We start from the raw sequence: 64,689 nt of genomic DNA on the forward strand, positions 1-64,689 counted from the left end.
ATCATAATGATTTATTATTTCAAAAGCTGTAATAGGAGCACCACTACCACTACCATCATCAATAACAAAAAGCCCACCCTCCAGAATTGTTTTTCTTGTGATGGTTGTTGCTCCAAATAATTTCTTCTTTATTCTATCAATGACCTTAGGATCCGATAAAGTTTGCACAGATCGTAAAGTAAGAAAAAATGGCATCTTCAACTCTAGATTAGTCGGAATAAGCCATGGATAGACAATCTAAAATAAATCAGTACGTATATTAGAATGATGATGAAATCATTTTAAAAAATATTAATTAAAAAAATTAATTAGAATTAGCTTACTGCTTCCTTCGGGGGATTGAAGAGATTAAAAAATTTTGTATTTTTATTAGTTTTGTCTGACAACTATCTCAGGATTTTTGGATAGGAAACTTCTTCCTAGTAGTTCACTTGTTGTCTCAAATAAGGAATGACTTCAAATGCCTAAGCCTATAAAATAACGCAAATAAATTAAAAGCATTATTGAATAAAAAAATGAATCATGTAATAATAAAAAAAATATTTACCATGAAAGCCCATGAAAAGCCATATAAGTTGATTGTTCTTGGCGTTAACGAAGTCAACATATATTGACAATCATTTTGAAACTTTCATAACCCCAAGAATAGCTATTAAATGCCTCTATATCCTCAGAGAGCTTTATTAAACCAAGTGGTATATTGTTGTTAATGTCTTTTGCCCAAAGAACATTATGTACAAACCAAACCAAGCACAATGATTGCTTATGCTTCTTTGAAAGTCTTTTACCTTTCAACATTTCTATCAAATTTATGTTTTTGAAGCTTGGACCAATAAGGAAAACCAGGTCATCATGATCACTCTACTTGCCTATGCCTTTTTTGGGTGTACGAGGTGTTTTTTTATGGGTTAGAATAGGTATAACTTGAGAAGGAGAAGGAGGATAATATTTTAATCCAGTAACTATAGCAAACTCCTTCCAACAAAAACAAATAGGCATGCCACAGTAATTTATCCACACCTCATCCATCTTATTTTTGTTTTCATACACAAACCTACACTTGAGAAGATCATATACCATTTTCATTTAGAAATGAGCATTGTTGGCCTCTGGCAAATTAAGCTATTGCCCAAAGCAGCAGTACCTAGAATAAACATCAAATTTTTGTTCTCAAAGTATTTTTCTAAGGGCATCAAAAGATTTTCCCATGACTGACTTAATTAAGAAATCACCGGTTAAATCTGTGGCACCATCGCACTTCATTCTCACAGGATAACAATCAATACTGAAGATTTTGACCAACTCTTCGGTGGAAGGGCTATTAGAATTTGGATATTGTCTTTTGAAACATTCCTCCTCCCCATGTTCATCATTTTCTGCTCTTGATTGAGATAATGCTTGTAAAGAAAACTCATAGAGTGGTGGATGTAGCCTAGCTGCTTCACTTGTTCCTTTACTTGAACTAGATTCGGTTTTATTTCTTTTGGGAGCTATATTATCTAAAAGTAACAAGAACATAAAGTAGATTATAATTGATTAATGCATCATTAAAAAAGGATAACAGTAAATCAAACATGTACAATAGTCAAATAATAGTTCCAACAGATCACACATTTGTTGCATCAGGTAGGATATCTATTACAATATATAACTAACCTGTTGGAATGAATGAGTAATTTGTTGGAAATAATAAAAATAGCCACACATCTATTGCACCAGGTAGGATATCTGTTGTAGCATATAACCAACATGTTGCAATGGATGACTAATCCATTGGAAATAATAAAAATAGATCACTCATCTGTTGCACTAGGTAGGTTATCTGTTGTACCATATAACCAATCTATTGCAAGGGGTGAGTAATCAGTTACAATCAATAAAAATAGATCACTCATCTATTGCACCAGGTAGGTTATCTGTTGTAACCTATAACCAACCTGTTGTAGTAGATGAGTAATTCATTGGAAATAATAAAAATAGATAACTTATCTATTGCACCAGATAGGTTATCTACTGCAGCATAAAACTAACCTGTTGCAGCAGATGATTAATTCATTAGAAATAATAAAAATAGACCACACATCTATTGCACTGGGTAGGATATCTATAGTAGCATATAACCAAATTGTTGCAAGGTATGAGTAATCTGTTGGAAACAATAAAAATAGATCACTTATCGGTTGCACCAAGTAGGTTATCTGTTGCAACTTATAACCAACATGTTGCAGCGGATGAGTAATTCAGTAGAAATAATAAAAATAGATCACTCATCTATTCACTAGGTAGGTTATCTATTGCAACCTATTACTATCCCATTGCAGTTGATGAGTAATCCATTGGAAATAATAAAAATAGATCACTCATCTGTTAAAATAGATCATTCATTTATTGAATCAGATCACTCATCTGTTGCTAAATGAGTTATCTATTGGATCAATATGGTTTAGATTTCTTAAAAATAGATAAGTCCTCTGTTGCAACAGATGAATGATCTATTAGATTATTTATCTATTTCATCAGATTTTCATTGCATCAAATTTTTATGTGTAGCATCAAATTTCTATCTATTGTATCAAATTTGTATCTGTTGCATCAAATGTTTAATCTATTACATCAGATGTCAAATCTATTACATCAAATGTTTCATCTATTACAATAGATATTTTATCTATTGCATCAGATGGTTTATCTATTGCATTAGATGTTTCATCTATTACATTAGATAGTTCAAATGTTGCGTCAAACGGTTAATTTGTTGCATTAGATGGTTCATCTATTTCGTCTAATAGTTTATCTATTTCATCAGATAGTTCGTCTGTTGCAATACCATTTTACCAAGAAAAATAACAAATCAACCTAGTAACATCAATACAACACACACACTAAGAACATCAACAGTGACCAGAAATCACCAACAAATTGAATCAAAAATTTGACAATAAAAACTACAATAGCAATAAAAAATTATATTTCATATCAGAAAGAGAAGAGAACAAATGCTAGAAATTAGGGTTTTATTCAGTCCATATTTCAAATTTAAGCAAGAAATATTGAAATTATTAACCAATACTAGAAGAGAATTTTCTTTATTTCTTCATAACTAAAAATACATAATTTTTTACCTATAAAATTAGAAATGGGACGACGAAGAACTCAAAGTTGTTGTTGCTAGAGAACACTACTTGTCACATCGATTAACAATTGAAAGTCGAAAAGAAACTCGCCTAGATATTTGTCACCAGAGCTTGAAGTCTCTATGAATTAAAGGGAGAAATTATTTAGAACTGTTGGTTAGGAGAGAGTTGAGAGAGACTATCAAAAGAGAGAGGATGTAATACCGTATTTCCCTAGCATAATTTAAGTCTTAACACATGAGTATTCATATATAAAATTTTTGAAGCACTTATTATTCTTTAGTTTAGAACCTGACATTATTTAGGAAATTGAGTTAGCTTTCCAATGATATAAAATTTGCCTAAATCTGATAATCGGGTAAGAAGTTATGGCGATTTTATATTTCAGTCGTTAAATACCGTCATTTTACCCATCAGCACATTGCGGAGTATGTCAAAATAGCAATTGTTAGTTTCCAGTATTAATTTGCAATAGTGGCACATCGTTCCATCAATCAGTTTCATAATTGTCAATTTCTAGTGGAGGTACGCAATCATGGCGCATCGCGGAGTAGGCCAAATTGGCAATCCAAACCCTAACCGCGATAGCTATGCGTCACGGTGTTTGTTCAGGTCCCAATTTTTTTGTGTCTTAGCGCGATAGTGGCACGTCATGCCAAGGCCAAAAGTTGGGTTTTTCAGTTATTATCTTCCATTCTAAAATATATTTTAGGCTATTTGGGTCTTTTTCCTAAGCCCTAAACTCGTTCTAAACACGAAATTTAACCTCTAATTGACCTAAATACTCATCATTATTCACTTTCACTCAAATTAAAAATCCCCTCTTTCAAGAACAAGCAACCCTAGCTCTCAAGAATCAAGGTCAAATCTCAAGAACTCTCCATCAATCCTTCAAAATTTAGTAAACCAGGTATGTTAGATGTTCATCCATGGAGTCCAAGCAACCTTTTTAAATTATAAAATTGTGATCTTTTCAAGTTATTGTATTTTAAATTGGGATTTGACCCATGAATCTCCATGAGGTATGATTCAATACGGTGTTACAATGAAATTATTGTTATTATTCAATCCTATATGTTTTAATATTATTATTTACTAAATTAAATAATGATTTAATGCTATTATGATGAATTCATGTTATTTCTACAAGTTCCATGACATTTCTATGATTGTTTTAAAACCCTGAACTAAAAGTGTTTGATAAAATGCCTACAAGAGTAATTTATTTAATAAGAGCCTTCATGTTTTGGCCTTCAAGCTTTTGTGTCTTTTTCAGTATTGTTATTTTGAGTTCTGGGGGTATTGAATACCCATAAACAATAGCTAGTCTAGTCTCAGTACATTACAATATAGTCTTCAGCTTATGATTAAGAGAATTATCAGAATAGTCAGATATCAGTTATTCAACTCAGAACAGTCTAGCATTTTAGTGTCTTTTAGTTGGGAGTAGGATTTAGCACCAAACGAGCGTAGGGATGGCGGATTCCCTGTTAGATAGTTAGAGTCGCTAGTAGTAGTCCCTATACTCCAGAACTATGTAGCCAACGCAGGATATGAGTAGTCACCCATCAGATTAGGCTTGACTATCTCGTAGGGGTCACCTATTATTTCATGACACCCTTAGTCCTTTGGACATGATATCAGTTTAGTGTATCCACAAAGCCAGTGTTAATACCCGTGGCACGGTATTAACACCCTTATAACTGGGGTTATAGGTTGGACCCCAATTTACTTAAATTGGGGAATGTTGATTAGATGATACCTCCCACAGTCTTAGATATAGTCTTAGTTATAGTCCCAGATTAGTTATTCAGTCTTAGTGTCATTTGACCAAAGCATACAAATTTTAGTTATTTTCAGTATTTCAGTTTGCAGATCTTATCCAGTTCATGTCATATGCTTGGTCATACATCCTCCATATCTACAAATTTTCATGTATTTTCAGTAATTTACAGAATTTCATGCATGTTCAGTATCTACAGATTTTATGTTCTCTATTCAGTATTCTATGCTTTACATGTATATTCAGATATTCCTATTCATGAAACCATGCATATCAGGCTACCTCATTTAGCATACCAGTACATTCAAGGTACTGATCGTATACTTCTCTTTTGTGCTATGATATCTCATATCATAGGTGCTGACGCTCAATTCCTAGATCGCACTTAGTCCCTTAGATTATCAGCAGTACAGTAGCAGTGGTGAGTCCTCATCACCCAAGGATAGGCTATCTTATTTTATGTCTTTATTTCAGTAGTCTGTAGAGTTAGTTAGGGGATTGTCCTATCAACTCTTAGTCAGTCAGTCTTAGAGGCTTTTCAGATATTACAGTCACTTAGTTGCTCAGTTTATCAGTACTTCATCAGATTCAAATAGTCATTTTTTCTAGATTTATATTTTAATTTGAATCTAGATATTTAAAACCTTATGGAACTTCAGTTACTCTTCCGCATTCGTGATTATATTATTCAGTGCTCATAGCAGATACCAGCTAATGGGTTAGCTTGTAGTCTCTCAGGACCGTAAGCACCGTGTAATGACTAGGTGGTAGTCTCAGGTCGTTACAAACTTGGTATCAAAGCCTAAGGTTTTAAAGTATCCAAAGAAGTCTAAAATTCATATCGAGTAGAATCGTGTGCATGGGTATGTAGTGTGCCACACTTATGGACGAGAGGCTACAAAGAGTTTAGGAAAAGTTTCCCTTCTTTCAGTATTCACATTGTGCGAATAAGCATGACATCAAGTTAAAATCTTATTCTAATCCATTTTCTCCTTTCGCTTATAGAAAATGCCTCCCAAGAAGAACGAAAGAAGAACAAAAACTCAGCCAACCCCTCAGCCCATCCAAGCAGATTCTCTGGATGAGCATGTCTCTCACGCAGAATTTAGAGCTGTGTTTACTACTCTAGAAAACACTGTAGCAGCACAAAATGAATAGCCAACTACTGTTATGGCCAATCCAGTGGCCAATACTGCTGCAACCATAATTCAAGATTTCATCTAGATGAATCCTTCTTTTTTCACGAGATCCAAGTCTGAAGAGGATCCATAGAAATTCATAAAGTAGTGGATGCTATCAGGGTAACGTCTCGTCACAGTGCCGAGTTGGCTACATATCAATTACAGGATGTAGCCCATACTTTTTTCAAGCAGTGGAAAGTTTATAGAGGTGTTGATGCAGGGCCTATAGAATGGGAAGAGTTTGCCATAACTGTCTTGGATAAATTCTTTCCATTAGATTTGAGGGAGGCCAAAGTATTGGAATTTATTAATTTGAGGCAGGGTAGCATGTGTGAGAGAGTCTCTCAAGTTCACTCAGTTAGCTAGATATGCTCCTCATATGGTGGCTGATAGTAGGTCTAAGATGAGTAAGTTTATATCTGGTATGTCTGATAGTATGGTTAAGGAGTATAAGATCGCAATGCTGATTATGAGATGGATTTGTCTAGGCTGATGGTCCATGCTCAATAGATAGGGGAGCAAAAGGTTAAGGAAAGGAAGATAGGAAACAAAAAGGCTAGAATGGATAGTTTTAATTTAAATCATCCAAAGTCAATAGGTGGTAACCATCCTCAGTTTCATCAGAGGTCTTCAGCCCCAGTACCTTCTTCATCCAATTCCCCAGTACCTAAATTCAAAAACAATAATAGAGACAAGGCACTAGGCTATAAGTCCTAGGTCAGTGTTAGCATTGCTCATACCAATCCTTTTGTAAGAAGTGTGGTAGAAAATATTAGGGTGAATGTAGAGCGGGTAGTGATGTGTGCTTTGGGTGTAGAAATCCAGGCCATTGAATTCAAGAATATTGGGTAGTTGCTAAAAAGGTAGGGATGCGCGCCAATAGGGCCAGTCCCATCAGTCATCAGTTCCATCCGGTCACCCAACTCAGTAGGGTGCCGCTTCCAATGCTACCAGTAGTCAGCGTTCGAACAGATTATGTGCTCTTCAGTCTCACCAAGATCAGGAAAATTCTCCTGATGTAGTTACTGGTACGTTTCAAGTCTTTCACTTATATGTTTATGCTTTACTAGACCTTGGAGCTTCTATTTCTTTTGTAACTCCATATATAGCTGTCAACTTTGGAGTCAATCCCAAAACTCTAGCAGAGCCCTTTTCAGTGTCTACACCAGTAGGCATTTCTATTGTAGCCAGACAAGTATACAGGAACTGTCCGATCACAATAGCTCAAAAAGTTACTTCAGTTGATCTCATGGAGTTAGAGATGACGGATTTTAACATCATTCTTGGCATATATTAGCTCCACGTATGCTATGCCTCAGTAGATTATAGAAAAATAATAGTTTGTTTTCAATTTCCAAATGACCCAATCATTGAATGGAGGAGTAGTACTATAGCTCTTAGGGGTTAGTTGATTTCGTACTTTAGAGCGAGAAAGATGGTATCCAAGGGGTGTGTCTACCATATTGTGTGAGTCAAGGACTCTAACTCAGAAACTCCTACTCTTGAGTCAATCCCAGTAGTAAATGAATTCTCAGATGTATTTACTGAAGAGCTTCCTGGAGTTCCTCCTAAAAGGAAAATTGACTTCGAAATAGACCTTCTCCCAAATACTCAACCTATATCTATTCCACTATACAGAATAGCTCCAACTAAACTTAAAGAACTAAAAGAACAGTTGAAGAATCTCTTAGATAAGGGATTCATCAGACCCAGCGTTTCCCTGTGGGGCGTACCTATTCTATTTATGCGTAAAAATGATGGTTCTCTCAAAATGTGCATAGACTATCGTCAATTGAACAAGGTCACAGTCAAGAATAAATATCCACTTCCTAGAATCGATGACTTGTTCGACCAACTTTAGGGTGCCAGTTACTTTTCCAAGATAGACCTCAAATCAGGCTATCATCAGCTTAGATTCAGAGGTTGTGATATTCCAAAAATAGCTTTCCGAACTCGATATGGTCACTTTGAATTTCTAGTCATTTCCTTTGGTCTTACCAATGCTCCAGCAGCCTTCATGGACTTGATGAATCAACTTGATGAAAGAGATCATGCAGACCATCTCAGCATAGTGCTTCAGAATCTTAGAGCCCATCAGTTGTTTTCTAAATTTAGTAAATGTGAATTCTGGCTAAGATCGGTAGCATTTCTTTTCCTTATTATTTCCGGTGATGGCATTAGAGTTGATCCTCAAGAGATTGAAGCGGTGAGCAACTGGCATAGACCTATCTCTCCATCAGATATTAGGAATTTCTTGGGTATAGCTGGCAATTACCATCAGTTAGTTGAAGGGTTTTCTTCTGTTACATCCCCTATGTCCAGATTGACTCAGAAGAAAATTAAGTTTCAGTGGTCAGATTCATGTAAGAAGAGTTTTTAGGAGTTGAAGACTCAACTCACCTCAGCCCCAGTCTTGACTCTACCAGACAGTTCAGATGGTTTAGTTGTGTACTGTTATACATCGAGAGTAGGTTTGGGTTGTGACCTCATGCAGAGAGGTAAGGTCATAGCCTATGCCTCCTTACAAATTAAGCCTCATGAGAAGAATTATCTGACTCATGATCTTGAGCTAGCAACTTTAGTGTTTGCCTTAAAGATTTGAAGGCATTACTTGTATGGGATGCATATAGATATGTTCATAGATCACAAAAGGCTTTAGTATGTATTCTCCCAGAAAGATTTGAATTTGCGTCAGAGAAGATGGTTAGAGTTATTGAAGGATTAGGACATGAGTGTTCTATATCATTCGAGCAAGGCCAATATAGTAGCTGAAGCTCTCAGTAGAATGTCTGTGGGTAGTATTGTAACACCCCATAAAAAAATCATCCATGCATTTGCTTATGGTAATATTCTCTTAAAGTTAAATGACTAGAATTGTGTTAAATAAACTTAGTCTTATTTTTTAATTTCAAAGTGATTAAAGTTTAAACCATATATAATTTCACTAATTTTGATTTTTTATCATGTGGGAAATTGAATGAGCTTCTCGTCGATATAAGATTCTCCATAATCCGATACCTGGGCAGGAAGTTATAGCTAATTTAAGTTCTATTCGTAAATCACTATCATTTTGGAGCTTGGCATGTCACGGAAGGGGCCTATTTAGAAATTGTAAAATTCCAGTGGCATAGCGCTATTGTCGCACGTCGCGCTGAAGTTTCAGGTCCCAACCAATGGGACAACGCAATGGCTCCATGTCGCGGTGACCTTAAGAATTCCATTCGTCAATTTCCAGTGAGCCACCACGATTGTGGCACGTCGTGGTGGCCCATGAAATCGGGCTCCCAGTTATATTTTTATTCCAGCTCATTAAGGGTATATTGGGTATTTTCCACCCCCTTATCAGCCTAAACATGGGATTTAATCCCAAAGACACCAGAATACATTCACAATCATCCAAATTACTCAAGAATACTCTTTAGGGTTTCAAACTAAAAACCTAAAAACTCAAGATGTAACAGTGGGTTTTCAAGATTGATTGAAGATTCGGAATCCCCAAATCGTGGGCTTCAAGAATCATCCATCAAATTTCCAAAATGAGGTGCGTGGGGTTTATCCTAAAAATACATAGGCTTTTTGAAAATACTCAATTATGATTTAAAGATTATAAAGCATGAATTTGTTAAACGGGCTTAAAATCCATAATTTATATTATGCTTTATGCATGTTATTGATATTGTTGTTTTGGCCTTTAGGCCTCATCCCCTTAAATTGATTTACAAGCATATGTATATGTATGAAATTGAAATTTAAGATTTATTTGAGAGCACAGATTATGAAGTCCCTCTTTGTGATAAATTCATGTTTATGATCTTATTGTGAATGATTTCAAATGCATGATTTATGATTTTGAAACTAGTTTTCTCAATACCTTAGTGTTTGAGCATGATTTAGAGATGATGAGAGGGAGCTTCTTGATATAATTACACCCATGTTTTAAATGAGAAAGAGTTACATGTGATTGAGAAATTTGACATGACCACCTTTTATTATTGAAATGCTTGACAAAGATAGTTCCTTGTGTTTACATAAGGTTCGAGAAAGAGTTTCTTTGAATTGATTTATTGATATAGTGGTCCCAAACTTATGTTTTGAAAATAGAGATTATAAAATGTTATTAATGGCTCAGAGAGGTGACTTGCAAGTCAATGGTATGACGATATCCTAAGTATGTATGCCATAATAGAGTATGTTTTCAGAGTTTGATTTCAGAGAATGCATGTTTTAAAGAGTTAAAATTGAGTTTAAAGAGGGTTAGGCGGTTACCCGAAGAAGGTTTGAGTTCAAGTAACTCTTAGCCTAAAATCATGATTTGCCATTTTGAGTATATTATTTTTACACTGGCGACGATCATGTGGCATAGCAGAGTAAGAGATGCCAACCCTTGCAGCAAACTTGGGTTGGAGGCTTCCCCGCTGAGCCAATGGCGATTCTATATTGCCTATGGAATTTCAGAGTTGTAGGGTATACCATCTAGCGCAAAGTAAAACGAAGAGTGTCACAGAGTTCAGGTGATTTTACAGAGTCTTTCAAAAATGCCCATGAGATTTCTTACTATCTTATATATTTATGAAATATTTTAAATTGATCTTATATATGTTGAATAGAAACTATTATTTTGGATCTGCTCTGTGTACCAGTACATCTATATTGACCCCCTACCTCCCAGGTTCAAAGGCTCAGTCCGAGGGTCTAGCTAATTAGTATAGTGTTCCACAGAGAAGTGATCCGTTCAGTGGTGAGCCTTTTTTGTTCTAGAAGGCCTGTTATACTAGAGATTTCGTAGACTGAGTCTGATCTTATTCAGATGTTTTGAATTGTAACTTTCATTCTCATGTCTTGAAACTTAGAGTTAATGACCATGTTTCTGTATTAGATAGTATTTCTGTGTATTCTCTTATTATATGAATGTTGTTCATAACTACCAGATAGAGTAGGACGTTTGGGCCTTCATGATTTGAGATGTCCGTCACGGCCAGGCCCTAGTTTGGGTCGTGAAAAACTTAGTATCAGAGCACGGTTCATGGCCCAGGATGTCTGCAAAATTACGTTGGGTAGAATCTTATTTATGAGTGTGTAGCGCACCATACTTATAAGTAGGAGGTTACTAGGAATTTAGTAAAATTTCTCTTCTTTGTGGTTTAGTTCGTACTTCAGAGTTTGAGTTTTCCCCTAATCAATGATCAATTGTATTTCAGAAAAACAATCATGCATCCACGTCGTACTATCGATTAAAATGAACAGACAGATGAGGTCCGTCTCATTCATGGGATGAGGACCCAAAATAAAGTTTAGACTCCAGCAATTGATGCTACTCCGGGAGTCCCACCTACTCAGGCTAACCCACTTATGGCACCCAGATCGCCCTGAATGGGGACTAACTACACTAAGCCTCGTGAGAGAGAGGTATGTAATAAAGAATTCAGATAGCCCATTCACATGCTTGCCTAGTTGGTAGCCATACAGACTCAACAGCCAGAAGATATTGGGCCAGCATCGGTTATGTTTGAGGCTTCAGTAGTGGGCCAGTTCATGAGGATGAACCCACCCAAGTTTACTGGTACCAAGGTAGAAGAGGATCCACAGGAGTTTGTGGATGAGATGGAGAAGATCTTTATGGTGATGCATGTAGATGAGGTAGAAGGGGTTGAGTTAGTGGCTTACCAGCTTAAGGATGTAGCAAACCAATGATATAATGAGTGGGAAGATTCAAAGAGTAAGCATACTGAGCTCACAGTTTGGGCTGAATTTGTGGAAGCCTTCCTTAATCGATTCTTTCCTATCGAGCTGAGGGAGGCCAAAGCTAAGGAGTTTATGAATCTAAAGCATGGTAAGATGAGTGTCCAGGAGTATGCTCAGAGGTTTAACTAACTATCTTGTTATGCTCCAGAGATGACTAGTAACATGAGAGCCCAAATGAGGAAATTTGCATCCGATCTTTCAGATGACTTAGTGCTGGAATGTCAAGGATCAATGTTGAACCAGGACATGGATTTTTCTAGACTGTCAGTACACATATAATAAGTTGAGGAAAATAAAGAGAAAATTGCTGAATCTAGAGAGAAGGACAGATAGACATAGAGAGCCAAAATAGTAGACCAGAGCTCCAACCAGTAGCAGAGTGGGAATTAGGGTAACAAATGGCAGAAGAAAAAGAATTGGGGTTATGCATAGTTTGCAGCCAGTACCCCATTGACCGAATCCCCAGCCGTACAGTGCACTCAGGATTTTAAGTATAGGCAGGGGCCAAGGATGCAGGGTTCATAGTCTCAAGAAAGTATAGCTCAGACCTCTCAGACATACCCACGCTGTGAGAAATATGAGAGGAATCATCCAAGGAGATATCAGTTTGGCACTATCTTTATGGGGTACATATTGATATATTTACTGACCACAAGAGTTTGAGTATGTTTTCTCACAGAAAGAATTGAACCTCAGGCAACGATGTTGGTTAGAACTTTTAAAGAATTATGACATGAGCCTGCACTACCATCCAATTAAGGAAAATATGGTAGCCGACGCCCTCAGTAGGTTATCTATGGGTAGTCTTACAGGTGTTGAAAAGGGAAAGAGGGAGACGGTGAAGGATATTCACTAATATGAAAATCTAGGAGTGCGACTCTTGGATTCCGAAGATGGGGGAGTGGTTATTCATGAGGTAGCTAAATCTTCCCTTTGTGCTAATGTTAAAGAGAAGCAGGTTAAAGATCTCCTCTTGATGGAGATCAAGAAAGATGTGGGTCAATAAAAGGTGATGTCTTTTGAAAGTGGTGGTGATAGAGTTTTGAGATATCAGGGCAGACTATGTGTGCCAAATGTAGATGGGTTATGAAATACGATCCTTGATAAAGCTCACACTTCGAGGTATGTTGTTCACCCAGGCTCTACTAAGATGTATCATGATTTGAAAGCTATTTACTGGTGGAATAATATGAAGCGTGATGTGGTTAATTTTGTTGCCAAGTGTCTAAATTGTCAACAAGTGAAAGTAGAGCAAATGAGGCCAGGTGGTACTTCCTAAGAGATAGCCTTGCCTTTGTAGAAATGGGCGATGATCAATATAGACTTCATCTAGGGATTTCTGAGGTCCCCGAAGCTAGTACAATTCAATTTGGGTGATTGTTGATCAACTGAACAAGTCATCCCACTTTCGGCCTGTCAGAACTAACTACTCGGGAGATGACTATGCCAAGCTGTACATTGAGGAGATAGTCTGTTTGCATAGAGCACCTGTATCCATCATATCTGACTGAGGTATGAAATTCTCTTCGTAGTTTTGGAGGTCTTTTCAGAAGGGTTTAGGTACCCAAGTGAACCTAAGTACTGCATTCCACCCTCAGACCGATGGGCAAGCTGAGCGCACTATTTAGACTCTTGAGGATTTTTTAAGGGCCTACATAATTGACTTCAAGGGGAGTTGGGTGGATCACTTGCCATTAATAGAGTTTGCATATAATAACAGTTACCATGCCAGTATTAAGATGGCTCCTTTTGAGGCATTGTATGGAAGAAAATATAGGTCGCCAATAGGGTGGTATGAAGTAGGTGAGACTCAGTTTTTTGGGCCTGTTCTTGTTTATCAGGCAATGGAGGATGTGAAAATTGTTAGAGAATGACTTAAGACAGCCCAGAGTCAATAGAAGTCCTACGCAGATGTTAGGAGAAGAGACTTAGAGTTTGAGGTTGGTGATTGGGTATTTCTCAAACTTTCTCTTATAAAGGGAGTCATGCATTTTTGTAAGAGAGGTAAGTTGAGTCCTCGCTATATAGGGCCATACCAAATTTTAAGAAGGATAGGAGGAGTTGCTTATAAGTTAGAGCTGCTTACAAGTTTGGGCTCTGTTCATCTGGTATTTCACAAAGCCATACTGAAGAAATATATTGGAGACCATTCCCTAGTGTTTCCTATAGAGGAGATCAGGGTGATATATACATTAGCCTATGAAGAGGAACCTATTGCAATCTTAGATCACCAAGTTCAAAAGTTGAGGAGTAAAGAGATAGTATCGGTTAAGGTGTTATGGAGAAATCAAAAGGTTGAGGAAGCAACTTGGGAATCAAAAAATGACATAAGAGATAGATACCCAGACTTGTCTGATCTAGTGGATGACGAAATGGAAGGTACAATCCTTGTCTTATTCTTTTATGGCCTTAGTATACTTTAAATCGTGCTCATTTATATTCTGCGTCATCATTCGGGGATGAATGATCCCAAGGGGGGATAATGTAACACCCCTCAAAAACATCATTCATGCGCTAGCTCGTGGTAATTTGCTCTTAAATTTAAATGACTAAAATTGTGTCAAAGAAATTTAGTCTCATTTTTTACTTCCAAAGTGAGTAAATTTTGAACCATATATAATTTCCATAGTTTCGACTTTTTATCATGTGGGAAATCGAATGAGCTTTCTGTTGATATAAGATTTTCCAAAATCCGATACCCAAGCAAGAAGTTATGGCTAATTTAAGTTCTAGTCGTAAAACACCGTCATTTTAGTGCTTGGTAAAATCACGGAAGGGGCCTATTTAGAAATTGTCAAATTCCAAAAACATAGCGCTATTGTGGTGCATCGCGCTGAAGTTTTAGGTCACAACCAATGGGATAACACGATGGCTCCGCATCGCGGTGACCTTAAGAATTCCATTCATCAATATCCAGTGAGCCACCACGATTGTGGCACGTCGTGGTGGCCCATGAAATTGGGCTCCCAGTTATATTTTTATTCCAGCTCATTAAGGGTATATTGGGTATTTTCCACCCCCTTTTTCAGCCTAAACATGGGATTTAATCCCAAAGACACTAGAATACATTCACAATCATCCAAATTACTCAAGAACACTCTCTAGAGTTTCAAACTAAAAATCCAAATAACTCAAGATTTAACCGTGGGTTTTCAAGATTGATTGAAGATTTGGAATCCCCAAATTGTGGGCTTGAAGAACCATCCATCAAATTTCCAAATTGAGGTACGTGGGGTTTATCCTAACAATGCATGGGCTTGTTGAAAACACTCAATTATGATTTAAAGATTATAAAGCATGAATTTGTTAAAGGGGTTTGAAATCTATGATTTTTATTATGCTTTATGCATGTTATTGATTTTGTTGTTTTGGTCTTTAGGCCTCATCCCCTTTAACTGATTTACAAGTATATGTATATGTATGAAATTGAAATTTAAGATTTGTTTGAGAGCACAGATTATGAAGTCCCCCTCTTGTGATCAATTCAAGTTTATGATCTTATTGTGAATGATTTGAAATGCATGATTTATGGTTTTGAAACTAGTTTTCTCAATACTTTAGTGTTTGAGCATAATTTACCGATGATGAGAGGGAGCTTCTTGATATAATTACAACCTTGTTTTAAATAATAAAAAGTTGCATGTGATTGAAAAATTTGACATGACCACCTTGTATTATTGAAATACTTGACAAAGAGTGTTGCTTGCATATGTTTACATGAGGTTTGAGAAAGAGTTTCTTTGAATTGATTTATTAATATGTTGGTCCAAACTTATGTTTTAAAAACAAAGATTATAATATATTATTAATGGCTCAGAGAGGTGACTTGCAAGTCAACGGTATGACTATACCATAAGTATGTATGCCATAACAGAGTATGTTTTCAGAGTTTGATTTCAGAGAATGCATGTTTTAAAGAGTTAAAACTAGCCTTAAAGATGGTTAGGCGATTACCCGAAGAAGGTTTTAGTTCAAGAAACTCTTAGCCTAAAACCGTGATTTACCGATCCAGGTATATTATATTTACGCTGGCGACAGCCATGTGTCATAGCAGAGTCAGAGACTCCAACCCTTGTGGCATACTTAGGTTGGAGGGTTCCCCGTTGGGTCAATGGTGGATTCCATATAGCCCATTGAATTTTAGAGTTGTAGGGTATACCATCGAGCGAAGAAGTAAAACAAAGAGTGTCATATAGTTCAGGTGATATTACAGGTTCTTTTGAAAATGTCCATGAGATTTCTTACTATCTGATATATTTATGAACTATTTTAAATTGCTCTCATATATGTTTTAAATATAAACTAGTATTTTGGATCTAATCTGCGTACCAGTACATCTATATTGACCTCCTACCTCTCAGGTTTGAAGGCTCAGTCCAAGGGTCCAGCTAATCAGTAGAGTATTTCAGAGAGAAGTGATCTGTATAATGGTGAGCCTTCTTATTTCAAGAAGGCCTGTTATTTCAGATTATGTTATTCCATTGGTTTGGTCTACTGGGGGCCTTGCCCTAATTTTGAGATGTAGTAAAGATTTCGCTGACTGAGTTAGATCTTATTCAGATGTTTTGAATTGTAACTTTCATTCTCTTGTCTTGAAACTCAGAGTTAATGACTATGTTTCCATATCAGATTATATTTCTGCATATTCTCTTATTATATGAATGTTGTGCATGACTACAAGATAGAGTAGGACGTTCGGGCCTTCATGGTTTGGGATGTCTGTCACGACAAACTTGGTATCAGAGCACGGTTCATGGTCCCAGGGTGTTGGCAAAATTGCATCAGGTAGAATCTTATTTATGGGTGTGTAGCATGCCACACTTATAAGCAGGAGGATACTAGGCATTTAGGAATGTTTCTCTTCTTTGTGGTTTAGTACGTTCTTCAAAGTCTGACTTGTCCCCTAATCGATAATCTCTTGTATTTCAGAGAAACAATTATGCCTCCCGATCGTACTATCGATCTAAATCTATAGACAGATGAGGTCCGTCCCACTCATAGGATGAGGACCTAAAATAGAGTTCAGACTCCGGAGATTAATGCTACTCTAAGAGTCCCACCTACTCAGACCAGCCCAATTAGGGCACCAAAAGGTCCCCAAATAGGGACTAACCTCACTCAGCCTCGTGAGAGACAGGCATCTAATACAAAATTCAGATAATCCATTCACATGCTTACCCAGTTGGTAGCCACACAGAGTTAAAGGTCGGAAGATATTAGGCCTGCATCTGCTACGTCTGAGGCTACAAGAGTGGGCCCATTCATGAGGATGAACCCGCCCTAGTTTATGGATGTGATGGAGAAGATATTTAAGGTGATGCATGTAGATAAGGTACAGGGTGTTGAGGTAGCAGCTTACCAGCTTAAGGATGTAGCAAACCAATGGTATATTGAGTGGTAAGATTCAAAGAGTGAGCATGTTGAGCCCACAGTTTGGGCCGAGTTTGTGGAAGCCTTCCTTAATCGATTCTTTCCTCTCAGCTGAGGAAGGCCAAAGCCGAAGAGTTTATGAATCAAAATCAAGGTAAGATGAATGTCGAAGAGTACGCTCTGAGGCTCAACTTACTAGCCCATTATGCTCCAGAGATGACTAGTAGCATGAGAGCTCGAATGAGAAAATTTACATTCAGCCTTTCAGATGACTTAGTGCTGGAATATCAGAGAGCAATGTTGAACCGGGACATTGATTTTTCTAGACTGTTAGTCCACATAAAATAAGTTAAGGAAAAGAAAAATAAAATCACTAAATCTAGAGAGAAGGACAGACAAACAAAGAGATCCAAAATAGCAGACTAGAGCTACAGTCAGCAGCAGAGTGGGAATTGGGGTAACAAATAGCAGAAGAAGAAGGATTGGGGTAATGCATAGTCTGCAGCCAGTATCCCAGTGACCAGACCCCCTATCGGATAGTGCACTCAGGATTTTAAGGATAGGCAGGGGCCGAGGATGCAAGGTTCACAGTCGCAAGAAAGTGTAGCTCAGACCTTTTGGACATGCGAACGCTGTGAGAAATATGGGAGGAATCATCCAGAGAGATATCAGTTTGGCGCTATGGTGTGTTATTCATGAGTCCAGCTAGGCCATATCCAGAGAGAATGTCCGGAAGTGAAGGGTAATATTAGTGGAGCCAAGTCACAGGCTAATTCTTCTACACTACCATCGCCTTAGAAGGGAGCCACTTCAACCACTGAAAACGACTGCAATCGGTTGTACTCCTTGACCAACTGCCAAGAGGCAGAGGCCTTACCATATGTAGTTACTGGTATGTTGCAAATTTTTTCCCGTGATGTTTACATGTTACTTGATCTGGATCTACCCTGTCCTATGTGACCCCTTATGTGGCTGTTGGTTTTGGGTTTTAGCCCAATGTAATTTCCGAACCTTTTTTAGTTTCCACTCTGGTGGGAGACTCTGTTGTGGCTAGGAGGGTGTATAGAAATTGTGTGGTGGCTATTTGTGAGCGGGATTTTATGACAGACATCGTAGACTTAGATATGGTTGATTTTGATGCTATCTTAGGGATAGATTGGCTTCATTCATGTTATGCCTTGCTAAATTGTTGAACCTTAAAGGTTACTTTCTCTTTCGTGAATGAACCAGCAATAGAATAGGAGGGATATTTTTTAGCACCTAGAAGGAAGTTCATTTCTTATCTCAGAGCCCATAAACTCATTTCTACGGGTTTTCTGTATCATCTTATTCGGGTTAAAGATTTAAATACTGAGAGCCCTTATCTTTAGTCCGTCCCTGTGGTGAATGAGTTCCCAGATGTTTTTCAGATGATCTCCCTGGAATACCACCTGATAGGGAGATAGATTTTGGCATTGATTTGTTGCCAGATTTCCATCACATCTTTATTTCGCCATATAGAATGGCTCCTGCAGAGTTGTAAGAGTTGAAAGATTTGCAAGTAAATATTCTAGATAAAGTTTTTATCCCTAATTTTGACTTTTTATCATGAGGGAAATTGAATGAGCTTCCCGTTGATATAAAATTCACCTAAATTCGATACCCGGGCAAGAAGTTATGACTAATTTAAGTTCTAGTCATAAAACACCATATTTTGGTGCTTGGCGTGTCACGGAGGGGGCCTATTTAGAAATTGTCAAATTCCAGTAGCATAGCACGATTGTGGCACGTCGCACTGAAGTTTCAGGCCCCATATAGTAGGACAACGCGATGGCTCCACATTGCGGTGACCTTAAGAATCCCATTCATCAATTTCATGTGAACCACCATGATTGTGGCGCATCGTGGTGGCCCATGAAATTGGGTTCTGAGTTATATTTTTATTTCAGGTTATTAAGGGTATATTGGGTATTTTCCACCCCTTATCAGCCTAAACATGGGATTTAATCCCAAAGACACTAGAATACATTCACAATCATCCAAATTACTCAAGAACACTCTCTAGGATTTCAAACTAAAAACCCAAATAACTCAAGATTTAACCGTGGGTTTTCAAGATTGATTGAATATTTGGAATCCCCAAATCGTGGGCTTCACAAATCATCCATCAAATTTCCAAATTAAGGTACGTGGGGTTTATCCTAAAAATGCATGGGCTTGTTGAAAACACTCAATTATGATTTAAAGATTATAAAGCATGAATTTGTTAAAGGGATTTGAAATCCATGATTTTTTTATGCTTTATGCATGTTATTGATATTATTGTTTTGGCCTTTAGGCCTCATCCCCTTAAATTGATTTACAAGTATATGTATATGTATGAAATTGAAATTTAAGATTTATTTAAGAGCACAGATTATGAAGTCCCTCTTTGTGATAAATTCAAGTTTATGATCTTATTATGAATGATTTGAAATGCATGATTTATGGTTTTGAAACTAGTTTTCTCAATACCTTAGTGTTTGAGCATGATTTAGAGATGATGAGAGTGAGCTTCTTGATATAATTACACCCTTTTTCTAAATGACAAAGAGGTGCATGTGATTGAAAAATTTAACATGACCACCTTCTATTATTGAAATGCTTGACAACGAGAGTTCCTTGCATGGGTGTACATGAGGTTTGAGTAAGAGTTTCTTTGAATTAATTTATTTATATGGTGGTCCCAAAATTGTGGTTTGAAACACAGATTATAATATGTTATTAATGGCTCAGAGAGGTGATTTGCAAGTTCATGGTATGACGATACCCTAAGTATGTATGCCATAACAGAGTATGTTTTCAGAGTTTGATTTCAGAGAATGCATATTTTAAAGAGTTAAAACTGGCTTAAAGAGGGTTAGGCATTTACCCGAAGAAGGTTTGAGTTCAAGTAACTCTTATCCTAAAATTGTAATTTGCCAATCTGAGTTTATTATTTTTATGCTGGCGACGGTCGTGTGGCGTAGCAGAGTCAGAGACTCCAACCCTGCCAGCATACTTTGGTTGGAGGATTCCCTACCGAGTTAATGGTGGATTCCATATAGCCTATGGAATTTCAGATTTGAAGGGTATACCATCGAGCGCAGAAGTAAAATAAAGAGTGTCACAGAGTTCAGGTGATTTTATAGAGTCTTTCGAAAATGCTTATGAGATTTCTTACTATCTTATATATTTATGAACTATTTTAAATTACTCTTAGATATGTTGAATAGAAACTAGTATTTTAGATCTGCTCTGTGTACTAGTACATCTATATTGACCCCCTACCTCCCAGGTTTGAAGGCTCAGTTCAAGAGTCTGGCTAATCAGTAGAGTATTTCAGAGAGAATGGATCCGTTCAGTAGTGAGCCTTTTTTGTTCCAGAAGGCCTGTTATTTCAGATTATGTTATTCCATTGGTTTGGTCTACTGGGGGCCTTGTCCTAGTTTTGAGATTTAGTAAAGATTTCATAGACCGAGTCACATCTTATTTAGATGTTTTGAATTGTAACTTTCATTCTCATGTCTTAAAACTCAGAGTTAATGACCATGTTTTTGTATCAGATTGTATTTTATCCTATTCTCTTATTATATGATGTTGTGCATAACTACCAGATAGAGTAGGATGTTCGGGCCTTCATGGTTCAGGATATCCGTCATGACTAGGCCCTAGTTTGGGTCGTGTAAAACTTGGTATCAGAGCACAGTTCATGGTCCCAGGGTGTCTACAAAATCGCATCGGGTGGAATCTTATTTATGGGTATGTAGCGTGCCACACTTATAAGTAGGAGGCTACTAGGCATTTAGGAATGTTTCTCTTCTTTGTGGTTTAGTTCATGCTTTAGTGTCCGAGTTGTCCCCTAATTGATGTTCTCTTGTATTTCAAATAAAAAAATTATGCCTCCCCATCATACTATCGATCAAAATGCATAGACAGATGAGGTTCGTCCCATTCATGTAATGAGGACCCAAAATAGATTTTAGACTACGGAGATTGATGCTACTCGAGGAGTCCCACCTACTCAGACTAGCCCACTTAGGGCACCCAGATCTCCCTAAACGGGGACTAACCGCACTCAACCTCGCGAGAGAGAAGTATCTAATATAGAATTTAGACAGTCCATTCACATGCTTGTCCAATTGGTAGCCATACAGACTCAACAGCCAGTAGATGGGTCTGCATCAGTTAAGTCTAAGGCTACGAGAGTGGGCCAGTTCATGAGGATGAACCTGCCCAAGTTTACTGGTACCAAGGTAAAAGAGGATCCATGGGAGTTTGTGGACGAGATGGAGAAGATCTTTGAGATGATGCATGTAGATGAGGTAGAAGGGGTTGAGTTAGTAGCTTACCAGCATAAGGATGTAGCAAACCAAATGTATAATGAGTGGGAAGATCCAAGAGTGAGAATACTGAGCCCACAGTTTGGGCCGAGTTCGTGGAAGCCTTCCTTAATCGATTCTTTCCTCTTAAGCTGAGGAAGGCCAAAGTCAAAGAGTTTATAAATCTAAATTAGGGTAATATGAGTGTCCAGGAGTATGCTCTGAGGTTCATTCAACTAGCTTATTATGCTCCAGAGATGGCTAGTAACATGAGAGCCCGAATGAGGAAATTTGCATTCGGCCTTTCAGATGACTTAGTGCTTGAATGTCAGGGAGAAATATTGAACTGGGACATGGATTTTGCCAAACTGTCAGTCCACATACAGTGAGTTGAGGAAAAGAAAAAAAATCATTGAATCTAAAGGGAAGAACAAAAAAGCAAAGAGAGTGAAAACAACAGACCAGAGCTACAGTCAGCAGCAGAGTAGGAATTGGGGTTACAAATAGCAGAAAAAGAAGGATTGGGATAATTCGTAGTTTGCAGCAGTGCCCCGATGACCAGACCCTAAGTCGGACAGCACACTCACGATTTTCAGTATAGGCAGGGGCTGAGGATGCAGGGTTTATAGTTGCAAGGAAGTGTAGCTCAGACCGCTCGGACATGCCTACGCTGTGAGAAATATGGGACAAATTATCTAAGGACATGCTAGTTTGGCTCTATGGTGTGTTATTCGTGTGGCTATCTAGGCCATATCCAAAGAGAATGTTCGGCAGAAAAGGGTAATATTGGTGTATCAAAGTCACAGGCTAATTCTTCTGCACCACCACCGCCTCAAAAGGGTGCCACTTCAGCCGCCAAAAATAGCCGCAACCGGTTGTATGCCTTGACCAACCGCCAAGAAGTAGATTCCTTACCGGATGTAGTTACTAGTATGTTGCAAATCTTTTCCCGTGATATTTACGTGTTACTTGATCCCAGTCTACCCTGTCTTAGGTGACCCCTTATGTGGCTGTTGGTTTTAGGTTTGAGCCCAATGTAATTGCCAAACCTTTTCTATTGCCACTCTGGTGGGAGACTATGTTATGGCTAGGAGGGTCTATAGAAACTATGTGGTGACTGTTTGTGGGCGGTATTCTGTGACAAACCTTGTAGACTTAGACATGGTTGATTTTGATGCTATCTTAGGGATGAATTTGATTCATTCGTTCTATGCCACGCTAAATTATAGAACCCAAAAGGTTACTATTTTTTTCCTGAATGAAACAACAATAGAATGGGAGGGATATTCTTTAGCACCTAGGGGGAAGTTAATTTCTTGTCTCAAAGCCAGTAAACTCATTTCTAAGGGCTGTTTGTATCATCTTATTTGGGTTAAAGATTTGAATACCGAGAGCCCTTCTCTTTAGTCCATCCCTATGGTGAATGAGTTCCCAGATGTTTTTCCAGATGATCTCCCAGGAATACCACCTGATAGGGAGATAGATTTTGGTATTGATTTGTTGCCAGATACCCGTCCCATCTCTATTCTGCCATATAAAATGGCTTCTGTAGAGTTGAAAGGGTTGAAAGAGTAGCTAGAAGATCTTTTAGATAAAGGTTTTATCCATCCTAGTGTTTCTCTTTGGGGTACACCTGTAATCTTCGTGTGAAAGAAAGATGGTTTTCTACATATGTGTATAGATTATCGTCAGCTGAATAAGGTCACTGTTAAAAATAAATATCCCTTTCCTAGAATGATTGATCTTTTTGACTAGCTTCAGGGTGCTAATTATTTTTCAAAAATAGACCTTCGTTCGGGATACCATCAGTTGAAGGTTAGAGAGTCAGATATTCCCAAAACAACTTTCTGAACCTGATACAATCATTATGAATTCTTAGTCATGTCCTTTGGGTTGACTAATGCCTCTGCGGCTTTCATGGACCTTATGACTAGGGTGTTCCTTCAATTTCTAGATCAGTTTTTTATAGTCTTCATTGATGATATTCTGATTTATTCCAAGAGTAAGGAGGACCATGCTAATCACCTCCAAATCATCTTTCAGACTCTCAAAGATCATTAGTTGTATGCAAAATTTTCTATGTGTGAATTATGGATTAATGCTATTGCTTTCTTGGGGCATATCATGTCTGGTAATGGGATTAAGGTTGATCCCCAGGAGATTGAGACAGTGAGAAAATGGCTCAGACCCATGACTTCAACCGATATTCGGAGCTTCTTAGGTTTGGAAGGGTATTGCAGAAGATTTGTAGAGAGTTTTTGTTCCATAGCTGAACCACTTACTAAGTTGACTCAGAAAAAGGTGAAGTTCGTGTGGTCTAACTCTTATGAGAATAATTTTCAGAAGTTAAAACATAAGTTGACAACTGCTCCTATTTTGACTCTTTTGAAAGGTACGGAAAGGTTTGTTGTATACTGTGATACATCCCGTGTGGGACTTGGGTGTGTACTTATGCAGTATGGTAAAGTGGTGGCTTATGTGTCTAGGCAGTTAAAAGTGCATAAGCGAAATTACCCCACCCATGACTTAGAGTTTGAGGCTGTAGTGTTTACGCTCAAAATCTGGTGGCATTACCACTATGGGGTACATGTTGATATATTTACTGACAATAAGAGTTTGCAGTATGTTTTCTCACAGAAAGAATTGAACCTCAAGAAACAACATTGGTTAGAACTTTTAAAAGATTATGACATGAGCCTGCACTACCACCCGATCAAGGCAAATATTGTAGCCAATTCCCTTGGTAGGTTATCTATGGGTAGTCTTTCGCATATTGAAAAGGGAAATAGGTAGATGGTAAAGGATATTCACCAACATGGAAATCTAGGAGTACGACTCTTAGATTCTGAAGATGGGGGAGTGGTTATTCATAGGGTAGCTACATCTTCCCTTTGTGCTGAAGTTAAAGAGAAGCAGGTTAAAGATCCCATCTTAATGCAGATCAAGAAAGATGTGGTTAAATATAAGGTGATGTCTTTTGAAATTGGAGGTGATGGAGTTTTGAGATATTAGGGTAGACTATGTATACCAGATGTAGATGGGTTACAAAATAGGATCCTTGATGAAGCTCACACTTCGAGGTATGTTGTTCACCCAGGATCTACTAAGATGTATCATGTTCTAAAAGATATTTACTAGTGGAATAATATGAAGCGTGATGTGGCTATTTTTATTTCCAAGTCTCTGAATTGTCAACAAGTAAAAGTAGAGCATATGAGGCTAGGTGGTACTTCCCAAGAGATAGCCTTGCCTTTGTAGAAATGGGAGATGATTAATATGGGCTTAATCAAGGAACTTTTAAGGTCCTGAAGCCAGTACGATTCAATTTGGGTGATTGTTAATCGACTGACCAAGTCAGTCCACTTTATGTCTGTCAAAAATAACTATTCAGGCGATGACTATGTCAAGCTGTACATTGAGGAGATAGTTCATTTGCATGGAGCACCTGTATACATCATATCTGACCGAGGTACGCAATTCTTTTTGCAGTTTTGGAGGTCTTTTCAGAAGGGTTTAAATACCCAAGTAAACCTAAGTATATTGTATTCCATCCTCAGACAGATGGGCAAGCTGAGCGCACTATTCAGACTCTTGAGGTTATGTTAAGGGCCTGCATAATTGACTTTAAGGGGAGTTGGGTGGATCACTTTCCATTGATAAAGTTCGCATATAATAACATTTATCATGCCGATATTAAGATGGCTCCTTTTGAGGCATTGTATGGAAGAAGATGTAGGTCACCAATAGGGTGGTATGAAGTGGGTGAGACTAAGTTGTTTGGGCTGGATCTTGTTTATCAGGCAATGGAGGACGTGAAAATTATTAGAGAACGACTTAAGACAACCAGAGTCGACAGAAGTCCTAAGTCAAAGTTAGGAGAAGAGACTTAGAGTTTGAGGTTGGTGATTGGGTATTTCTCAAAGCTTCTCTATAAAGGGAGTCATGCATTTTGGGAAGAGAGGTAAGTTGAGTCCTCGCTATATAGGGTCATACCATATTTTTACAAGGATAGGGAGAGTTGCTTATGAGTTAGAGTTACCGGCAAGTGTGGGCTCTGTTTATCCGATATTTTATATATCCATGCCGAAGAAATGTATTGGAGACAATTCTCTAGTGTTTCCTATAGAGGAGATCATGACGATAGACTCATTAGCATATGAACAGGAACCTATTGCAATCTTAGATCGCCAAGTTCAAAAGTTGAGGAGCAAAGAGATAGTGTCAGTTAAGGTGTACTGTAGAAATCAAAAAGTTGAGGAAGCAGCTTGGGAATTAGAAAATGACATAAAATATAGATACCCAGACTTGTTTGATCTAGTGGATGATGAAATGGAAGGTATAATCCTTTTCTTATTCTTTTATGGCCTTAGTATACTTTAAATCGTGTTTGTTTGTATTCCGCGTCATCATTCAAGGATGAATGATCCCAAGGGAAAGATAATGTAACACCCCACAAAAAAATCATTCATGCGTTAGGTCGTGGTACTTTACTCTTAGAGTTAAATGACTAGAATTGTGTCAAAGAAACTTAGTCTCATTTTTGACCTCCAAGTGACAAAAGTTTAAACCATATATAATTTCCATAGCTTTAAATTTTTATCATGTGATAAATTGAATGAGCTTTTCATCGATATAAGATTTGCCAAAATCCGATACCTGGGAAAGAAGTTATGGCTAATTTAAGTTCTAATCGTAAAACACCATCATTTTGGTGCTTGGTGAAATCACGGAGGGGGCCTATTTAGAAATTGTCTAATTCCAGTAGCATAGCGCAACTGTGGCATGTCGCGCTGAAGTTTTAGGTTCCAAACAGTGGGACAACGTGATTTCTCCGAGTTGCGGTGAACATAAGAATCCCATTCATCAATTTCTAGTGAGCCACCACGATTGTAGCACATTGTGGTGGCCTATGAAATTGGGCTCCCAGTTATATTTTTATTCCATCTCATGAAAGGTATATGGGGTATTTTCCACCCTCTTTTCAGCCTAGACACGGGATTTAATCCCAAAGACACCAGAATACATTCATAATCATCCAAATTACTCAAGAACACTCTCTAGGGTTTCAAACTAAAAACCAAATTAACTCAAGATTTAACCGTGAGTTTTTACGATTTATTGAAGATTTGGAATCCCCAAATCGTGGGCTTCAAGAACCATCCATCAAATTTTCAAATTGAGGTACGTGGGGTTTATCTTAAAAATGCATGGGCTTGTTGAAAACACTCAATTATGATTTAAAGATTATAAAGCATGAATTTGTTAATGGGGTTTGAAATCCATGATTTTTTTATGCTTTATGCATGTAATTGATATTATTTTTTTGGCCTTTAGGCCTCATCCCCTTAAATTGATTTACAAGTATATGTATATGTATGAAATTGAAATTTAAGATTTGTTTGAGAGCACAGATTATGAAGTCCCTCTCTTGTGATAAATTTAAGTTTATGATCTTATTGTGAATAATTTAAAATACATGATTTATGGTTTTGAAACTAGTTTTCTCAATACCTTAGTGTTTGAGCATGATTTAGAGATGATGAGAGGGTGCTTCTTGATATAATTACACCCTTGTTTTAAATGAGAAAGAGTTGCATGTGATTGAGAAATTTGACATGACCACTTTGTATTATTGAAATACTTGACAAAGAGAGTTCCTTGTATGTGTTTACATAAGGTTTGAGAAAGAGTTTATTTGAATTGATTTATTGATATGGTGGTCCCAAACTTATGTTTTGAAAACAAAGATTATAATATGTTATTAATGGCTCAGAGAGGTGACTTGCTAGTCAATGGTATGACGATACCATAAGTATGTATGCTATAACAGAGTATGTTTTCAGAGATTTCAGAGAATGCTTGTTTTAAAGAGTTAAAATTAGGCTTAAAGAGGGTTAGGTGGTTACCTAAAGAAGGTTTGAGTTCATGTAAATCTTAGTCTAAAATCGTGATTTGCCGATCCGGGTATATTATTCTTACGCTAGTGACGGCTGTGTGGCGTAGCAGAGTCAGAAACTCCAACCCTTCTAGCATACTTAAATTTACCATAAGTTTGCTACTACTCCACTAATAGTTGGATGTTGAAACGTAGGTTCAATTTGGTCTTCCAGGGTTGTAATGTAGGCTAATGGACGGGTAGGAACTATTTAGAAAATAGTGACTAATCTTCCCTAAACACTTTAATACATCTCAATCTATAATAAAAATCACACTTTATCAATCCAGTTTCCACTTTATTACTTCCAAACATCATTCATTTCATTCCAACTCTCATTAAGCCAGTAACATAAATTATGGTAGGTGTATATATTTCTTTTACATCACGATTCACTTTCTAGCTCTTCTTCATACCCATTTACTATTATGCACCCCTAAAATAGCCACCCTCTACCTAAGTTATTCGCTTTGATTGAGGTGCACAATGTACGAGGCAGACCAGGGCCAAAACAGGTTCATTGTAACAACAATCGAGCTATAAAGACTAAAATTTCTTTCAAACTTTATATAAATCCTAACCATCATGATTAAACACACAAATAGTTATTTCATTAGGGATTCACTTTCACCTTTCTCTTACTTCCATTTCACACTCCCTTCTCATTTAATCATCTATACTAAAGCACTCAAGAAATATGAATTGAATCAAGTTCTATCAAAGAAAGGATTAGGCTACCTATGAGGCTACCAAATAAATCAAGCTATAGGCTCAACGGGGCTAACTAGGGATATGCATAAGGGTAGGTAAATAAAGTCTTTACAATTCGGCTAACAAAGAAATGCCTAAATCACTTCCTACACCCAACACCCTTTATTACGCTTTGTAAACACACTGGGCAAGTTCTAGACATTCCTATACATGTAGAATATAAACAAGTACTCACACTCATAGTGTATGCTAGGAATCAAATCGGATCATTACGGTTCCCGGTCTTATTCTCTGTCAAATTCAACATTAAGCCAACAAATTATATTACACCTATTGAGATTTAACATCTAAAAATAACTCATTTTTTTTCTTTTGTTTCAAAACAAATTCGTTCAAAGTCACAAAAAATTGCCCAACACAAAGCATTTCTCAAAAGTTGTAATCGGGTTCTTATTAATTTCTTAGCTTCTAAGGACTAACTACCCTTAAGACGGTCTCCATCCATCTATCATAGGGGAGGGCAACTAACTATGATGCCATTGCCAAAGAGGGTAGAAATAAATACTTTAAATTAAAGCAATACGCAAAAAGTGCCTTGAGGGCAAATTGCAGCAATACTTTCAACTTACTAACTACTATAGACATAGTGTTCTGAATAGCTAGAATGCTAAATTAAACATCCAAATAGCAAAATAAAACATCCAAAAGCAAAAGTTAAATTGTCCAAAAGAAATAAAGACATAAGAAAAAAAAGGAATGAGAATTCCACTACCCCACACTTAAAAGAAAGCACTATCCCAATGCTTACAGAATATGCATGGTATGACGTGGGGACAGACTCCCTGGTCACATGTCCGCTATGTCATCATCAAACTCCTCATTACCCTAGTCGGGCTCATCATCAACATCATCCTCGTCTTCTCTTCTGACTCATCATCTAAATATAGTAACTTTCTCTCCTCATCCATGAGGACATCACCCTCTATTGGCTCATCAAAATTAGGGTCTATCCGTAGCATGGTCCGATATTACACGCGAGTGGATAGTCCCACTCTATATCTCTAATCTTTTCTCGGGTGGCTGGACATCCCTCAATCCTAAACTACAGCATTGTAAGCCCATACATTTGGGCGGCAATCTCATTATTCTGAGCCTGATGCTCGGGCATAGTCAATGTAGCACCATAAGGAGCAGGCCCCTTAGTTTGAGAGAAATCCAGCGTTTTAGGGGTTACTAGTGGTTTATAATCAACATCCTGCTCAGGTACACCCTTCTCCCATAGAAATCGAGTCAACAACCCGCCAAAACCATACCGATATCAGCCCAAGAACCTAGATTTCTACATGGCTGAGAAGATAATCATACTGACATTCAACTCAATATCTGTGCGCATAAGGGCATAAATGATACACATCATGTCATGTGTCACCTCTGTCATATATATCTCATGGATTATGCAAGCATATATAATCCTGGACCATAAACGTGCCTCCCTATTCATGTGAACAAAGGGGAGTGATACGTGAGTGCTGCCCTCCTTATAACGAATCCACCGGGAAGTCAAACGAGTACCACATAAAAGATGGTGAATGTATTTGTAAGGTGGCTCAGTATTCAACCTCTTCAATGGCTCGACATCCATTATGGGCATACCTAGTAGATCATTAAAAGTGTTGGCAGTAAACGTAACCACCCGACCCCTTATCTCAACCTCTGCATCCTTGTTCTGTGAGTCCTAATTAGCATAAAACTCCCGCACAAAACTCAGGTTACACTCATATGGTTGTTTGAACAAGAAGGTCATGTTTAGTGCCTCAATCCGGCGTACCATACTTGGGTACTCCTTCAGAAAGCGGACCCTATCAACAAATTGGTCCACCGAATACTTGGATTCCTTATGTTGGGAATACCATTTCTTCCCAGCTTCCATAACTACTTTGGTACCATACCTCCAAGATTTCCCTCGTGGGATAAATGGAGCTGGGGGTACCTGGTCAGCCTGTCGACTCCTTTTACATTCGGATACAGAAGATCCAGCCATATTCTTTCCTTTTCTCTGTTGTTGTTAGCTAGACATTATACCTGTTAAAGCAGAACATGCAACAACTAAATCAAATATTTGAAAATGTGAACTTGTAACCACTAAGTGTGTTGGTGTTGAAACATCCCACACTTAGTTGCTAGTAAACCTGCTTTGATAGAAAAACTAGGGTACTCAAACTTCCCCTCAAGTATCAGTTAGCAGAAGCTCAAGCATAATTTCAGATAAAGCAAAATAGTTCATATGTTGTCTTATTTATAACTCGTATAAAAATCTGTGTTTCCTCAAATAGACTCTAGTTGAACAGACTTTACATTAGTACACAAGTGCACAATTACTCATAAGATCAAGCATCAGGTACATATATGATTCCGTATGAAATCAATCCAACATGAAATCAAATAAAATCAGTTCTAATTCGACACCAGTGTGTCTTCCACATGAAATTAGTCCAATAACGCATATATCTAAAAGTTGAACAGTCCCTAATGAAATGTAATATTGAGGGATTACCCCTCACTTAACAAATTCAGACCTCCCTTAATATCCAATTACAACATATAAACTAGTGTAAACGTTTGAACCAACCCATAAGATTTTAACACAAATTACCCCATCCTGCCAAATTTCACAACAAATCATGACCAGCAGATCAATAATGAAGAAGCACTTCAATGAATAAGCACAAACTAAAGGTATTCTCCTAATTCAGAAGTAACATCACACCCCAAGGCATAAATAACACAAAATTGTCAAGAAATCACTAATATAACTATTTCATGCACCTTATCAGTTGAAATAATAAAGAATAGAGTACTTACCTCTCAATTAGTGAAAAATATGAAGATGTAGCAATGGGCTTGTTCTTATTACCAAGAGAGGACACAATTGAAAGAAATTAATTTAGGGCTAAGGGGATTTTCAGGCGGCAGGTGGCTAGGGTTTTAGGAGGTTAGGTGAATGAGAGAAAATAGGTATATATAGAGGAGGGAAATAAGGGATCTATTTAGGGTAAATTTCACAACAAAAAGGCCAAGCAATGCGATGCGTCAACAATTGCATTGATGTGAACGACGCGACTCATCGAGTTCGCATCGTTACAATGAAAATTACGTCAAAAAATTATTCTAAGTGTTGCTTAGGTGACCACTGATGCAGCACGATGGATAACATGTTAGAAGGACTGACATGATATGTCAGCATCATGTCGGTTCACTGGAACTTGCCTTCAAAAAATTTTCTAAGTGTGGGAATCATACATATCGACGCAATACATTGACTTTGCATTAATTCACTAGAAATTGTACCCAAAAAAACTTCAAAGGCAAAATTTTCCACATTTTGGGGAATCTTTTATTCCCCCTTACCTCTTTCACCTCTTAGCCTCTATTTAACTTACTCAAAGATCACAGTTCACCTACTTCTCATTTTCTCTATCTCCACCAAATTCCTTAACCAAATTTCTCATTCTCGTACATCAACAAAAAACAAAAAAATTATGTAAGAAAAAGTAGGTTTCCTCCTACCAAGTGCCTTATTTTTTGTCGTGGCTCGACTCATCTTTTTATGTTTTCACTTATTTTTTCTAAAAATTAAAAATAGAAAGAAACTATCCTATTATATTACATTCACGGATTGCCTCCCACGCAGCACCTTAGTTTACGTCGTGGCATGACTCAACTCAGCCTCCCTTATCTGCAAAGGTGATGGACACATTGTGCTTATCTTCATGATTAGGCCTATAATGTTTCACACGTTGTCTATTCACCAAAAACTTCTCAATCTTTTCTTTATTCCACTATCAATAGCTCCATGAGGTATTATTTGCACTACCTCAAATGGTCCAAACCACTTTGATCGTAGATTACCCAAAAACAACTTTAACCTTGAGTTGAACAGCAAAACAAGTTATCTGGATTCAAACACTCTATCCTGAATTTGCTTGTCAAGCCACTTTTTGGTCTTCTCTTTGTACAGTTTGTCATTCTCATAAGCGTGGAGATGAAATTCATCAAGTTCAGTAAGCTTTAACAATCTCTTTTCTCTCGCGACCTTTATGTCAATATTTAACTTTTTTACTGCCCAATACGTTTGATATTTGAACTCCACAGGTAAATGGTATGCTTTCTCATAAACCAAGAGATATGGAGAGATACCAATAAGCATCTAAGCTATCTTGTAAGCCCATAATGCATCATCTAACTTTTTTTCCCAATCCTTCTGCTAACCTTTAATAGTCTTCTGTAATATCTGTTTGATCTTCTAGTTGGATACCTCAACTTAACCACTTGTTTGTGGATGGTACATAGTGGCCACCTCGTGCCTAACACCATATTTAGATCAAATATTTTTAAACCAAGTGTTAATGAAATGCGTACCTCCATCATTGATTATAGCTCTAGGAGTGCCAAATCAGGAGAATATGTGCTTCTTTACAAATTTTAATACCACTCTAGCATCATTAGTGGGGAAAGATGCGGCTTCAACCTACTTAGAGATGTAATCAACTGCCACAAAGACATATAAATTGTCATTGGATGGTGGGAATCGTCCTATAAAATCCATCTCCCAAACATCGAATACTTCAACTTCGAGAATATTGCTAAGGGGTATCTCAGGATGCCTTAAATTGTACCTAACCTCTGGCATTGATCATAACTCTTCATGAAAGCTATGACATCTCTAAATAATATTGGCAAAAAAAATAGATTGCAACACTTTTCTGGATATTCTTTCACCCCCATTATGGCCACCATAAGGAAATGAATGACACTTTTGTAGCACTTGTGTAAATTCAGCTTCTGAAACACATCTATGTATAATACCATCAGTAACCTGCTTGAAAATACAAGGCCCATCCCATATATAAGCACGAGAATTATGAAGTAATTTCTTTCTTTGTTGAGTGATAGCTTTGGGAGGATAAACCCCACACACTAACAGGTTCACAATATCTGCATACTATGAAAGCTCACTCGAACCAAAAGCCACCAATTTTTCATCCAAAAACTCTTCCTAAATGTAGAGAGAGTCATCAAAAATATGGTCATGAGTTTCTATCGTAGACAAATGGTCTACAACTTGATTCACTACTCCTTTTCGATCACGTACCTTAAGGTCAAATTCTTGCAGCAATAAAATCCACCTGATTAATCAAGGCTTTGCATCCTTTTTGTTGAAGAGATACTTGATGGTAGCATGGTCAGTGTTAACAATAACCTTGGTGCCTAGCAAATATGATCTAAATTTGTCGAATGTATAAACCAGTGCTAACATCTCATTTTCAATGACTGTATAATTTAATTGAGCATCATTCAAAACTTTACTATCATAATAAATAGAATGAAAGATCTTGTCTTTTCTCTACCCCAAAATAGCTCCTACATCCACATCACTGGCATCATATATCAATTCAAATAGTAACTCCCCATATGGAGAAATCAAGATGGGTGTTTTAATCAGCTTCTTCTTTAGCTTCTCAAATGCTTCTTGACAATCAGCCCCAAAATCAAACTTGACTTATTTTTCTAAAAGTTTACACATAAGGCTTGCAATCTTTGAAAAATCTTGAATGAAATACCTGTAGAAACCTGCATGCCCTAAGAAACTTTGCACTCTCTTCACTGTAACCGGATGTGGCAGCTTTTCAATCGCTTCAATTTTGGCTCTATCTACTTTAAGTCCTTTACATAAAACTTTAAGGCCAAGGACTATCCTTCCTTGACAAAAAAGTGGCACTTTTCCCAATTCAGCACCAAATTTGTCTCTTCACAATGAGCTAGGACTTGATCTAGATTCTACAAGCTTACCTCAAAAGAATTATCATAAGCAAATAAGTCATCCATGAATACCTCGACAAATTCTTCAACCATGTCATATAAAATTTCCATCATGCATCTCTGAAATGTTGCAGGTGCATTACAGAGGCCAAAAGCCATGCGTATAAATGCATATGTGCTATATGGACAAGTAAAAGTTGTCTTCTCTTGGTCCTCAGGTGCAATGGTAATCTGCTTATAACCCGAGTAACCATTTAAAAATAGTAGTACTCTTGCCCTGCCAACCTATCCAACACCTAATCAATGAACGAGATAGAATAATGGTCCTTTCTTATGGCTTCATTTTGCATTCGGTAGTCAATACAGATTTTTCATCCAGTCACCATGTGAGAGGGAATTAGCTCATTTACTTCATTTGTAACCATGGTCATCCTATCTTTCTTTTGGACACAATGTATTGGGCTTACCCACTTGCTATATAAAATTAGATAAACAATCCCATTGTCGAGCTACTTGATGACCTCTTTCCGCACCACGTCCTTCATCACCAAATTCAATCTACGTTGTTGCTGCACCCTTGTTTTCAAAATTTCTTCCATGTATATCTTATGCATGCAAAAAGCTAGATTTATCCCTGTAATGTTAAATATCTGCCACCCAATCGCCTTCTTCCTTCTTTTTAAGACTGTCATTGCTTCTCTTACCTGTATATCAGATAAACCTACAAATAAAATAATAGGCAATGTATCATTGTCACAAAGATAAACATATTTCAAGTGAGGAGGAACAACCTTAAGCTCTAATTTTGGAGCTTCATCAATTGAACCTTTGGGTGATGGACCAATTGGACTGTCAATGACTCAAAAGGCAGCTTTCTCGCTTCCACGTCCGCCAAATTCATGAATTAGACCAATTCTAGCACCTATACATCTCCATAAAGATCACGACCTACAAAAGCTCACTCAAGTGGATCATCAAACAATAACAGGCCTACAATCAGACTCAACGTCTATAATGGATATAGCAGACAACTCCTCATATATGACAGGCAATTTTAGCGCCTTGTATATATCAAAAACCTCTACTTTATCATGTGCTCTCATTGTCATCTTCCTGCTGCCACATCAATTAGTGACTGCCCTATTTCTAGGAATGGTTATCCCAAAATAAATGGAACAACCAGATCAGCTTCAAAATCAAGAATCACAAAGGCTATAGGAAAGATAAGTGATTTTACTTGCACTAAGACGGCTTCAATAATTCCATCTGGCCTAGATAGGGACCTATCAGTAAACTGTAACATAATGGTCATGGGTTTGGGACTCCCAACACCCATCTTTCAGTACCAAGATGTGGGCATAAGATTTATGATAGCCCATAACTCATATAATCCATGAGAACTAGTGGTCTGCCCAATAATGATCTGCAAATTAAAACTACCTGGACCCTTCAACTTTGTGGGCAGTTTATTTTATATCTTGGATATGCACTCCTTAGTAACTGCAACTATAGAATACTCTGTCAACCGGTTCTTGTTTGCCACTATGTCCTTCAAGTATTTTTCATATTTTGGAATACTTATTATCAACAAGAGAAAGATTTACATGAACCTGCTTTAGAAGATCCAAGAACTTCTTGTAACTGGCCACCTCTAGATGCTTCCTCTGCCTCTGAGGAAAGGGTAAAGGTAAAGTCTTCTTCTCCACTTGAATTTCATCACTTGCATTTTTTTCTTTGACCTCTTTCTCCTCATTAGCTTTAGGGTCCTCATCAGTAGTTGTGGGCCTAACCTGTTCAAGTACCGCCTCCTTTAACTGTAACCCACTCCTTGTCATAACTATATTTACCTGCTTTAGATTCGCCTCTGTATCTCTAGGTAAGCCTCCTTGAGGCCTTTTGTTCTGTGCTCCCGCAATCCGATCAAGTTGCAACTCTAAATTTTTGGTAATCAACTATTGACTCTTTAATTCTTTTGCAAACTATGCTTGATTAGCTAAAAGTTGCTCCATCATCTCCTCTATACTACTTGTTTGAGTAATATCTTAATTATTCTGAACTTGGTGTTGATTCTGTTGCACTGGCCCCTTATACTGATTATTGATTTGTTTCTGATTTCCACCCCAAGTGAAATTGGGATAGTTCCTCTAGTTGGAATTATATGTGTTGTCAAAATTATGTTGTCCTTGATGATTTGCATTTCCCATATAATTAACAGAATTTGGATTAGCTGCACAAGTATCTGCTGCATGCTCACTACTTCCACAAACCTCACACCAAGAATTTACTTGTTAGATTGCATTAGCTGTAGTTGCTGCTTGTGAAACCCCCAACTTCATGCTATTAAGCTGAGCAAGAATATGATTTTGCATTGTTATGATCTGAGCTGATAATGCAGTGAATTGGTCTACCTCTAATACCCTTGCAACCTTCTTTCGAGCACTCCTCGAGTCAGCATACCATTCAGGTTCCCTTATGAAATCCGATTCAGCAGTGTGTACAATTCGTCATAAGTTTTCTCAAGAGCTTGCCCACCTGCTGCTGAATCCAAGAGAATCTTGATATTTGGATCTAACCCCTCAATGAAAGCATGAACAAGAAAATTATTAGACTGATGATAGTAAGGGCAATTTCTGAGCATATTTTTAAATCTCTCCTAAGCTTGGTGGAGATTCTCTCCTTCTTTCTATCTGAAACTCAGAATCTTGCTTCTCAGACATGCAGTCTTCCAAGATGGAAAGAATCGAATAAGGAACTTTCGAGCTAGATCTTTCCAAAAAGTGATGGAGAGTGGTGGTTCAGCATATAACCACTACTTTTCTTCACAAATTAGAGAAAAAGGAAAGAGTATCAATCTGACATAATTAATTATCACCCCAGCAGCAATGTAAGTATCACTTATTTCCAGGAAGGTCTGTATGTACTGCTGTGGGTCTTTATGTGAAAGGCCAAAAAATTACCCCACTTAATTCAGCAATTATACCATATTCTGCTTTAATTCAAATCGACCACCTAGCTCGTGCTTGCGAATACTGTTAGTAGCATGGTTCGTGAGCGGGATTTCCACCTTACAAATAGCTCTAGAAGATGGTTGAGAAAGAACAGCTGGGATAATCAGAGCTGCGATATTTTTGGTATTTGGATCAACAGGATCATTTGGATTAACTGGATGAGCCATTTGAACCAGTTGAATAGGATATTGAGCTCTTCGCCTTTGTTGAAATATCAGTTCTGGTTCTGAAAAAGGCTTTACCAACTCTTTATCTCTCGACAGTCCTGTAGTCAGCTAATCCTATAAAAATTCAGCCACTAAGATCAAGTCATTAACACTTAAATTTACTATCAAAAACTAAAAATTTAGCAATTTACTAATTATACTAGTCCTCGACAACGGTGCCAAAAACTTATTGCGGCTCAAACGCACATGCAAGTGCACATGATTGTACAAGTAATATAATGACTTAGACAGTTATATATCATCCCCACGAGGACTAAGCAATTAAAAATTCAACTAACTTATAGATTTAGACAAGGAGGTATTACTTGTTGTAAAGTATCAAGATGATTGTGAAATTAAGAATAAAAACATAAATTAATAAATAAGAAATAACAATTTCTAACAATAGCAAAGCAACCAACGACTGTAAACAGTAATGATGAGAATTCCAGGGTTGAGGCACATTGAGCAATCATACAATTCTATCTTCTTATTGCATTCTAGTTGGTTATCGGGTTGTTGATTTGCAAGGTTTATAGTCTGATCTTGGTCTCCAGACCTCAAATCTTCTATCTATTGAATATTGCAACTACAGCTCCTGCAGAGATACAACAATTCATCTAAATTCATGAAGTTATCTTCGTGCAATTGAACCAAGCAAGGCTTCTAGGTATATCCCTATCCTAGATGCTAATTCAAACTCTTTGTTTCATAAAAGGATAAGAACCTTGCTCCTTAATTTCTTTATTCTATCCTTCGATTCTCCTCCTGTATTCACATAGAAATATAGGTTTATTCTAATGGTGGCCACTCATACAAATAGTAAGCTCAAGAAATTAAGAACAACCTAGATGATAATCCAAAAATAAACTACAATAAAGAATATCAAAAGTAATCATGTTCATAGTCTCAACCCCAAAACAAGGGTGTTTAGCCACTCATGTTTGAATTCAACATCTAAAATAAGTAATTAATCATACCCAAAATTAATCTTGAAGTAAAGAAGTTCAAAAGAATGTCTAAGAACCCAAAGAGAGAGATTTTTATGCTTTTCCGCCGTTGCTATGCTTGGAAAAAGTGTTTTAGATTCTGCTCACGTGTTTCTTTTGTACTAGGACAAAATTAGCCTGAATTGGACTATCGATGTGTCGCGTTAATTTTTGCGTTGCTAAGTTTGATACATCGTACCATGTATCACTTTGCAAGGACCAACGCATCGCGTCGACTCACTGGAATTGCCTTCTAAAAATTTAACTATGTCAAAAAACACAAGGACCAACGCAACACATCATTATTGCGTCACTGGAATGTCACCCTACAAAATTTGACAAAGTCACATAAATCAATTCCTTTTCAGCTACTTTCTTCTATTCTTGCTCTAGCTTGTCTATACATGCTCTTGGAGTCAATAAAAATGGTCTTCCATATTAATACAATTAATTTCACACCATTAATCACAAATCGCTTTACAATATATGTCCAATTTTTGTCCAAATCCACTAAAAATTTACCCTGCATCACTAATCATGTTAGTTAGATACGAAACACAATTTAGGCTCAAACGCAATAGGATTAACATATTTTTTCTCTCAAAACAAGTCTAAATATGGGTAGATATTGTTGTTTGGACATATAAATACACCCAAGATAAGATATCCGAGGATGAATTGATTAATGGATTGGGGTGGGTAGCAGTGGGTCGGGTTATTAGGACTTAGATGGTTTAGGGTTTTATTTGAAAAATTAATTATTTTAATTAATAATTAATTAATCAATAAAAAAAAGACACCTCATTAATAAAGTGGGGTCATATTGATCTATTAAATTAAAGGGCAATTTTGCTCCAATAGATAGACGGAAAGGGCATTTCAGGCCCAATAGATGGATGAAGGGCATTTTTGCACCATTCCTAATAGGTTAAGGGCATTTTAGGCTCTTTTTTGTTTTGGAAAAAGGTTTGCTCTTGAAATATTTGATTTTTTTTTCTAAAAGTTCAATTATCTAAAATCGCGGATAAATTATTGAGTCTTGAATTTTAAGTTCTCACAGCAGATAGGGTACTTGTTAGTGGGTTGAATTTGAAATTTGAGATATGTCATAGTAGTGTAAGTTAAAGCCATAAGGTAAAAACAGTGTGGGTTTTGGTACTAATATTATTAATTAAAATATTGCTTCTAATCATGAATACTCTGAGTTTATGTATTAGGAGTGTGTTTGGTACAGGAAAATATTTTCCATGGAAAATATTTTTCTAGAAAATGTTTTCCTGAAAAACAAGTTGGTTTCTTACTTGTTTTCCTATGTTCGGTTGGTGGATGGAAAATATTTTTCGGAAAATGTTTTCTAGTGTTTGGTTGGTGAATGAAAAATATCTTTCAGAAAATACATTTTAGTATTTAACTAAAGAGAAAAAATACATTTTAAAAAAATAACTTTTGATCCAGAAAAATATTTTTTTAGGGTGTGTTCGACATGAAGGAGGAAAAATATTTTCTAGAAATATAAGTTGTTTCTTTCGTATATTCTTGTGTTCGTAATGCAAATTGGGTAAGTTCAAAAAGTATTTGTTTATATTTAACAAAAATAATAGAATGAATAGGATAAGAAGGGTGAGATAAGAAAAAAAAATTGAATTTTTTTAAAAATAAATTAAAAAAATTATTTTTTTGGGAGGAGGTGGTGGTAGGTTGAGGTTGAGGTTGTCAAAATAGGTAATAAGAGTGGGATAAAACAATTTAATTTTTTTAAAAAATAAATAATATTTTTAAGGGGGAGGGGGCTTAGTAGGGGTTGGGTCGGGGTAGGGGAGTAAGGGTAGGGTAATAAAAAAATTAAATTTTTTTGGAAGGGGCGGAGGGGTTGCTAGGGGGGTCGGGTAACGGAGGAAAAGAAAAACGTTTGAATTTTTAAAACAATAATTTTTTTAAGGGAGTAGGGGTGTAGATTTTGGGTTAGAAGATGAGGTAAGCAAAAAATTTAAAAGTATTTTTGAATGGGGGATGGTAGGGGTGGGGGTTGGGGTAGGGGAGTGAGGGTGGGGTACGAAAAAATTTAAAATTCAAAAAATAAATTTAAAAATTTAATTTTTTTGTGGTGGTAGTGGTAGTGGTGTGGGTGGTAGGGGTGGGAGGCCGGGTAGAGGGTAAGAAAAATTTTATTTAAAAAAAATTAAATATTTCTTTTGAAAGGGGTAGGGGTAAGGGTTTGGGTTTTGGGCAGGGGGATGAGGTAAGAAAACATTTTGAAATATTTTTTTAGATGAGGGTAGTGGGGGGTGGGGTGGGGGTAGGGGATTGGGGGGTCGGAGTAGGGGGTGAGTTATTTTGAGAGTTGTATGAATATTTTAACTTAAGAGTGAGGTTGAAAGAAAGTTTTGAAAAATATTTTTCTTACCTTTTGAAGGGAAGTCATTTTCCTTAGATTTGAGGAAAATAAGTTAGTTTGAAAAACATTTTCCAAAATCTTTAAGCCAACCAAACAAGAGAAAATTTGATAACATTTTCCAGAAAAAAAATTTCTTCATACCAAACACACCCCAGATCTATGTATGAAAATTGCAACTAATATCATGGTTAGTGTCAGACAGACACTGCTAAGTTATAATTTTTAGTTGTTAACTGATCGTATCATCATAATATTTTTATGGACTTGAATTGACCAATCCTATTGCACTTTGAACTATAATTTGATTGAGGGTAAGATGGTAAATTCAAGTTTTATCGCATTAAAAGAATAAGACATTGGGTTAGAGTCCCGATGCATTATGATGATAAGATATTGGATATAAGTTCTATCGATTTATAACCTTAAAAGCTCTTATATGAATAAGACATTGAGTTTGAATATCAATGGACCATATTGATGATATAATGAAGACTAAGAAGACTCATAAAATTGTCCCATCGGATATGCTCCATCCCTGAAGTGAATGTGGTATCTACAATATGTCTAAAAGAAGATAAATGATTAAATGTATGAATGCGATCATGGAGGGACAAAATGATAGTATTTTCAAATGCTTATTATGATTATACTTAAAGATGTATTAAAGAAAAATTCTCTATATTATATATGTGCCTCGATTTTCTCTTGAAGTAGCAACATCCTGAAAGAGGTTCTAATTAAGTTATCATAATTTGATAGGCTTAAGGCACAATTATATATTATTCCTGGGGAATGAGAATTTTGATAATTATAATTACAAATCTATTTCATGGAGTGAATATGACTGTACTTAGTAAAGCTTATAGATTCAAACGTGTTCTTAGTTGTGAAGATATCATAGTCCACCTCAAGAAGAGGTGGAACAATTAAGAAGAAATATTTTGAAATATACTATAAAAGTAGTTGTAACGATCATTTCTGTCATTATGTATAAACCTAATATTAAAAATCTCATGTTAAGATTCTTACTGATTTTGAAGTTATAAATTTCCGGCTACGCTAGTTTCAAGCAAAATCAAAGCAAGGTATGATCTGAAAAAGTTCAAAAATGATTTGGGTAAGTTTGGGGTGTTTGATTTTCTTAGTTATCTGAGATGATAAGGAACCCACATAAATTTATGAAATCGAATTTGGGTGAGTAGAACTCCTTGAATTAATCTTAGCGTTAAGAGCATTGTTTGAAATGTCACTGATCTAAGATGTATCATAAAAAATAAGATTTTGGCAAAACTGGACATTCTATCATATCAAGGAACAATTATATCATATTCCAAGGGAATGAAAATTTTGATTATTATAATTATAAATATTATTTCATGTGATGAATATGACTGTACTTAGTAAAGCTTATAGATTCAAACGTGTTCTTAGTTGTGAAGATATCATAGTCCACCTAAAAAAGGTAGAACAACTAAGAAGAAATATTTTGAAATATACTCTCAAAGTAATTGTAACGATCATTTCTGTCATTATGTATAAACCTTATGTTGAAAATCTTATTTTATAATTCTTACTGATTTTAAAGTTATAAATTTCAGACTATGCTAATTTCGAGCAAAATCGAAGTAAGGTAGGATCTCAAAAAAATTGAAAATAATTTGGGTAAGTTTGGATGTATTTGATTTGCTTAGTTATCTGAGATGATAATGAACCCACCAAAAATTATGAAATCGAATTTGGGCGAGTAGATCTCCTGAAATTTATCTTAGCATAAAGAGCATTGTTTGAAATGTCACTGATTTAAGATGTATTGTAGAAATTGAGATTTTAGGCAAAACTAGAGATTATATCCTATCGCAGCTGGTATAGCATGATAGATGAAAGATACAGTAGTCTATAGAAACTTTCAAAATGGGGAACGAGTGTGTAGAACTCTAGTTGTGGCCTTTTTCGTGTTAGGATAAATTCGAATTGTCATATTTTTAAGTGGGTATTGTGAACGGGGGAAAGTTGAGAATTCACCCGACTCTCTGCTGACCACCTTTATAGCGGGTCCTCACTATTATAGTAGTCAACCGGCCGCTATAGCAGTCAATGAGGATTTCTCTCAAAAATATTATAGCGGGCAGTTCCTCGCCACAATGGGATAGCTGTAGTGGGTAGATGTCTACTACAATGGTCATCGGCAGATTAAATGTATGATTCTCTGAATTTTGATGTCATTTTCTCCAAAACATCCAATATTTTGACCAAGAACTTGGGTGAAGCAATTTTCTTCTAACTTGGGTTATTTCTACTAGTGAGGTAGATTCTTACACCATTCTACTATATGTTAATCCATTTAATCTTTAGAATTATTAGAACAAAGAAATTTAGTGAAATTCTTGGGTTTAAGTCTTAATTTAATGAATTGGAGGAAAAACATTATGGGTACTTCTAATTTTGCCTAGTAATGATTTTAGGGTGTTAGATTACACTTTTTAACGTAGAATCCCTTCCCTTTAACGTGTATTATGAAAATCTGGGCTAAATGAATGGGTGAAAACCCCCCGATACTATGCTTTAAACTATAAAAAGAGGTGAAATTTGTCAAAGTTAATTCCTCAAGCTTAGAATGATAGAGTAAGTGGTTAATTACTCTTATTTGTTTCTTTTTAGACTTTGATCATTTCGACTGTTGAGGAAAGGCAAGGCTCATGCAAACTAGTTTACTTTTGGATTCATTAGATTGAGGTAAGTTACAATTATTAAAGTTTAGACTCAATTTTATTGTATGTATGATCCTAAATTGAATGCTTGTTGATTGATCTTTAGAAATGATTGTATTTTGTGATAGTTGAGTTGTTGATGCTTGAATAACTTGAATTATGTTTGTAATATGTACTGGTAAATATAGTGCATAGTAGTGAATTCTAAGAGATTTTATATTTCATCAAATGCATATAATATTATTATGAAGGATTAGGTGTTACATCGGAACAAATATGATTTATGTTATTGATTTTGATGGATCGAGTATCATGAGTCACTATGGTACATGAACAAAGGATATCCCCTGCAGGTCATAAGTAGTGGGCATAAATTAGTATCATAGCAATGTGTATAAATTTATAGGATTGAGGTAGGTTATCTAGTTAATAATTGATAATGAGTTGTAGGCGTTCTGGATAAAGTTCCTACTTATACTATGATTGCTAATTTCTTGGTTAATGTGATGCGGTTGATACTGTTGTTGCTTACCTGATTTGTTTATCATATTGTTTGTCGTAGTTGATGTACTTGTTAATTTTATTGAACTGCTTGTTATATGTTGAAGCTTGCTTATTTGTATTTAATTTTATGTTGTATACATGCATATTATTAAGTTGAGTTGGCATATGATACCTACTAGTACATAGTGATTTGTACTAATACTATCATGTACTCTTTTTTTGCTGAGTGCAGAAAGTATTCCAGAGGCTCAGCCACGATCTTTCATCTAACATTTGACGATTGATACTGATCCAAGGATGAACACTACTTCTTCGGGCTGTCATAAATCTTCATGATTGACTCTTGCCTTTTTCAGGCAATAAGAGTATTTAGTATTTTGTTAGTTTTGGATATTTCTTAGACAAGTTTTCTTTTAGAGTTCTTGTACGACGACTTTCGAGTCTTCAGGATTATAATAGATAGTTTGATTATTCCGTATTTTTTTTGTTAATTATTGTTGTTGAAGCTATTAATTGTTTAGGTTGAGTTTTGCTCCTATCGTGAGTGTTGAAGAATGATTCAGATTAGATGGTTCTCTCATTGGAAGGTTAATATGGGTGACAATCATGATCATTTGGGCCGTGACAATTGATTATGTATTTTATAGAATCAATGTGTATCAAATATATAAATTACAAAATTACGCTAAACTAAACTCGAAAAGTGAAAGACACGCCTAAACTGTTGAAGTGCCTAAAACACGCCTGAACTATATAAAAGAGATTTTATTTCTACCTCATAAAGTGTTATATCACTTCCACAAGGTGAAGAGTTCCACACAAGCGAGCCACGTCAGTATCACACAAAAAATATAATAAATTTATTATTTTCACTATTTTTTTCTTTTTCTTTTGATTTAAACATTTTTTCTTTTTTTTCTACACCCATCACAAAACCATCATTGTTATCGATGCCATCACCATCCTCAAACTCAATCATCAATTCATCTCCACCATCAACTGACACAACTTGGTTTCATTGCAAGTTCAATCTCAATGGAAACTTATTGTATGCAATTCAATATTTTAGTTGTAGTTGTAGTAGTTTAATAATGTTGAGTTGGCTCAGTTAGTTAGTTTCAATTAGTTAACAGTGTGGCAATAGCACAGTGTCATTTCGAGAAACTGTTACAGTTATTATTATTGTTGATCAGTTGCTCACTTTAGCTTCCCATTTACGGTTAGTTATAGTTTGATTAGCCTTTATAGATTAGTCTATAAAATGATCGATTGTAATAGTAAGCTACATCATCGAATATATCATTCTTCTTCCTTTATTCATCTCTAATTCTTCCTAAAACCTGAGCTATTTTCTCGAATTTCAGAAATCGTCAGTGATGCTCTTCGAGCTTACTTCCTACAATTATATTTTCGTAAAAAGTGCAACATCAACTTTATCATCCACCAACAAAGTTGTCGTTACTACTAATTTCTTCTAATCTATTTGTGTCATTCATATTTAACCCCTCTTTCCTATTTTTTTATTTTTTATTTTTTGGCGAGGTAATAATCTATTTTAGAGTGAAAAAAGTGAGATATTGAATGAATTGAGGTAATAATAAAGAGCAACAAAATTGAGAAGGGTAATCCGTCTGATCAAGATCCAGCAAATATATGTTAAAAAAAATTGTATGTTATGAAATTGGTGATGATAGATCAGATTATGAAATTGGTGGTGAAAATGTGACAAAATTGATGATGGTAGATGATGAAATTGGTGGTGGAGGTCGTTAAGAAGTTGGTGGTGATGAAAGTATGACGAAGGTAGTAAAATTTGGTGCTAAAATTATGATTTTGGTGGTAATGGTAAAATTAATAATGATTGTGGTGGTTTTTCTTGATTGATGTGGAGATATAAATAATGATGTGATATTCTTCCCTACTATTTTTGTTTTTTTGACAAATTTGATGAAGAAATGGAGTTGTAGAAAGTTATGACTGAAAATAAAAATAAAGTAGAATACAATAGCTAGGTGGGGTGTGAAGAAGAGGTGGGGTTAGGGCGGGTGAATTTTGATTTTGTTTTTTCGCTTTAAATTTACACTCAAATGCCTTTATTTTTTATTTTGATTATTTTTTTTATCATGTAAATTTTATGGGTAAATAAATTCACTTTTATATAGTGCAGGTGTGTATTAAGTCACTTCAATAGTTTAGACGTGTCTTCAACTTTTTGAATATAGTTTAGGATGATTCTGATGTCTTTCCCCATTATATATATGTATTAACATGTATCAATAATTTAGAATACTCAGATATGTACTGTATTATATCAATACATATGGAGGTTATATCAATTTGTTATAAAAAGAAGTAAATGATACAGTTATCCATATACCTAATATCAAACATACATGTATTTAGTATCAAAACATACATATATCTGACATTAAATAGGCGTTGATACAATTTTTTTTATTGTATTTGAAAAAAGAAAAAACTTGTAAAAAAAATTGTATTTAATATTAAAAAGGTAGAAGAGCAGAGTCTTTTTTTTTTTTTTCTAAAAAAAAAAGCTGATTTTTTTTTAAAGCTAGTAAAAAAACAAACAAAAAAGCCACAACTAAAAAAGCGAAAAAAAAAAAAAGAAAAAGCAACAGCTAGGCTAGCAAGAAAACATTGCTAGGTTTGAAATCAAAAGGATGTCATATGAAAGTTTATAGTTTACAAATGATAGAGGCGATAAATTAGATGACAAAAAAAAACATACTAAAAACATATTATTAATATAATTTGATCAATTGGGCTATATATAAAAAAATCTAATATAAAAAATATAAAACCTATTAGGAGAAAATCTTTCCCTAAACAAAACTCTTTGATGAATACATTGTGGATGTTATTATATTGTGAAATAAGAAGAGAGATCCTCAATTTATAGAAATATAAAATCTTTCATCTAAAAAGGAGGTTAGACAAATATAAAAGACAATTATATTTTTCTATTAAAAAAAATAAAAGTAATTACGATATTAAAAAATCAAACAAAAATCCTAACAAACATGTCTACAAATATAAGATTTCAAATTCTAGTGACATTCAGTTAGAATTGTTTCGGCCGAATGACATTTTTGTCCTTATTCCTAACGAAAATCGCACGAGCCCAAAATTAAAAGAAGATAAAATCGTAGAAGTCCAATCATTTGTTAGGAAATGTTGAATATAACGTTTACTATAATTGGTTGAACAAACTAGGGTCCCTTCATCATAATCCTGTCTACCGCATTTTGAGGGATCTTCTTTGTTCTTCCTTTTGTATTTCCATAGTTAGGTTTCCAACTACTCGTTGTACTTCCTTTTTCTCTCAGAAGTTCATCAAGTGTACTTGCTAGCTAGGACTAGAGAATTAACTTGAAACATTTCTTATTGAACAATTTCTTTTTGAGTTTCGAGTCACAATATATGCATAAATCTATCATGCATATGTCCCAGCAACCTTAATTTACTCAATCACTGTCACAACTTTTGATGGTGAAAGAGAAAATGTCACGATTGAGATTATTGATAAACAGAAATGGAAGTTAGGTAAGTGATGAGTCACCTAATTACAAAAGACTTCAATGATTAATTGCTACAGCTCAAGATAATCATTAATCATTTCAACTTTATGTTAATTACGCCTGGAGTCCTTCACGTATAAAATTTGACTAAACCGCGACAAGAAACCTAATTATATAATGTAAAATAATCATTCTATATCAATCGTGACGTCAAGAATATTTTCCCCATCGTTTGAACATTAACATAGTCAACCTAGCATTAATATAATTATAATTTATACTGTCATCCTCAAGAAAATATGATCCAGTTAATTGGCGTGTTGGCAATTCCAACACCATCTTAATTAGGTGAAGCTAAAATTGGTATAAATATCACTATCTATTGGGTTGATTAGTCACACACATCTTGAGACACTAACCACATTAATTATCATTCAATACATAATTTTGGTTCATCTAGTGTCGTGCACCTATGGCTACTGAACCCGAAAAGGTTGCTCCGCCAACAGAAGCTCCAGTGGCGGAGCCAGAAAAAGCGGCTCCTCCACCAACAGCTCGGCCCACCGACTACTTTGAGGTGGCTGATGTGGTGTTAAGGTTGTTAGTGTTTGCTTCGGCACTCGTTTCTGTGGTGGTCATGTCAACTAGTAAGCAAACCGAAATAGTCCCAATACCTATTCCACCTTACCAAGCACCTCGCTCTGCTAAGTTCAATCATTCACCAGCTCTAATGTAAGTTCTAGATATCTACTTTTTGGTCAACATCACAGTATAAAGAAATTCTTTTAGCAAATTGAGTGCCTAAAATAACAAAATCTTATTATTCGTAAGATTAGTAACCTGAAAATAAGGATCAGTACTGCTACAATAATAATTAAGATTTTTACACTGCCAGCGATATAAATTAGTTAAATCATACGCATATAACTTGGATAGTGTAAGGTTGTCACTTCATGCGGCAATAATATTAATTATTAGACGATCCCTTAACAGTCAAAATTTTGGGTGGGAGGAAGACTGACCAAAAAAAAAAAAAAGTAAAAAAGAAAAGGAAATATGAAGAGAAGATTGATATGCACTAATGTAAAGCGAAGGTTATCTTTTGAACTGTGATTAAATTTAAGAAGTCATAACTAAGTTGTGACTTTGTCGTGCAGATTATTCAAATGCCAAAATAGTAAGACATGCTAATTAATTCTCAACTTGGACAAACTACCATATATGTAAGCAAGAAAGAAAATTATGCGAAAAGATAGTACAAGAAGGTACGTACGTAAGGTAAACTGTTGAAATATACATTACTATAAGGTACGTACGTAAGAGAAACTGTTGAAATATATATAATTCTTGGAGGTAAAATTATTACTGACTTTAAACTGGCAAAGAAATTACTCGAATTATGACAAATTATAGGTGTGTTCGCTATTGAGTAAAATATTTTTCTATTTTTTAATAATGTCCGGTTGGTTAAAAAAATTTTAAAATATTTTATTCAGAAAAAAAGGTTTTTTTGCCTTAAACTTTTGAAGAAAAAAAAACAGAAGACTAAATTGTTTCTAGATGCTTTCCTTTCTTTGTCCTGATTTATATGACATCTTTTCGATTTCGAGGGTCAAAAAGAGTATAAAAATATGGCACCCATTTTAAAATAACTTAATGAAGAAGAAATATTTACTTAAAGAATGACATATTAATTTTCTTTAAATACTCAATACAAATTCAAATATTCTAATTAAGTCGAGTGAAATTTGAAGCCCTAAAAGGGTGAGGTCTAAAGCATGTGCTTTAACCGCTTCATCCATCAATCGGCTTTGTGGACAACATCTTTCCTTGTAAAAATAGAAAAAATAAGTTTCACAAATAGCATTTTACATTGATAATGTCCTCTCCGTTCTCCAAGAACACATCATCCTCACCCAACCCAATAGCCACAATCCCCCACCACCCCTACCATCACTTCTCGTTTATTTATAATTCTCCAAATAATATTTATATCGAATAGAAGAAGATAAGTAAGAAAATTACTTATTTCATAAAGATTAAATAATTTTCATGAAAAATATGTTCTTTTATGCTAAACAGGAAATAACATTCTAAATGTAGTCTCTAGCCGGAATGTTATGTTTTTAACCGATACTGATATTGTTTGTAGTAAACATTTATTTACAATCGATGTTTACACTTACACAACTAATTTACATGGTTAAGTCCTACATTAAGATGATATTTTTTTTGTTTAAGAAAAGATAAGATGAGAATTATATATTGATTACTTATATATAGTCTAGTGATAAGTGAAAACATGTTGCACGTATTATGGTGAATCGTGATCCTCACTAATAAAGTAACAATTCATATGGACGATCAATTGAACTATTAAAATTCATAAAATTTAATATTATTATTCAAAAACCTCACAAACTAAAATACAAAGAAGGGAAGGATTGTCACACAACTATTGTTTTTTCTTCTCCTCTCTCTCTTTTAAAGAAAATTATTGTTAGTATTCACACGAATGTTGTATATTTATTCCCTTTGAATAAATACTTTCGAGGTGGTTGCAAAGCCAACAGTTTTTTCTTTTATTATTTTTGAATAATAAATCAGAAAATATTATACAAAAGAAAGCAAGTGGATTTGCAGCGGCCTATTTACGAGTCAGATCTCATAATAAGGATTCGTATTGATCATTCTATCAAAATTTTTATTTTTATTAAATGGGTGAGAAAATATCTCTTCTTGACTATACTGTTTCACCTACCTCTTTTTCATCTTGACTATAACTAAGTATTGATAAAAATTAAAAGTTGATTTCAAACTGATTTCAGAATAGAAAGCGAGCCAATTCTGAATTATTTATGTTGCAGCTATTTTGTAGCAGCACACTCTGTGGCTGGTTTCTTCAGCATAATTACTACACTAGGCTCATTGTATTCCCTCATTAAGCCTGGTTGCTCTGCAAAGATCATTTCCCATTTCATTGTCATTGATGTAGTAAGTTCTTACGCTCTTTTTGATTTTTATAACGTTGTCCTTGTCAATTCCATGAATACTTCTATCTCTGATGAGTACTGAATAACTTTGTTTCACCATGGCTCAGGAAGATGGAATTCACCTAAGGCCTGTTTGCAAAATCACTCTGGAAATTAAATTTGGTGTATTATACAGTTTGGCATATTTGGAAAATCACTCTGGAAATGAAATTTGGTGTAATTATACAGTTTGACATGTTTGGTTGGTCAGTTAATTACTTGGTTAGCAGGTAATTGGGTGTAATTGACAAGGCTAATTACACTCTCCAATTCACACTAGGAGCTGTGAATTGCTGTAATTACAACCTGGTTACTTTTTAATTTCTTCATTTTATTTTTATTTTTTTTAATTCCATTATTTTAAATTCTTTTTTATTTTTATTATTATACAGTAACATTTTTTAGAAAATATATTTTTATTTTATTTTATTTATATTTCATTTTCTTCTCACTTCTCAACCCTTACTTTTTGTAATTCCATGCAATTGTTCGCATTATCTATTTTTTATTTATTTTTTCATTTAGCATAATTTTGTTAGTACTTTAATTTTAAATTAAAGTAGAATTTATTGTTGAATAAGGTTATAGACTTACGTTTCCTTTTCTTTTGAATCGTATTTATGTACATCATGTTGAAATTTGACATAAAAGTACCATGTTAACTTTTTTATTTTGAATTTTGAATTTATGTTATATTTTCAGTTCTAATTTATTTGTTTTACTAGTATTGACTTGATTTACATTACAAGTCATTCATTTTTAGTTAGAATTGATAGATTATCCTTTTATCAAAATATTTTTATAATTTTATGACATTATATTTATTAATATTTTTGTCAGACATGCATTTCATGATGTTCTTAAAAATCATGTACTTTTAATTTTTATGATTAATTTAATTAAAACATACTAATTTGAAAAATATAAATCAATTTTTTTAAAACTTGATGATATGTTTTAAAACAAATTTGATTTGTCTAAAAACTAAAAATTCATATTAGACAAATTAGTTTGTTTTGATAATACTTTTATCTTAAAATTTTTATATAACTATGTGATTAAATTTGTGCAATCAAACAGTACACTTGTAATTATATTGTGACAAACAAACAAGTCATCATAATTATTACGATGGTAATTACTATCCTAATAATTACACCAATTTCAATTACCAAGTGATTTTTCAAACAGACCCTACAGTTTTTGGGTATGTGTTGAACTGAGATTTGTAACCTAGTTTTCACCTTAAACATGCATGCAAAATACTATGAGGTCCATGACTTTATTGATCGCCTTATTCTTCAACAATAGATTAATATGCAATTAGGTATCTTCAAGGTAGTGTATACTGCACTTGAGGTTTCTGGAGCCCTTTTGTTGTATTACTATCTCCACACAAGAGTTTTAGAAAGTAGGTTGTCGATTTCTGGCATGGACTTCGTCACAATCAAGACAAGAGAGGAGTACTTAGAATATTACTCATTGTCACCGTGGCACGTATATTGAATAAATCTTGGGTCCATTATTAGCATAATCTTTATATAACGTTGCAGCTTTTGCTGGGAATAGTGGCATCAGCAACCGGAGCAGCAGCATCAGTGACTTACATAGGACTAAAAGGCAACACTCATTCGGGGTGGGGAAAAATTTGCAGTTTGTATGACAAGTTCTGCAGATACCTTGGAGCTTCTGTAGGAGTCTCATTGTTCGCAACCATTATGCTTGTTCTTCTTGTTCTCCTCTCTGTGTATTCCCTTTCTAAGAAGATCCCAAAGTGACAAGACAACTATGGAAACTTGAATTCTGCATGTAAAGCAGGAAAATACCCTTGGTAAATGTCAGTATGTGAAAGTGTGTAATTTATAAGTACTGTTCAAATTTGGGTTCTCTGTGTGTTTGACTTTTACTTGTGCAGCTGGTGGAAGTAGACATTGTCCCAGTTCTTGTATATGAATTCAGTCAAGTGCTTATATTGACATTAAACAGAAAGTTCCCGACTTACACAGTTTATCTTTGATCAATTCTTGTCATACAGCAGAGGACGAAAAACATTTTGGAGTCCCAGTGTGGTAAAACAACCATTTAAGCAGGTAAAATGTGCAGACTGGCTAAGAGATGAATTAGCCACAAAGTTCCATAATTAGGACTTGATTAGATTCGATTGCAATAGCTTTGAAGCTAATGGATACTTGAGCCTCTCATATGTTCATCACCAGACCTATATTTAAAATAGGATGTTTTGAGGTCCAAATCCTATACCTTGAGGATTTAACATCCTTGAGTGAAAACCTCATATATTTAACAGAACTTACTATAAATGAGAAACTATTCAATAGTACATGATCAATGAACTTGTAAGGATTGGTGTCTATTGAGATACAAATAACACTAGTACATCTAGTGAAACAATGAAGCATTTCCAGTACCTATACGCATAGATTAACAGTGCAAGCCCATCCTTCTGAATTAATAGTTCAAAGAAAAAGATGAAAAAAACTATAATGTTGGACAGCGTCCAGAATCAAATAGGCATCGCTGTTCAACCTTAGCCAAGAACAGAAATCTGACTCTTCTGCATCCACTTACTTTCGTACCTATCATCTATGAAATTATTCTTATCTAGATTTTGAGTTAAATGGCTCCAGATTTTTAGATACATATTCACATTCAAATATCTTAATCTTAATAAAATCAAATGAGGACCTTAATCTTCTTTATCTGTTACAAATGCAATAACATAAATGGCACGGGCCCAAAACTAAACGGAGATAAAATCAAACAAGTCCAATCATTTGTTAGGAAATGTTGAAAGTAACTTTCATTACTTGGTTGAACAAACTAGGGCCCCGTCATCATAATCCTCTGTCTACCGACTTTGAGGGCTCTTCATTATGCTTCCTTTTGGTATTTCCATAGTTGGATTTCCAACTACTAGTTGTACTACTTCCTTTTTCTTGCAGAAGTTCATCAAGTGTACTTGCTAGCTAGGTCAGAAAATTATCTTGAAAATTTCCTATTGATCAAATTCTCTTGAATGATCTCAAGTAACCATACATGCATAAATTGATCATGAATATGCCCCAGCAACCTTAATTTACTCGAGCAATGTTATGTTACAACTCACAACTTCGATGGTGAAAAGGAAAATATCATGATTGAGATGATTGATACATCGAGAAAAATGGAAGTTAGGTAAGTGATGATTCACCTAATTACTAAAGACTAACGATTAATTGGGCTATTAGAAAGTGTAACAGCTCAAGATGATCATGAAATCATTTTCAACTTTATGGGAATCAAGCTTGGAGTCCTTTAGGTACAAAATTGGACAATACACCAACAAGAAACCTATGTATAATGTTTAAACCTATGTATAATGTTTATCATTCTACATCAATCCTGACATCACGAATATTTTCCCCATGTTTGAACACTAGCATATCCAGCTAGCATCAATATAATTATGTTTTATAACGTCCTCAAGAAAATATAATCTAAATAATCAGAACTTGGCGTGTGGGCAATTCCAATTTCAACCACCTTAATTAGTTTAAGCTAAAAATCCTATAAATATCTCTATCTATTGTATTGATTAGTCACACACACGAGTCACTAACTTAATTATCATTCAATACATAATTTTGGCACCTCTAGTGTTGTGCACCTATGGCTAGTGAATCCGAAAAGGTTACTCCCCCAGCAGAAGCTCCGGTGGTGGAGCCACAAAAAAGGGTTCAGCCACTGGCAACTCGGTCCACCGATTACTTTGCGGTGGCCGATGTGGTGTTAAGGTTGTTAGTGTTTGCTTCAGCACTTGTTTCTGTGGTGGTCATGTCAACTAGTAAAGAAACTGAAATGGTCCCAACACCTCGCCCTGCTAAGTTCAATTATTCACCAGCACTCATGTAAGTTTTAGATATCTTCTTTTTGGTCAACATGATATACAATATGAGTTTTACAACTTCTCTATTCTGACAGTATAATGCATATTAAGTACCTAAAAGTTAACTAAATGTAATTATCCATAAAAAATAAGATTAGTAACCTAGAAAATAAGCATGGATATTGCTAGGATAACAATGTAAGATTTAAACACTAAAACAGTTTAAATTAATTAAAACTTATGCATATAACATGTACTTCATGCAGCAATACTAGAAATTATTAGATGATCTCTCAACAGTTAATTTTAGGAGGGAGGGGGGTTGACGAAAAAAGAAACGAGAGAAGGAAAAACGAAAAAAAAAGATTCATGTAGTCCTAACGGTAGCTTACTGTCATGATCTGAAATCAAGATTTCATATCGCGTGGCCAAACGGGCCCTTACTATATTGCCCAACTTCTTTTCTCTTGTTATCTTTTTGATTCATTTTGATCATAACGAACATTGATCAAAATTGAACGTTAATTTCAAACTGATTTCAGAAAGCTATCTAATTCTGAATTATTTATGTTGCAGATATTTTGTAGCAGCACTCTCTGTGGCTGGTTTCTTCAGCATACTTACTGCACTAGGCTCATTGTACTCCCTCATTAAGCCTGGTTGCTCTGCAAAGATCATTTCCCATTTCATTGTTATTGATTTAGTAAGTTCTTAAAATCTTTTTGATTTTTTATTTCTATAACATTGGAATTCAGGTCAGCTTGCGCTAGCCTTGTCTATTCCACGAATACCTGCTACCTCTCATGAGTACTGGGTAACTTTGTTGACCATGATAAAGACAGATGCAAACCACCTAGAGTTTGTGTATGTGCCGAGATTGAACCCTAGTTTTCTATGGTTTACACCAACTTCGTTACACGTCGAGACCCTCCCCACCCTTGAGTAGTTTGAAATAAGTTCTCATATTTCTAATAGAGTGCAATCTACCCCTTAAACACACAAGCATAATACTATGAGCTCTATGACTTTTTTGATCGCCTTACTCATCAACCATATATTAAAGATGTGATTAGTTATCTACAAGGGTAGTGTGTACTACACTTGAGGTCTGTTGCGCCTTCTGTTTTATCAGTATTACCAGACAAGGGTTTAGATAGTAGGTTATGGAATTCTGGTATGGACTTCGTCACAATTTAGACAGGCGAGGAGTACTAAAGAATATTGTTCACTGCCACTATAGCGCGTTTATTGATTGTCTTGGGTCCACCATTGTTCACTAGCGTAATGTTTATGTAAACTTGCAGCTTTTGCTAGGCATAGTGGCATCAGCAACTGGAGCAGCAGCATCAGTGATTTACATAGGACTAAAAGGCAACACTCATGCGGGGTGGGGAAAGGTTTGCAGTTTGTATGGCAAGTTCTGCAGATACCTTGGAGCCTCAGTAGAAGTCTCATTGTTTGCAACCGTTATGCTTGTTCTCCTTGTTCTCCTCTCTGTGTATTCCCTTTCTAAGAAGATCCCAAAGTGACTAGACAACTATGGAAAAGTGAATTCTTGAGTACAGTAGGAAAAAGCCCTTGGTAAATGTCAGTATGTGAAAGTGTGTAATTAATAAGTACAGTCCAAATTAGAGTTCTCTGTATGTTTGTCACTTTTCTAGTGCAGGTGGTGGAAGTAGAAATTGCCCCAGTTCTTGTATATGAATTCAGTCAAGTACTTGTATTGACACTACACATAAAATTCCCAACTTACATTGTCTATCTTTGATCAATTATAATAGAGCAGAGGACAAAAAGTATTTTGGAGTCAAGTGTGGTAAAACTACCATTTAAGCAGGTAAAATGTGAAGACTGGCTAAGAGATGAATTAACCACAAAGTACCATAACTAGGACTTGATTAGATTCGATTGCAATAGCGTTGAAGCTAATGGATACTTAAGGCTCTCATATGTTCATCATCGGACCTACATTTAAGATAGGATGTTTTGAGTTCTAAATCCTATACCTTGAAATGAACTCCTCATATATTTATCAGAACTTGCTATAAATGAGAAACTGTTTAATAGGACTTAATCAATGAATTTGTAAGAATTGCTGTCTATTGAGATACAAGTAACACTGATACATCTATTGAAACAATGAAGCACCTATATACATATATTAACAATGAATGCACAATCTTCTGAATAAATAGTTCGAAGAAAAAAGATGAAAAAAAAACTATAATGTTGGACAACGTCCAGAATCAAATAAACATCGCTGTTCAAACTAGCTCAGAACAGATATTCGATTATTATGCATCCACTTATTTCCGCACCTATCATTTTCAACATAATTATCCTTATCTAGATTCTGAGTTAAATTACTCTTAGGATTTTTTTTTTTTTCCGATAAACATAAATGCTACCATATTAATGTAATGAAAGAACGTTTCCAAACTAAGACAACCAGATCAAAAGTGAACCTTTCCAGCATGCAAACAGTAAACCTTTCAAGGATGCAAGTTTCATTATGTTTAGATGCGCAACCAGAGGAGCACTTCAAGTAAATAGTATGTGTTAAACAATCTTGAGTATCCTATCGAGTGTGACTTCGGAGATATATCACCTTATCTATTCTCCCAGAAACCCTGCTATAGACAGCTTGGATTCATAAGGCAAGTAAATACCATCGACAATTACATATCAATTGCACCAGTTGAGGAGATCAAACACAAAAGAATGATGATGAAGAAGGGAACCTTATTAGTAATTGCTAGTTAGTCAGTACCAAATAACAAGCACGAGTCTTACAGATAAAAGGCTGTCAATGGACTCTACTAAAGTTGAAGACCTCATCTTAAACCAACTAAACCTGATCATTGCAGGAAAATCAAGTCCACCATGATTGCAGTGACCAGTTCAATAAAACCTGATCATTGCAGGAAAATCAAGTCCACCATGATTGCAGTGACCAGTTCAATAAACAATGTGCATTAGTTGACTTATATAGATGGTTGTCTCAATACTTATTAGAATATATTATCAGAGAATAAGATCAACTCCAAAATAAAATATATGAGCCTCTGAATTTGAATTCAAAAACAGAAAGATGCCAAGTAAGAATATTTTGAGCATGTTCATTTGTCTCATTATTAATTACTCCAGTTCATAAGAAATTTAACCTTGCAAGGGAGAAAAGCTTTTTTCCCTGTTCAGTCGTATTTATCCTAAGTTTGCTCGAAATTCCATCAAGGAGAGTTGATGGTTTACATACCCCCAGTATGGTTAACGATAGCAGATCCTATACAAGGCAGTTAGACAATAGGGTAGTTTCCATATTTAGAGTGCAGAAATAGAACTCTCTAATTTGAGGCAACTCTGTTCGAAGCAGTTTGACTCCACCATCTCTTCGGAGAAATTGTCCTCGATTGAAGATCATTCAATGTGGATAACTCTAGCAGATCCTAGACTGCAGTTTGACGGTGTAGTTTCTATATTCTGTCTGTAGGAAAAGAATTCTCTAATTTGACACAACTAGTTACAGAAAGTAACAATTAGGAAATGTGCACATTATAGGTAAGCTACTTAACATTCCAGAATGTAGCATATATTCATATTAGAGTATAATTTATATATAAATAAATTTTGAACTTATCAATGTCTGCTACAGATGGACAAACTGCATACTTCAAAATTGATTTGTCAGAGAGTAGCTAGCTAATACCTCTTTGATTACAAACTTTCAGCAAGATGGACTATTTAGAATATTGTTTGCTCCCCCAACTCTTGACCAGCCATTCCTTCTTTCAGTACTCTCCGGAAAAAATCTTCCAATGTATCATTTCCATAACTTGGTGTTGCCTCATCATTATATTCACCAGTCTCAGGATCCCAAACCAACATGCTCTCAGCTGCATAATACCTCCCAATCTTCCCAAACTCAGCCGCATCTTCCAACGAAGGAAATATTTTTACAAGGAAGTCAAGAAACCCAATTGCAAAATCCATTATTTCAATTGGTACCTTCAGAAATTTGGGTTCTTTCCCAACAAGTTTGAACAACATTTCACCTTGCTCTAATGGTGTCAACGCCTTTCCAGGTCCTCCAATTGGAAAGACCTGATTGATTTTATCCTCTTTCAGCACACAATCAGCAATAAAAGAAGCTAAATCTTGCTCGCTTATCGGCTTGCAAGCACACAACTTTCCATCCCCAAACATCACATAAGGTTTCCCATCTTTCACCAATTCAACTTGACCTCCTAAGCTCTTGAAAAATGCAGTTGGTCGAACAATACTATAAGTAAATCCATCATCCTCTTCAGCTTCTTTCATCAATTCTGCCTCGAATTTCAGCTTAGCTCTCTGAAATTCAAGAAGAGGCTTTTGCACACAAATTGCAGACAGCAAAACAAAGTGTGAAGCCCCAAACTTCCTCCCAGCAACAAGACTATTCTTTGTGGCCTCATAATCAATCTTCCAAGAATCCTTTACCCCGCCATTTCGACTAGCAAGACAAGACACGACAGCATCAATTGAAACTCCCAAACTTTCTACACTCTTCTCCAAAGTCTCCAAATTAGTAACATCAGAAAAACACACATTAGCTCCATTTAACTGTTCCAAGGTATCATCTTTACTATTCTTTCCTTTAATACCACTTCTTTCTCTAGCAACAGCTATAACATTAAACCCTCTATTAGTTAACTCCTTAACCACAAACTTCCCAATATACCCAGTTGAGCCCACAACCAAAACATTGATATCTTTTGGATTTTTACCTCTGAACGAAATCTTGGGGGTTTCAACAGTAGAGGCAGCTGAAGCTGTGATGAGTTTAAGCTTTCTTGAACTAACTCTAAAGGGTACTCTAGATACGCTCACAGAAAGAAAAGGAATTGCATAAGGTACTGTGCTGCTTACCTGAACATGATTGATGAAATGAGATGAAAAAAGTTGCTTAAAGTTATGACCTTTAGTTGATTGAAATGTGAGTCCACTGGAAGTAGCAAAAACAGACATTTTCCTGGACTAGTAGTTCAAGAAACTTGGATGCTGTCCAAGAATTGTGGTGGTCTCAATTAGTTGCATTTCATAGGAAAAATAAGAAGAAGAAAATGGAAAAATTTGAGGTGGTTGATGACATGGAGGTTGAACTCATCATGCTAGAATTAAAATTGATTGGTTGTCATTGGAAGGGGAGTAACAGGAGAAATCTTTATCTTGTCTAAAAGCAATTATTCCATTGGCCCAGGAAAATGATTTATAATAGTCCATTAACAACCCAAAAGCCTAAAATGGCCCAATCCACATTTTTTTTTTCCTGAAAATTACATAAATACACAACTTATGTTTTCAATATTACAAAAAAATCCCAACTCTCTAAACATATTACAAAAATCTCAACATATACACAGAATGCTATGTATATGTTGGCTATGCTATGTATATTAATAGGGAGAGAGAGTAAAGTAAATAAAAAAGTGAGAGAGAGTGTAATTACTTCTAAAAGGTTGGTATTTATGTTATTTGTACTTTTTTTTTTCTTACTGACTTTTCTTAAGAGAGAATCTCACACTAGAGCTATCAAAATGGGCTAGTACAGCCCAACCCAGACCAATACTCGCACGTAAAGAATTTGATGTGTTAGGACAGTTCGTCCCTTCATTTTAAAATACCTAAAGATGTCTGATCCAACCTAGCCCTAAAAAGGTTGAGCATGGGGTGAGCTAACCTTTTATTTTTTTCATTTTCTTATTAGAATTTTTTTTTCATTCTACATTTGAATTTGTAAGTATAATAGTTCGTCAACATTTCTAACTTATGATTATATAAAAGTACATATGTAACAACCCATATAGTGCTCTTTGGAATTTGATGTATTATTAAGGTACGGGAGTGGGTGAAAAAGTTTTCGAAGTATTTGGTTGGATTATACACAATTTTTGTTTTTGGAAGGATTTAAAGATGGTAGAGTTGACTTTGATCAATATTCGGTGTTTTTGGCATCGTATGAGAATTTCGTTAGTCTCATTAGCTTCGAAATGTCATTTTTGGATCAATAGCATTGTTGGTTCGGGTTTTGAAGTATTTCAATGTGTTTTGAACATTTGATTGGAAAATTGGTAAATTTTAGTATGTAGTTGACTTTAGTTGACATTCACTGGAAACAACCTTTATTGGCGATATTGATGGTTTTATTGAGTATGAAAATATCAAAATTAGTCTAATAGCATATTTGATTTATTTTCATTGGGTTTCTGAACAAGTTCTGAGAGTCCATTCAGGACCTTTATGATAATTAAACCGTTGTTGGTGTAGTCCATAAACCTTCTTCGCAGTTGCAAAGACCTTGTACTAATCTCGGAGAAGGATTTTCTTGACCTTTGCGATCGCAGTGAAGGGCTTATATTTGTGAAGGGTTATGAAGTTTGATCGGAGCATTTATTCATCACATTTGTGTTATGGGTATCACGATCATGATGGATCGGGTCGCATCAACGTTTCGATAGTGATGGGCCCATTGTGATTGCAATGAAGGAGATTGGTGGTAGTTATAAAAAAAAATACTATTTTCGATCCAAAATCTCATAACTCTATTCCTGAAGCCTTGAACCTCAATTTTAAGAGATTCAAAAAGGGGTTTTCGATATTGTTTCTTGGGGTAATTTTCTAAATCATTATTTTCACATTACCCGATGAATATTTCATGATATCACCTTCTGATCTTGATTTTTCAACTTGAATTTTGAGGTTTTCTTGGTAAAGTTAAAGAATAGTTTTTCAATGATTTCAAGTTCGATTTTAATTCTATTTTTGGTGAAATTTCAGATCTGAACTCATTAAGTTAAAGATAAATTAATTTTCTAATAAAATTTTAGTTTTGCCTTGTTGGATCGGGGTTAACTTTTGAGTTGTATTTTTGGTTTCAGTCAAAATCTTGGCAATGTGGGTATCGCCAAACTCGTGTTTAGGTATAGAACCTTCTTTTGATAGATTGGGAGCATTTTGAGGTTGCTCAAAGGGAAAGACAGTTTGTGAGACTTGTGGTTCATCTTTGACTCAACTTGCTTCAAACTTTTCTTGAGTAGGGAACTTGTCATGTAAAACATGCTAGGGATTGAGTAAATCTATTTTACATCCTAATTGGGACGTATTGTTATTGTGATGCCCGATTAGAGTCTTATATTTTTTTCTTGATATAGAATTTGGATTCTTGGCTTGATATTGACGCTTGTAGACGGTATTGGTAGATTCATTATGATCTTGAGATTTTGGATATAACTGTTGCATATGTTTTTTATTTACTTTCACGTTCATGCATATTTATATATCTCATGGTTCATAGAAACACCGAAATGATTTGTATGAAGTGAAATGAAAGAAATGAATGATTTTAGTTCTGTTTTGAATATATATGATTGATATATTTATGGAAGGTGATTTGATAAATGGATCTTGTAAATCACCCATAGGTCCCGTCGTGTATAAAAAATGCTAGAAGGGTGTATACTAGTAGGAATTGGTCATTGCATATCATTTCATATCATTACACTATATTGCATTGTGTTTAGATTATCACTGTGGATGACATAGACTATGATACTTGGTATTGAACTGTTGAGACCTTTTTGCTTCCAGGGTTATTTCTAATATTTTTTATATGATATAGTTTTTCACTCAAGTTCAGTAAGTTGATGACTTTGCTTATAGGGTTATTTCTAATATTCTTTATACGATATAGTCTTTTGCTTAATCTTAGTCTATCTATGACGTCTAATGAGTGCATATTCCTAATTGAGTGGCCTCATCGCTAGAGTTCGTGCATCTGAGCGATATCTGGAATATGGTGAGCTCTTGGTTATGGAGATCGTCTCAATTTCTATCTATTTAGTTTTTGTCTTATTTTTTTTTCCTTGGACATACTTATACTTTTGATTCAATATTTTGTATTTAGAGTCGCTCTTATACCATGACAGTTAAGTCTTGGAGATTTCATATTATTTTGTTGATTCATTTGAGGAATCTTTTAATTACTACTACTAGTATTATTGTTATTATCATGTAGGGTTTTGCTTGTTATTTCTTTAGTTCAAATATTCTGTATTATGGAGTCAGAATACCTATCACGGCTAGGTTGGTTAAGGTGCCATCACAGCCCATAGACTTTTAGGTTGTGACAACTTGGTATCAGTGTGCTAGGTTCACCAATCTTATGAGTACAAGAGCATGTGTCTAGTAGAGTCTTAGGAATTATTATAATGACATTTGTATTTATATTCTAAAGGCTATGAGATATTTTTACGAAAGTTATATTCTTTGATTTCTTATCGTGCGAATTTTTTCTCTACATGAATTCTAAACTTTATATTTATTCTTTTAACAGATGGTGAAGATACATTTAGGTGCTATTGAGGATTATGTGCCTGCACCCGCTAATGAGGCCTCAGCAAAGGTTTGAGGTAGGGGTCAGTGCCATGGCAGAGGTACAAGTAGAGCACGTGGTACAATACCAACTAGGGGATATGCCAAGGTAACATTTCCTAAGCCAGATATCGAGCTTGATGATTTTGCATAATAGCCAAAAAGTATTGGGCTAGCCCAGGTTATACAGGGTTTCATAGCCACCTAGTGTTACAAGATAGTATGATTCAACTCTTGAGTTATTTAGAGGGTATGGTTCAGACATAAGCTCTACCTATTATTCTTAATAGGTACCAGACTAGGGATGGTGTTCAACTGTCATGGCAGGTACCTTTTTATGGTTTCCAAACCCTGAAGGCACAAGTAACTGCAACTGTGGCTCCACGAATTGATGCTTAGCCGCTTAGATTTATTGCCCCACTAGTTGTTTCTAGATCGGCAATGACAATTGATGAGAAAAAGATGTGCCTATACCCTAGTAATTTTCTAAAAAAATAAAGCTAGGGTATAGAATGAATCTAGGGTGTAATAAAAGGCATTCATGGGAAGCATGACAGTTAGGTCTCGCATTGGGAAAGATTAACTAAATAAAAGTGAGAAGTAGGGGTTGAAAGTAACCTATGTGAGAGATTTTTAGGTAGCCTAAGAGCGGACTTAAGGGGTCAGAGTTATCAAATAACTAGGGCAGAGATATAAGGTCAAGGGTGAGAGTTTCTAAAAAGAGTGGTAAGAAGTGGTTGAATATTAGATTGGGGACATGAATCAGAGTTGCAAACAACCAAGATAAGTATCTGCATCTAGGTGTAAACCCTCAATTGGGTAGGACGCGTAGCATGAAAGACTTAATGTCTTATGTACCTAAGTATACCTATGGAACTAAGAGTGTCATTTTATGATTATACATGGAATGTAACCGTGATTTCTTTCACGCCATGCTTATGATTGTTGAATGTATTATATATTCATACACTTTGGTGTGGTTGAGGTGAGACGATGGAGATATTCATATATTATTGAAATCAGGACGTTCATGATGTTCTTGATGTTGATGTGGCAGTTACGGTGATGACGTTGGTATGAAACCCATGATGTTCATGAGGTTGGTTATGTTTATAATGTTGATGAGGCTGACAAGAGGAGAGATGATGTGCACATCTTGCATATATGCATTCATTCATGTGCTTTGACATTCTGTTATGTTTATGTGTTTTTGTTGAATTTTTGAGTGGATTGGTTTAGTGATAGGACTGACGGAAGTGTAGTAGTGCCCCGTGAACCCAAGGTATGTCCTAATTCATATTTAAAGTTAACTATCTGAGTACATAATTACTGACACGACCCAAACTAGGGCCTTATCATAATGGGAATCTCAAGTCTAAGAAGGACCAGAGACCCCTCCCCCCCACCTCTCCCCCTCTCTTCTGATACGCAAACCAACCAACAAACATGTACCCTGAGTCGGATGAATTTCGAACATATAACAAGATGTGTATTTGAAGATATTGACTTTGGGATAGGTCTAATTCCTTGACCAACCCAATCAAGTCAATCCGTCCAATAACCAACCAAACAAAAACAATAACCCAATTCCATATCATAATCATTCTATACCTATATCCACAGTTGTCTATACAAAGCCTCTAATCCAAACGAAAGAATATTTAATTGGGACATGCCCCTGACCATAGGAAAAAACCAAAGTCTATAAAATGATAAAGTATGTAAAGAGATCCATAACATAAAATGAAGCCTTTCAAAGTATGGAAGCTTACCACTTCAATCCAACACTAGCTGTCCCTAAATTCGATCAATGAGATGGAGAAGTAGAACGACTGGTTCTTACATCGCGTGGGGATAAAACCGCCCGAAGACGGGTTAGCGAGTGAATGCTAGCAAGTACTCAGGATAAGGATAAAATAATGCCAACATTTAAAACCAAGTAAACAACCATATGAATTCACAATAATACACACATATATATGTATATACATATATATATATATATATATATATATATATATATA

General features: G+C 35.5%; 4 protein-coding genes and 1 long non-coding RNA gene across 7 annotated transcripts; 2 read left to right on the plus strand and 3 right to left on the minus strand.

Annotated features, from left to right (window-relative positions):
- Window positions 1-28,766: 28,766 nt before the first annotated feature.
- LOC107842740 lies at window positions 28,767-31,775 on the minus strand. Its single transcript, XR_001666068.2, has 2 exons — window positions 31,038-31,775; window positions 28,767-30,257 (listed from the first exon to the last, which is right to left on the minus strand). It is a non-coding gene; the product is annotated as an uncharacterized LOC107842740 (long non-coding RNA).
- A 349-nt stretch (window positions 31,776-32,124) lies between these two features.
- Window positions 32,125-35,104, minus strand: LOC124898665. Its single transcript, XM_047412407.1, has 4 exons — window positions 34,990-35,104; window positions 34,517-34,716; window positions 34,026-34,226; window positions 32,125-32,268 (listed from the first exon to the last, which is right to left on the minus strand). Exons 1-4 carry the CDS (start codon window positions 35,102-35,104, stop codon window positions 32,125-32,127), a joined length of 660 nt encoding a protein of 219 aa, XP_047268363.1.
- A 12,597-nt stretch (window positions 35,105-47,701) lies between these two features.
- Window positions 47,702-52,377, plus strand: LOC107842754 (CASP-like protein 1). 2 transcript variants are annotated; one of them, XM_016686743.2, is made up of 4 exons: window positions 47,702-48,076; window positions 50,212-50,338; window positions 50,445-50,606; window positions 51,930-52,046. In XM_016686743.2, the coding sequence occupies exons 1-3, from the start codon at window positions 47,817-47,819 to the stop codon at window positions 50,568-50,570; spliced, it is 513 nt and encodes a 170-aa protein (XP_016542229.2). In that variant the 5' UTR covers window positions 47,702-47,816; the 3' UTR covers window positions 50,571-50,606; window positions 51,930-52,046. The 2 variants fall into 2 exon arrangements, with proteins under 2 accessions (XP_016542229.2, XP_016542224.2); XM_016686738.2 differs by lacking the exon at window positions 50,445-50,606 and having other exon boundaries at window positions 47,720-48,076; window positions 51,930-52,377.
- LOC107842746 (divinyl chlorophyllide a 8-vinyl-reductase, chloroplastic) lies at window positions 51,879-59,471 on the minus strand. 2 transcript variants are annotated; one of them, XM_016686726.2, is made up of 2 exons: window positions 57,966-59,471; window positions 51,879-52,179 (listed from the first exon to the last, which is right to left on the minus strand). In XM_016686726.2, the coding sequence occupies exon 1, from the start codon at window positions 59,261-59,263 to the stop codon at window positions 58,001-58,003; it is 1,263 nt and encodes a 420-aa protein (XP_016542212.1). In that variant the 5' UTR covers window positions 59,264-59,471; the 3' UTR covers window positions 51,879-52,179; window positions 57,966-58,000. The 2 variants fall into 2 exon arrangements, with proteins under 2 accessions (XP_016542212.1, XP_047264209.1); XM_047408253.1 differs by having other exon boundaries at window positions 52,108-55,796.
- Window positions 53,968-56,031, plus strand: LOC107842766 (CASP-like protein 1). Its single transcript, XM_016686756.2, has 3 exons — window positions 53,968-54,281; window positions 54,836-54,962; window positions 55,564-56,031. Exons 1-3 carry the CDS (start codon window positions 54,043-54,045, stop codon window positions 55,786-55,788), a joined length of 591 nt encoding a protein of 196 aa, XP_016542242.1. The 5' UTR covers window positions 53,968-54,042; the 3' UTR covers window positions 55,789-56,031.
- Window positions 59,472-64,689: the final 5,218 nt, after the last annotated feature.

The sequence above is a fragment of the Capsicum annuum genome, chromosome 1 (genome assembly GCF_002878395.1).
Source record: "Capsicum annuum cultivar UCD-10X-F1 chromosome 1, UCD10Xv1.1, whole genome shotgun sequence".
NCBI classification, from domain to species: Eukaryota; Viridiplantae; Streptophyta; class Magnoliopsida; order Solanales; family Solanaceae; genus Capsicum; species Capsicum annuum.

Bases quoted from the DNA above. Each gene is read 5' to 3' on its own strand.
- LOC124898665 (XM_047412407.1), bottom strand. From the start codon at position 35,104: ATGACAATGAGAGCACATGATAAAGTAGAGGTTTTTGATATATACAAG. The intron at 34,227-34,516 runs GTCATCAAGTAG...GGTTATAAGCAG, and splicing joins AGGACGTGGTGCGGAAAGAG to ATTACCATTGCACCTGAGGA. The intron at 32,269-34,025 runs GTAAGCTTGTAG...ATTGACATAAAG, and splicing joins CTTATGATAATTCTTTTGAG to GTCGCGAGAGAAAAGAGATT.
- LOC107842754 (XM_016686738.2), top strand. From the start codon at position 47,817: ATGGCTACTGAACCCGAAAAGGTTGCTCCGCCAACAGAAGCTCCAGTG. The intron at 48,077-50,211 runs GTAAGTTCTAGA...TTTATGTTGCAG, and splicing joins AATCATTCACCAGCTCTAAT to CTATTTTGTAGCAGCACACT. The intron at 50,339-51,929 runs GTAAGTTCTTAC...ATAACGTTGCAG, and splicing joins ATTTCATTGTCATTGATGTA to CTTTTGCTGGGAATAGTGGC.
- LOC107842766 (XM_016686756.2), top strand. From the start codon at position 54,043: ATGGCTAGTGAATCCGAAAAGGTTACTCCCCCAGCAGAAGCTCCGGTG. The intron at 54,282-54,835 runs GTAAGTTTTAGA...TTTATGTTGCAG, and splicing joins AATTATTCACCAGCACTCAT to ATATTTTGTAGCAGCACTCT. The intron at 54,963-55,563 runs GTAAGTTCTTAA...GTAAACTTGCAG, and splicing joins ATTTCATTGTTATTGATTTA to CTTTTGCTAGGCATAGTGGC.
- LOC107842746 (XM_016686726.2), bottom strand. From the start codon at position 59,263: ATGTCTGTTTTTGCTACTTCCAGTGGACTCACATTTCAATCAACTAAA.